The sequence below is a fragment of the Mya arenaria genome, chromosome 8, assembly GCF_026914265.1.
Source record: "Mya arenaria isolate MELC-2E11 chromosome 8, ASM2691426v1".
In the NCBI taxonomy this organism is placed as follows: Eukaryota; Metazoa; Mollusca; class Bivalvia; order Myida; family Myidae; genus Mya; species Mya arenaria.
In genome coordinates, this window is record NC_069129.1 from 39,961,060 (window position 1) to 40,033,148 (window position 72,089).

A 72,089-nucleotide genomic window follows, 5' to 3' on the forward strand; every position below is an offset into this window, starting at 1 on the left:
TTATGTGAGTAAGGTTACTGGTACAGGCTGTGGAGTGAATGGAAAATTCTATCATTGTAGTCTACTTATATTAATTTGAAATCCAGTCATTTGAACATCTAAACTATATAAAAGTTTATATTTCAACATTAAAATACCGTTGCAAAAATATCGTCCGTACAAAAGTTAAGAACACCAAACACTGAACTTTATATGATCAGGAGAAATGTGAGTTGTGGTGTTTTTTTCGCGAGGGACAAAATTCAGAACTTTTCTCGAAAATGCCCAATGGGTCAACATAAGTTGATAAATACCACCTGGTTAAAATCACTATACATGCAGTTTAAATCATCTACTACTTGCAGTTATAATGCACATGTACAAACATCTTGGTGCAATTATGAATGGGATTGTCAATCTATATAAATAGCCGTAACTTAAATTTAAGAAAGAAACCCTCGCCAAAACAAAATGTCCTCAGGAGTTGTGCAAAGTTGATGCCATCTTTTATCAGTACACAAAATAGACTTACTTTAATTTTCAAACAAGAAAGAAAAATCTAAATATTTATATGCAAACTATCATATATTATTTACATTTTACAAAATAAGTGGCCTAAGGGAAACATTTACTATAAAATCAATAAAAACTGGCATGTGCTTTCTTTGATTGAAGATATCTCATGAAGCACGTTCTAGCTATTTTGAAAGTTTAGACCAGTACACATTGATTAATTTTATTCTTTTGCATATTAGTGAATCAATTGTTTTACCGTTATCACAACAACTACATGCTAACCTAGCTACCTCGTTATAATTTACGGAACTGCCTTTGAAATTAAACCTTGGAAACATGTCAAAATATAAAAACAACTTATATCAATATTTCATCGCCTCTGGTCAGGTCGTGCACCCTATTTTTGTTGTTGGTGTACGCTTCATAAATTGGGCCGTGACGTCATAATTGATGATCTGCTTAATTATAGGCTACAATAAGTCAATTCTAGTACCTGTATGACAAACTCATGTAACTTATTCCTACAATCTACGTCGTTCCCTTCGAATAAATTCGATTAACTTGTAAAGCATGAACTATATCCTGCACCAAAAGGTTACAGAGCTCATACCGAGAGTTCTGCACAATGAGTACAGACAATCAAACACTCCTAACAGAACATGGCGTTAATGCTAATGATAAGAAGCAGGACTGGCTTTGAACCTTATTGTACACCATGGCCCCTTTTTGGTGTCCTCAGATGACATCGGTAGGCGTATCTCGACGTCACTGGGACGTATTTAATAGCCTGCAGGGACCATCAAGCTACATTTCGACTTTCGACGACAAGGAATATGAAGCTACTTTCGGTAGCTTTCCTTGCCGCTCTTGCCATCCTGGCAAGGGCCTCAGGTACTAGTTCTTTATTTTTTACGATGAGATAATTGGGTTATTGCATGAAAAACGCATATGTGATCATATGTTTATATGTGTGCAAGCCAGATATGGGAAATGCCATTAAAAAGGATATGTTAAATATGCGTTGGACTATTATAGTGACTGCGGTAAAATAAATCGGTGACACACCGTTTAAATGTCACAGTTTATATAAATAGTTTAACGTAGTATACCTATTATACATATTTGTTGAAATTAGTTACAGATAAACTACTAGTATTTAATGACTTTGTAATCGGACATATTTTAATTCAATAACTAGAAATACGCGATGTTAAGCATATATGAATTTATACAATTAAAATATATTTTAGTTTCATTCTTTTTCATTTGAATATTTCTTTAGAACTTCTATTAGTTTGACCTTATCTTTAATTTAATCAAATCGGACTGGTACATCTTATACGTTTTGTTCTATTCTAATTGTGATGTGGACTTGTGTGCGGTCACTGTGTACTAATTATTTCCAATAATCAACTTGCAGATAATTGTCTGACACAGATGCATGTTAGCATTGCCTTGTCTTATCTCTTCTAGACTCTTATCTAAGATTACAGTCATGAATTTGACCTTAGGTCGTCCCAATATAGTGTCCCAAGATAGCTCGTGTCTTGCCTGCCATATGCGACCTTAAGGTTTTGCAACTAATGGTGTCTTATCGGTATTATCTTACGCATATACAAAAAAAAACGTGCATAACATCATGTGATACCAATCCCTTAAGCATATAGTTCGCCTTTAAATGGAGTTAAACAATGTTTCTCTTATACTTCGTAATTCTGAATGATTAGTTGGGTGTAACCTATAATCGATTTACTCTTCACAATGGAGATTTCGAAGGAAATTGCAGACAGTTTCCTTATCGATATTTAATATGGAATTTATTGGTTATTTAGCGCTGATGTTCAATAGATAAGTAACGAATTGTGCTCTTGTACAATGTTACATTTACTGTAAGATGCTATTGTACTTTAATTTATTACATTTTTTCTAACAAATTAAGATGACTCAAAAACCTGGCCAATAAAATCGGACATCCTACTAAGTCTGGCTTTGAGTTTGACTTTGCTATGAATTTGCAATCATTTATGCAATAATCCAACATTGTTTTTTTCATATAAATAACTTTACTTCTAAACGCATTCAAGAATAAACCAGAATGCTTTGAAAATAAACAAGAACAGACTTAGTAAGCATAACAGAATGTGATAATAAAACACTGTTTGGGGCCATTTTTTAAATAATTTATCTTTAAGAATAGTTTTTAATTAAATTAACTTGGTAGTTTTTTGACATTTGTGCAAAAATAAAATGTTTTATCATTGGGAATGCACAATAAAGAACACCGCTAGCTTTCCTGATTCTTAATTTTTTCATATTTATAAATATTTATATAAATTTTCAATATACATATGTTGTCACTGTGTTGTATAAATTGAGATGTACTTTAAAATACTTTACATGAATGATTCTTCAAGTTATTTAATAGCACTCCTTTATATTACAGCGAAAAAGAGACAGACAACACATACAGGTGGGAAGCTCAAAGCATTAAATTCTATCAGTTTAGTCTGTTTAGATGAATACATATTATACTGTTGTTGTTGTTTTTTTAAAAGAAAATACATAGAAATGTTGATATAAATTAAAAGTTCAAAACAAATGCAGTAGAACTTGATATTTTTCCTATGATTACCTAATATAATTCAATGTTTATCATCAGCCGATGTACATGTTATTGGAACTGAAAAAAAGGAGCAAGAATTACTCAAAACAATGAACTAAGTCATCGAAATTAGTCTTTTGGATGAACACGCCCTATACTACTGTTTGGCCTTACTTTTTTAAACAAGCCTTGCTGTATAAACCTGAATTTGAGCAAGCCAAGAAAGCATTTTACCAGTGCAGGGATTGCTGGCTTGTGCTAATTTTGACTACAGTGAACCAGTATATTTTTCATAAAGCAATAAGAAACAACACAGTCAAACAATGAACTATGAAATGAAACCAACACTACACACATATAAACACATTTACTAGCATTGAGGCCCATTTAAGTGAGCTTATATTTTGTTTAAGCCATAAAATATAAAAAGCAAAAACAACATACATACATAATATATACTGTATATATGTTAATCTTTATAAACCTAGTCTTGAGACACCTTATTTTATCCTTGTTTCCATGTGTGTTTTATCTTTGCTATGAATGTCAATTGAATCCTGATGCTAAACATTGAATGAAATTGATTTATGCCTTATGCAAAGGCATGATAAGGACAAAAAAGAAAGATAATTGTTTTTACTGATTGTTAGACATTTTATGTCAAGTTGCATGTGTCTAAGTACTATCAAAATATTACGATTTTTTTTTTCTTATAGCATGCATTCCACAGGACATTGTTTACATGGTGGACTCTTCAAGTTATGTTGGAACAAACAATTTTCTGCAAGAACTAAGTTTTATTAAAAATAACCTAAGATACTATAATCTTAGCCCACAATGTACCCGCATCAGCGTGGTGACATATAGCTCTGGGGTGTACAATCAGTTCTACTTGAACCAATATCACTCCCAACAAGAGCTTTACAATGCCATTGATGCGATCCAGTACAAAGCTGGCGGTACAAATACCGGCAATGTGATCAACTGGGTGAACAGCAACTCCTTCACCGCTGCAAATGGTGGGCGAGTCGGTGTGCCCCACTATGCTGTCTGGGTTGGTGGAAGCTCGGGAGCGAATCCTTCCCAGACCGTTGAAGCTGCAGCCACTGCTCGCAATGCTGGGATGATGTTTTTCTCAGTCGGGGTTGGTAATGGTGTCAACAACGGCGAACTACGCGGCATGACTGGCAGTGCCAAGAACATGTTCCAGTCCCAGAACTTCAACTCCCTTAGCACCATCGCGGAACCTCTAGCTATTAGACTTAATGGAGGCATGCATTTATTTTACCTCATTTATAGTTTAATTATGAGTATGCCAAATTTACATAGACATAGCCGATTTATGTTGTGGTCTTTCTTTATCTAAATCATTTGAAAAAAAGAGAATGACAATGTATTTTCTATAATGTATGAACCAATTATAAATGATAATTTTCTTAACAAAACTAATTTGTCCGATGTCGAAAAAGTCATTGCACTGAATAAAAGATTTACAGTAATTCTTTCTCATCAACAGCTGTTGCCCCAGTTGCTGGACAAGTCATGGGATCACCAAGCAGTGAGTAAAAACTTCAACTTGATCATTTTGAATTTTTTATCTCTAGGTTTGAGCATTGCTGAGGGTGAATATTGTTTATGTTGATTTACATTCAATAGTCAATAATCAACTTGATCTGGTACTTATCTTGTTTGAATACCTTTTTTCATGTAACCAATGTAATCTGTGTACCTGTATAAAGCTATGTATTACTTGTGACTGTAGCTTTTGGGCTTGTGGGCTTTGGCTAATTTATACCTATGCAATCCCTACACAGCATGTATGCAGCAAGCCGACATTGCCTTCCTGGTTGATGGATCTGGCAGCATTGGTTCAACCAACTTCCTTAAGCTTGAGAACTTTGTGAAGGACGTGGTGGGCAAGCTCGACGTTGGAGCGAACAAGGTCCATGTGAGCGTGACCCAGTTCTCCAACTACCCGAAACAGGAATTCCCTCTTAACATGTACAACACGCGACCAGACGTCATGTCAGGTCAGTGACAACTGCTGTTGTAGCTCACTAGTTTATCTGTTGTTTTTTAAAGAAAAGAGTGGTAGTATAGTGTTGTCATTGATTAGCTGACAGTTGAGTTATTGTCAATAAATTTCGTCAATTATAAAAAAATCACATTCAAGATATTCACAAGAAACTTAATAAACATGTTTCGTTAGACAAGTCACTTTTGTAGTAAGGCCCTTAGCTGGGGCTTCATTATTTACTTAACATTGCCCCCTTGACAAAATACCACACATCAATGACTTTTGGTGCCTTTTTGCAATTCTATTTTATTTGTCTATTCAGAACTGATATGAGGCTATTAGCTGGCAAAATTTGTTCAACACTCTTTAAATGAATTTGAAGGACATAAGCTGGCAAGGCATATACACACATAGAATATTGAAACTTGATGTTTAATGTATTATTAATGCATTTTCATCCTTGTTATCATTTATCTCTTGGTAAAAAACTTCTTTTTCACCAAAACACTTTATTTCTCAGGCATTGACCAAATCCACTACATGGGAGGAGGCACAAACACAGCTGATGGAATCAAATATCTTCGGGAACATGTGTTCGCTACCTCCGAAGGAGCAAGACCAAACGTACCTCGTATTGCCGTCGTGATAACAGACGGACGCAGCTCCAACAGCGCCGCTACAGCTTCCGAGTCAGACAAGGCCAGACAGAATAACATTGGTACAATATTTATTATAGGAATATGCTGACTTGGAAAATAATCATCAAAATAAATGGAAGTATGTCTAAGATAAACAGTTATAATGAACAATAACTATACTATATGACAGACACCTGAAAACTTGATAGATAAGTGTTTGGAAAAACAAACAAATATTCCTCCAGCGTTTGGAGTCATAATTTTTATGCGCCAAATAAACATAAGCATCTTATCAAAATACTACAGAAACACATATATTTTTATCATAAATGGTGTTGGTATCATAAAAAATAACAAATATAATATAATTTTGATATATACTTAGTGTAATAACTCTTAAATGACATCATAAATGGAAAGCGTCTGATTGTGTAAGCCTTATATAGTGATGTTTTATGTGTTAAGTGATATCAGTCATCCAAAAAGTACCGGTAGTCATTTTATAAATGTAATATTGCACATATACCTAATATATATATACCTCTCTCTCTCTCTCTCTCTCTCTCTCTCTCTCTCTCTCTCTCTCTCTCTATATATATATATATATATATATATATATATATATATATATATATATATATATATATATATATATATATATATATATATTCCCCAACCCCCTTCAGGTCTGCTGGCTGTTGGTGTTGGTGGCGGTGTGGACATCAACGAGCTCCACAGCATTGCTGACGACCCGGACAACGCTAACACCTTCACTGTATCTAACTTTGACCAGCTTGACAGCATCGTCACTCAGATTATCCAGCGTGCATGCAATGGTAGGAAATGAAGATTTCTATTACACTTTATTTAAGGTCTGAAAATATTTTTTTAATAGAAAATACTATCATTGTACTGTGTTTGCATTCCGGTAACACATTTAAAATGTCATTACAAATATATTTAAATGATAATGTTTTCTTGGGACCCATTTTTTGCATTGTGTTCAATTGTAAAAATGATTAAATCTGAAATACAAATATGATGATTTAAATTCTTCAGATTTTGATCTATAGAATGATGATTTTTTCCCCCACAAATGTATCATGAACGATAAAGACCACTTCTATTCCCTTAAAATTAGGGCTTAAGTTCAGTTTTATCCAGAAGCGGATGAATGTGTACACAGATTAATAAAACTCATGAAACATTCATATAATAAAGCATTGATCAAGTTTTTTGTAATATATCTGCATAACTGCTTTATATTTACAGTGCGGTCAACTGCTCCACCAGCCACCTCAGGTAAGCAAAGCAGTCTATACTTGTAAACTTTGCATGCTTTATGTTTAGATATTAGATTTAAGTTCAAAGTAACAAACAACTTGTTTAATTTTTTACTTGTTTTTTTAAAGATATACCTAGATGATTTTGAACTTGTAATAAAACAGGTTCTGTAACTTACTTTGAGATGTTTGTCATTGTTATACTTTCCAATCTTGTTTCTTCATGTTTTTATTTTACATTTTACATTTTTTTTTAACGGCTCTCATACAAACAGTATCTAATTTTTCTGTGTGTTTTCTTTTTGTCCTCTCAGCTTCCATGGTAACGCACCCCGTAGACCCGTGCCAGGACAGTCTCAGCAACTGTGACAAGTTTGACAAATCCGTCTGCTCTGGAACATACTTTCTCTGGGCAAAGGATAATTGCCAAAGATTCTGTGGCTTCTGTGTCCGTAAGTTTTGATTTTGTCTTCGTGCTTTCAGAACTTGTTCACCTACATAAGCCGAGGTTGATTTCATGGTTGAATATGGTAAGGAAGTCAACAAGTGCTTTTTCTTTACTTTATCTGTTTTTCTGGACAGAATAAGACACTCTTGCATCACATTGTGCCAACAAGATTGATTATTAGAATTTTGTTATAATTTGTTGTGCTATTTCTGTGTAAAGAAGTGTTTAAATTTAACAACCCTGTGTCTTATCCAGCAACTTACACGGAACCTCCACCGCCATGTGTAGATGCACTATCCAACTGTAACCAGTACAGCCCATCCTCATGTGTTGGCAACTACACAACATGGGCACATGATAACTGCCGCAAATTCTGTGGTTACTGCGGTAAGTGACCACAAACTTCCCAAATTTACTCGTATAGAGAGTTTTGTTGTCTCCTTTTTAGCCATATCATGGGTTGTGGCCAAAGTGTAAATGTACGGGAATCATATATTTTAATCATTTTACTCAAGGTTGAATTTAATATTACTTACAAAATTACTTTTCTTTTGGCCATAATACATACATTGGATAGGAGCATTTTAATTTTATTAGAATTTATGTTAATCAATGAAAGAACTGTAATGTTTTACGTGTTTTATTGGTATAAAATAATGTAATTTGCTTGAATTTGGATCTAAGAATGAAACTGTATGCTAGGTTCTTTGTAAAAGATGCATTAGATTGACATGTCATGTTTTGTATTTCAGATGCTACTCAGCAGTCTGTTGGATATTGTAAGTTTTGATCATTTTAGCTAGCTTATCTTTCAAACAAAGAAATTATTGAAGAAGTCATGGCAAAAATGATGTAAGCCTAACCTGATAATTATAAAAAGGCTAGCTTGAAACTTTATCCACACGTTAACATTGCCAATTTGTGAAGCAGATATGTGACAGGTCCTATCTGTCTTATTTTGGTTAATCTTTGTTAATTTACACGAAGTCTTCTGAACATATTTTCACTTATCTTTTCACTTATGGAAGTAAATAATTGAGCTATTATAGAGATGACCAAAACAATGCCACAAACATTTAATATCAATTTAAAAGTAAACCATCTCCTTTATATTCCAGATGGCAAGTGTTTTTACAAGAACAAGGCTTATGAGGTCGGAGCGACCTGGGACGATGGCTGCGATTACCAGTGTACCTGCCAAGATGGAGCCACAGGAAAATACCAGTGCTACAACAAGTAAGTTACATTGTTGCAATATTTTGTGTTGAGTTGAGTGTAAAATTGATAATAATAAGTCTGCCTGCCAGAATGGCTCCACCGAAACTATCCGTGCTTAAACAAGTAATGCATATCATTTGATTTGAGTAGTGTGTATTCTTGGATTTGAAATTGAATTAGGTCGGTATTTGTTTTACAAGAAAGGAGAGAAGATTGCCTTATGAGTTGAAGTGTTTGTTGCATTTGTTAGATGTGTTTTTTATATCAAAGGTTCTTTTTAGCACTGTCATACATTGCTCAGTTAGTGAAGGAACAATCTCATGGCTCCGAGCTAAATTAAAAAAAATTATAATTAGAACTAGAAACAAAAACTAAATCTCTGATACATGTTCAATGTATATCCCTGTAGATGCCCAGTGTACTACAACCTTCCCTCCCAGTGTACCCTTGTAAAAAGTGAAACTGAATGTTGTCTGCAACCCGTGTGCGACTTCAGCCCACAAATCTCCTCTTTCGAGACAACTAGCCCGGGAAAGACTGTCGACGGAATTTGTAAGTGTACCACAACTTTAAATATGGTTATAGATGTAATGTGAGATAGAGTAAGTTCTTCAATCAAAGATATGGGTTTAATGGCTCACAAAGGATCCCTTTTTATGCAGTTTTATCTAGTAATAAGTTTATTCCTTGAAAGAAGGTCAAAACCCTAACATATTTGAATGTGACATTGTACATTTTTGCATTAACTGTTTGTATGTATGAGTATAATGGTCACCAAAACCGTTACTTATCCTAATGACATTGTTGCATTAACCGTCAGCTTATATTCCCTCTAGCTGTGTGTGAGTACCATGGCCACCTCTACTACCAGGGCCAGACCTGGACGGACGGCTGCCAGTACACATGTGCCTGCTCAGATGCTACACGCGGACTTTACAAGTGCCAAACTATGTATGTTCATATAGGAGTCAGCTTTCTTATGTGTTCTGTATATAATAGCACAGCCATTTTAAAACTCCTCTTTAGGACCTTGCAAAATTTGCGGATGCCCTTTAGTAATTACTCTGTCTTTTCATTTGTCTGTTTATGTGTTTGTCAGTAATTTTTGTGAAAACAAGTAGATACATCAATGATAGTCACTAAGCATAAGTAATATAACTTTCTTTACTTGTTTTATAAAATAAATAATATTTAAACTAAGGCCTGTCTTAGGATAAAAATAAATATTTTATTTCTGGCTTTCTTTACCCACGTTCACCAGAATCTCCCATTGTCTCCACCAGGTGCCCTACATACAACAACCTGCCAAGCTACTGTCATTTGGAGCAGAAGGCCGGACAATGTTGCAGCAAGCCCGTATGTGAGTTCAAGACCCAATCTGGCAGCTTTTCTGGCAGTGGAACAATCAGTGGACACGGAACTGGTAGGTCAAGTCAGATATTTGTTTTTTGTTTGGAAGTATTGTAGCAAGCTAGAGATGTATGTCATAAATCAGGCTGTATTTATTGTGGGGCAGGAAGTTCATATGTGAATATTAACCCAGATTATCGGCTTCTTATAGGAATCATCATTGGACATGGAATTAATATACTAGGTCGCTAGTCTAGTTATAGTTCATGTCAGGCTATATTTTTTGTGGGGCAGCAAGCCAGTGCCCAGACTGGCATGTTCTCTGACATCAGAACCAACAGTAGACATGGTACTGTTAAGTTATGTTATACTTACAGCCAGACTTGTAGGAGATTATGAGTGAGGAGGTTGGGGGAGGGAATTGCTATAGCAAGCCCATATGTGGGTCATATACACAGACAGGTTGCTTCTCTGGCATTTGACCCATCAGCAGACTTATTTCCATAATGGTAGGTCAAGTCAGTTGTCATGTCATCAGTCAAGTCAGTTGTCATGTAAGTCAAGCCAACCCCTGTCATTTATTAAAGCACAACACATAGAAGAGTCAGTTTTCATGAAATTATGAGTTCATTCACTGAATACTAGAATCTGTACATCCAGGACTCGTCCCTACTGCACCATCTGCATGTGTTGACGCCCTCCCAGACTGCAATCGCTACGGCGCTTCTTCATGCACAAGCTTCAGGCCCTGGGCCATGGACAACTGCAGGAAGACATGCAAACTTTGTGATGAGACTGCGCCAAACCCCGGGCCCACCGATGTGTGTATCTACAATGGACAGGGCTTTAAACAGGGCCAGTCATGGAAAATCAGCTGTGATACGACTTGCACCTGTGAGAATGCGGTATTCGGATACTACAGATGTATGAACTCGTAAGTCATGTGCTCAATAACATGATTGCCTACAGACCCAGAAGTATTGATTTTGAATCCTGCTGCCCACGGAGACTTGATCTTTTTATTCTCCTTGTTTTTTTCATGTTCTTTATTATTCATAGAGCTTATTTCTTTCCTAACTCACTTACTAATTAATGCTTTTCAAAAGCATTACAATAATGTATTTATTGTGCTCTCATCTATCAGCATTTTCATTTCAACTTTATGTCAGGAGTTTAATACCTATCTATCATTCAGGAGGTTTTGGGTATGAATCTAATTTGGATGACATCTTCATGGCCTCTCAAAAATGACACCAGTACTGGATTCTACTCAAGAAATGAACCAGCTTATAGCTGATTTCACTTGGATCTAAGATAAATTAGTATGATACCTACCATTTTGTACATTTCTAGTTGCCCTGAGTACACAAACATCCCCAGCACATGCCAGGAAGTAAAGAAAGCAGGCGACTGCTGCACAAAGATTGAGTGTCAACCGGGCACAGGAACATTCCTGTCCTCCACTGGAAACCTGCAGACGATCGGCGGGGGTGGTCTTATTGAGGTTCCCGGCCAGGTGACCCCAACCCTCCCATCCGGAGCCATCCCCTCTCCCGGAACTGGTGGCACCGGCGGCGTCGCTCCCTCGCTCAGTATGTTAAGTTGTTGTTTATGTTGTATAACTAAGGTTAAACTATGTTTAAAGTCCATTCAAATCATAGAATGTTGTAGCTAATAAAGTCATGGAAATTCAGCAATACTTTACATCATAAGTGATTGTATTTCATTCAATTTCATGATGTTTTTTTTCTCCAGAGGGTTGTCTGTACAAGGGAAATGTATACATCGAAGGCCAGACCTGGGATGATGGGTGCCAGTACTCCTGCACCTGTGATGATGCCACACACGGACTTTACACATGCAGACAGAAGTAGGATTTTAGCTTATCACGTTGTCAAAGTTAAATTTGAAGGGCCGTAACTTAAAAAAATATTTTGATACTGAAATGAAACTTGGAATACATTAGTGTCCCATGACAGTAGTCTGATGAAAAGCAAGTCCCATAACTGGACTTCTTGTTTGCGTCTCCTTTGAGGAATTTGGTATTCCATAGTCCTACAAATATGTACCTCAATTTAGTATTTCAAAAACTATTATACCTTTTTTTATGAGGCATGCATTCTAACAAGAGATATACTCATTATCAGGTGCCCCCAGTTCAATAACATCCCATCTGAGTGTCACCTGGAGGTTGACCCTGCTGATCCCTGCTGCCAGGTGCCCAAATGTCAGTTTACTGGTACCCCAACTCCTGTCATTCCTTCATACAATCCCAGCATCACAGGTATGTCTTGGAATCCTTAGGAGAAAAATGTACAACCTGAGAACAAGCTCACAAATTTTACATCATTAAAAAGCAATCCATTGATACAAATTGATTCAGCTTTTCGACATTGTATTTAGTTTAGGTGAAGTATATACAGATTGCTAAAAAATCACTTTTTAGACAGTGGATAATTATTTAAAAAAACAACAACTTCAAATAGCAGTATTAAAGCAACATCTTTAATTTGTATTAATAGTTCACCTGTGTTTACAGGCCACAATGTTGTTGAGCCCCCCAGCCCTGGTGAGCTTTACCATGGATCAGTGACTCCAAATGTGGTGGTTTTCACCATCCCAGGAGGCGTTTCTGCTCCCACAGCTCAGACTAACATCACTGGAGGAATCGGTAAAGATTATCTGTCTTTGGTCATTTGTTCTTGAACTTTCATTCCATCAGGTGTCTGCCTCATACACACCTAGGGAATGTTTTCTTTGACTCTAACAAAGTACTGCTTTCTTCCGAGGAAACAGATTCGAGAGCAATTCATATCAGAATAAAACTATAATAGATAAGTGGGAATTAAACCATGTTGTGCCTATAATTACACATCTGTTGTGTTTTTATGGGTAGGCTACTGTTAGTCACCAATAACACTCATTTTGTATATTGAACATGAAATTGTTCTTTGTTGAATCTTATTTAGCCCCAAACTTCACATTCATATCTCTCTATACTTGCAGGTTATTGTGAGTACAAAGGTCACCGCTACCAGCAAGCAGAGACATGGGAAGATGGCTGCATCTACAACTGTGTCTGCGAAGACTCCACCATTGGCTTCTACAGATGCAGAGACAAGTAAGTACTGTAGATTGACTGTGTCCGCGTTAGGCGGTTGGGCACTTAATTCACATACTTTATATAGTGGAAACTAGGGGGCACTTGAAACGGCCTGATTGGGCAGGTTGCCCATTAAAACAGGTGGCTCTTCAACCAGGATTGACTGTATCTTAAATGTTGAACGTAAATCTGTTTTTTTGTGCTGGTGGTTGTGTATTTATCATCGTGAGAAATACTCAAAAGTTTGAATCCAAAAAATTCACAGTACTTACACAAGATCTGCTGTTGTTGCAGATGTGCGAAATTCCCTCCCCTTCCGGCAGCATGTCACATGATCCCAGACCCGAGCAATGCGTGCTGCCAGATCCCCAAGTGTGACTTCACAGGCGTTGTCACATCCATGACGAACGCAGTCACCCAGCCTTCCTTCACCAACCCACCTCAGCCAACACAGGCACCACAGATCTTCACCACATCCGCTCCTAGTGCGTACCTGTTTTCCGTTTCATAATGTCTCTAATTCAAAACAAGGTCTTGTTGTTACTTGATGTTTTTTTCATTACCATAAGTGGTGGATTCATGCATTATTATTGGACTCTTTGGAAGTAGGGTTCATAAAACAAATGGTATCACTGTGCAGTCTTATTGTTAATATACTATTCTTATTGCGTCCATTCTGTGCACATTCAGAGATGTGCATATACAAGGGAATGCAGTACAGTGAAGGTCAACAGTGGTTTGACGGCTGTGACTTCAAGTGTACCTGCGTCAACGCCATGGTTGGATACCACCAGTGTAGCCCTAGGTATGTTTGTAACATTGAGTTGTCTTTATAAATTGAAAATTGTGGAATACCGGTACTTACATGGTTTGGAAGCACATGTATTTCTTGTACAAATCGATCAGGTTGAGAATTTCAAAACTAGCGCTATATCATTGTTGGCAGATGATTAAATATCTGTGACACAAATTTAAAATCTTGTGAAATTGGCCAATAACAATTAAGTATACCTTGCAATTTAAAAACAATCTGCAGCATTAGAAACTTTACCTAACCTCTCTATTCCAGGTGCCCCCAGTTCTTCAACGTTCCTGCTGGATGCACAGAGGTGCCCGACCCCAATGACCCAGCCTGCTGCAAGGTACCCCAGTGCATACCTACTCCACCTCCAGGTGCTACTATGGACCCCCACAACATCCCAACCATCTCTCCTGGAACATTCGTCGGCCAACCCAACACTACCTCATTCATAGGTGTGTGACGTGTGTTTGCATTTTATTAAGATGACCGATGTACAAATAACCTTGTCATGTCATCGAGCTATTTGCACTAATGTTAAATTTGCATGCCGGGTGTCCCCATATATGTAAAATAATTGGGCGGTAATGAGCAATAACTGAGTAGGATATGAAGCTATATGTTTTAGAATCTTTCAAGACCTTAAAAGCTTGATTGAAATACATTTCCCTGTATAATTCTCAGCATACAAAACCCTTTCAAGCACCACAATTCCTGCCAAAATAATATGGGATCACAAGGCATCCAATATGTACTTAGTTGTAAATCAGATTCCTATCCATTTAGATAACTATAAGAAATGTACATGATACAGCAGGTACAGAACCACACTTAGATTGATGTTTATTCAGGATAAAGTTAAAATACACTCACTATACACTTCAGAATACACCATACAGTAGATTCAATGTTTAGTTTAAAACATAGTTTTAAAGTACATTAAAAAATATCACAGAAACTTATCATAACATTTTTTGTGTGAATTTTTGTAATCATATCATTATACAGTTTTGTGGCATTCATTGACAGTAGTGTGAGGTACTTTGCACTTGAATTTAAGCTTTACTGTTTTTCGGAGTTTATGTATTGTCAAAGCCTTGGCATTATTGTTGGCTTGCAAATTTGTTAACCTTGCTTTTGACTCAAAAAAAGTTTATGGCAGTCAAATGAAATTTGACACAGATATTGCCAGGGACATTATAAAAATGTACTGAGAGTCTTTAGTTATTGTTCAGTTAACAACAGATGAGTGTTCATGTTGACTAACGAGTATTCTTGTTATTTGAATGCTTTTATCATTTTAACATATTTTGTTGTGTACATTTCAGGATTCTGTACATACAAGGGTCGCCAGTACCAGGGAGGAGCAACATGGGACGATGGCTGTGACTACACCTGTCTCTGTGAAGATGCTTCATCTGTGAGTTGGCAGTTTTATTGGAAAACCATTAGCAACTCTTCTGATAAAAGTGGTTCAGCAAAGAGTAGTGTTGCCCAAAAGAGATAAAATATATATGGGACCATATTCACAGCATTCAAGACTCATAACTGCTTATATTAATTTTGTTCTCAAATTGCTCTTACAAGCGCAAGAATGGTAATAATTGTTACAAATAACCTGCTCTTCTATAAGGCATACAAACAGAAACACCTCTTTTGTCATGAATAATAACATTAAAGATATTTTGATAAATTTAAGATTTATTTTTCTGTGCCTGAGTGTCAAACTCAGACTCAGGACAATTGTAAGTGTACCTGCTTCTAAAAGTCTCATTTGTATCAGACTTTTATCTTCTTATTGTAAGTGTAATTGTTCATCTACATTATGGCAGTGCATGATTTGAATTACAGGGATATCATAATCTTGAAAATTAATATAATAGATAAAGGTGTTATATTTCATCAAATGAGCTTCCACAGGAAGGTAACATGCAATTTGAACCTCTAAAATATGGATTCTAAGCCTCTTCAAACATATTGTGATTAGATAAAACCAAGAATAAAAATTGGCAAAACAACATTCAAAACTGAAGCAGATGTGTTATGGTATATTCTTCCTTCAGGGCTGTAACTCCTGCACAGACCGTTGCCCTGGCTACCTGTAGTCAATGCATTATGGTATATGCTTCCTTCAGGTCTGTAACTCCTGCACAGACCGTTGCCCCGGCTACCTGTAGTCAATGCATTATGGTATATTCCTCTTTAAGGGCCGTTACTCATGCACAGACCGTTGCCCTGGCTACCTGTAGTGAATGCATTATGGTATATTCCTCTTTAAGGGCTGTTACTCATGCACAGACCATTGCCCCAGCTACCTGTAGTGAATGCATTATGGTATATTCCTCTTTTAGGGCTGTAACTCCTGTACAGACTGTCTTCTCAGCTACCTGTAGTCAATGCATTATGGTACATTTCAATTCAGGGCCGTTACTCATGCACAGACCGTTGCCCAAGCTATGGAGCCCTGCCACCCCAGTGTAAGATGGTACCAGACTTCACCAACCCTTGCTGCCAGAAGCCCACTTGTGATTTTTCTGGGTCGTTCACAGACATTACGGGCACCCTGACACCAGTACCAAACCCTGGTGGCCCCACCCTCGTACCGAATCCCAACCCCAACCCTGTGACTAATGCACCTACACCCAGTAAGTAAATCATGCCATATTTCCTTAGAATAAGCATTTGTAACATATGCACATTGAAATTTAATAGCTATTGTTATGGGATCTTGTTAGTATTTATTAATAGGTTACAACACATCTTCGAATATGTTTTTTCTTATTTAGTTGTTTCTGATCAGCAAACGATAATTGAGTGATGGATACCTTTTCATTTTACGAGTTTTTGTGGTAAGGTCAGCTATGCTCAGCCAGAACCAGATCCATTAATACGATCATATGAAGCAAATTAGAAATAAGTAAAAAAAAGTTGTTGTTTTTTTAAAGGGTACTGTGTGTACAAGGCCGCTATGTACAGCCAGGGCCAGAGCTGGAATGATGGATGTGACTACAGATGCCGATGTGACGATTCTAGCAAGGGCCTCTATGTCTGCAATGACAGGTATACCACATGATGCCTCCTGATTATATGTCTAGAAGACCTAGTGGTTTGTACAAATAGATAAATTATTGGAAAAATATCCTTAAAATAAATAACAAATAGTTCATCATTCATCTGCTATTGTTGAAAATATGGATTGGTTTGAGGCAGTTTAAATGAATTTGAATTATACTTTGATGTAACACTCAAAACAAAGTGTCTAAGAGTAAGATATTCACATGAAAATCATCACACATGATATGCTACTGTATGCAAATGTGAAGCAGGACCCATACCTCAGGCTAAAAAAGAATCGTCTAGTTTTGTCTGATGGACAACTTGGAAATTAGCAAGTTCCAAACAGCGTTAACTGACATCGTTTAAAGATATTTTTACTTTTGGATATGAAATCAAGTGAAGATGAGATGATATAAACGAATTTTTTTTAAATAGTGGTATAGCTGAAATCCAGCAGTTTTTCGTAGGTGGTGACAGATTTCTTCTGTGCTCATCAAGGGAGAACACTGCATAGGAGATCGAAAAATCAGATGAGTCTGCCGTGTTTGTTTTTCTCCTTCATGACAAAAACATCAGGAAGTTCACTGTATTCCAGGTGCCCATCGTACCCGAACATCCCATCCCAGTGTCACATGATTACTGACCCCAACGACTCCTGCTGCCGCATGCCAACATGTGACTTCACACCAACTTCTGGAGGAATAAACGGATCTGGGCCCACTTTGGCTCCTAACCCTAACCCTACTATGGTTCCAACTAAGGTAAGTGTGTGTTAGGTTTCAGAGGGTTATTCTCTGTTTGGGGGTGGGGTACAGGGGTGGGGTACAGGGGCCATTTTATAACGGGAGCAACTAAAGTTAAAGGTTAATGTTTTCTTGAAATTCAACAATTTTCTTAACTGTTTTATTCCAGTGGAAAACAATGTTATACATTATTATATAATTACAATAGTTTCTAAAAGAACATGCCATTATAAAACTTTAGATTTTTCGAGAATTGTAACAATTGTGAAGTTTTCACTTAAATTAAAATAGTTTAATGCTGAGTTCTTTTAATTTAGGGAAAACTAGTTTGTGAACTCCTCTAATTTATGATATTAATAAAAAAAAATCCCTACCTTGGAAATTAAACAGCACCTGTTGTATATAAGGAAAACCCTGCATTTTGTCCTCTGTGTCCATTCGAAGAGTTGGATAAGTGATTTTAAGCACCATGTTTAGAAATATATTTTTTTTCTATAGGTATTTTTCTGATAGTTAGATTTAAGACTCATAAGTAAACCCAAAGCTTCAGCCATATAATTGTAGGAATGGTGGACTATTTTTTCAATTATAAAGCTTTTCTTGGACAATTCCAGGTTCCAGGGGTGATCATTGGCCATGCCAACACTCCCGCCCCAACCCCAGGCCCTGATGGAAGCACCCAGGCACCAATGCCTCTGAGTGAGTTACTTCTATATTGTCTTGAAATATTTGAAATGTTTTAACTGTTTACTTTATGAAATATGGCCTGGTATTATAGTACACTCAGAATTCCTTGGATCATGCTTGCTTGGTTTCGATTTTCTAGTTCTCAATTTTTAAACAAAGGAAAACATTTTTAGAAGGGGATGGTCTTATGCATGCACCCTAATGAAAAAAAAACAGAAGATTTTCTTGGCTCAATCATGTAAAAATAAAAACTGAATATTACAAACACACTTTTTAGGGCCTTGAAAAAATGCTATATACCCGGTAGCGTATATATTGTAACTGAAATCGGTCTGGCTTGATCAAAATCGGTCCATACCGGCAAATTACCGGTTTTTAGAAGCCCTGCAGTAGACATTTCACATCCAATTTCAGTTAAAATAAAGATAAATAAATCAACTTAAAAACTTTTTTATCTAGTGTAATTTTTGACATTTAATTTAGGTGTAAAATGATATTCAGCAAGCAATATTTTTCAAATGAAACCAACCTAATTGGTGGTCGCCAGGCATCAAAATTAGGTTTATTGTCAATGTCTTAAATGACAAATTTATTGGTACATAAGATGTCTGAAGTAATGTTTTTTCAGAACTCACTAGTTTCTCTTTTCCATGAACAGCCTACTGTGAGTACAAGGGGTCTCAGTATGCCCAGGGTGCCGTATGGGACGATGGATGTGATTACACTTGCCGATGTGTCGATGCCACCATGGGCAAATACCAATGTGACGAGAAGTGAGAATGCTTTTCTTAGTCTTTTAAAAAAAGATTTGGCCATTTTCATAATGAAAAAGAATGAGTATTAAACTTTATGCGAGCTTTATTACTAGTATATATTTGTTTGATTTATTTTTTCTCGGTATTGTTAGTTGGCTGAAATGGATTTGATTTTCTTTGAGTTTTTATTTCTTGTAAAATAATGGGATTTCTTGTAAAATTGCTGCATTCTTCTCTCACAGATGCCCGAAGTACTCGAGCATTCCGGCCCAGTGTCACATGATGAAGGATGCTGCGAAACCATGCTGCTTCAAGCCCGTCTGTGACTTCACAGGCACCAGTGGGGGGATTACAGGCCAGGCCACCACCATCGCGCCGAACCCGATGAATACACTTGTACCCAACCCGAACCCCAATCCCAACCCGAATCCAAACCCAAATCCAAACCCAAACCCGAATCCTACACTGGCGCCACTACCTAAAGGTTAGTACTTTAAACTTGTTATTTCCCTTTCATTAATCATGGTAGACACCATTATTAAAGAAGAAGTATTTTATTGTACAAAGTGTATAAGTGTATGATATATCAAGTTTTTTACATTTTACAACATTTTTACTCAGAAAAAAACAATGAACAATTATATGGTTTAAAAATTATTATTTTTTGTCTGTCTTTGCGAAGTTAGTTGGCTGGGGGGGGGGGGATTTTGTCCTTTACACAATAACATGTAACCTAAACACTATACAATGATTACACAAAAAAGGTTATCCTGCTTTTCAGTATGTTTTTGTTGAAGAATTGGTACAAATATGATAAAATGCAAACAAATATGATTATGTGTAATACATTTAAATGCTATGATAACATACCGATATGTTTGTTTCTTCATTCAGCGGTGTGTGTGTACAGGACGTCACAGTACACTCAGGGCCAGACATGGTATGATGGCTGTAACTTCAAGTGTACATGTGAGAATGCAATGGCAGGAACATACAGATGTAATGAGAGGTGGGTACGACATGTGTTGTAAGATGGTGGGAAAATATATTTGAAAGGCCAATGTAGTTTAGTGTAGTAGCTTTTTATCTCTTCTCCAAGAGGCTAAGGTTTGTATTTTTATACCTTTAGACTTTGTTATAGCTTGTAGAGCTGAATTGTAATTGAGATTGCCTATTTTACTATGCTAGTTTAATTAGGAAATAAACATTTAGATCAATTTCAATATTTCCCCAACAGGTGTGCGGACTACACAGTACCAGCGGGCTGTACCCTGGTGGCCGACCCATCAGACCCTATCTGCTGCAAGATTCCATATTGCGCTCCAAAACCTAACAATCCTAACCCAATTCCCACCGCACCCACAGGAGTGATCACAGGGGGTAGTGTGACCCAGGCCCCCACCCCTAAGCCGACACCCGCCCCTCTCCCAGGACAGACCCCAAGCCCAACTTCAGCACCAACACCTGCACCCACTCCAGGTGAGATATCCAATTATTTTAATGTCAAATTTTGCAATAGATAATACGTAGGGGGAAAAAGTGAGAAAATCAGGTAAAATGTCAAAATATAAACTTTAAGATCTTTCTGCTCTCAGCCTGAAATAGAATTAGGCAAAATTGTCAAAATCCCAATAAGATCTATAATATGCAGACAATAATAATTTTATCAAATTCTAAGGAGAATAACCACATACTATCTACACTAAAATTTTGTTCTTATGATGGCTGTTTTGTTTTGTCTTGTTAAAAAAGGAGCGATTGTTATAATTTGTTTATTGTGTAGCGAAGGCTTGTTTTAAGCAATATAAGGCAACTCAATGAATTTGATGTTTCATTCAATGACCATTTTTGTGATATCTTCTATGTTATTTTTATGATATTTTTCACCAGTGTGCGTCTACAAGGGCCGTCAGTACCTTCTATGTTATTTCTATGATATTTTTCACCAGTGTGTGTCTACAAGGGCCGTCAGTACCTTCTATGTTATTTCTATGATATTTTTCACCAGTGTGTGTCTACAAGGGCTGTCAGTACCTCCTATGTTATTTCTATGATATTTTTCACCAGTGTGCGTCTACAAGGGCCGTCAGTACCTCCAGGGCCAGAAATGGCGTGATGGTTGTGACTACAACTGCGAATGTATCAACAGTATGACCGGCCAGTACAAGTGTACTGAAATGTAAGACTTGTGTACTTTTCTCCACAAGATATAATATTGAAAAATGCTATGACATAAATTGTCTGTGTATACAAGGAAAGATGCTAATTTAAGTTTTATTTAGTAATGTTCTTAATTGAGACATGATGGAATCGTAAATAAAATCCACATAAAATATAATGTCGCCATCATAAACTAATGTCACTTTAAATTCTAGACTAGTGTAATAATTTGTGACATCATTTATAAATGAAAAGCCTTGTTGTGCACTTTATACAGAGAAATTGTATGTATTTAGTGCTTTATTTCATAAAATACTATTAATGATATAAATAGAATATCATATGGCATATAATTAGATTTGCCAAGGATTAATTTGATCAATTTTTGAAAATTTGTTTGATAAATTGCATATTTAACAACCACTTTCCTTTATAGTACAATTTGAATGTTATCATTGCTGTTTCAGTTGCCCGAAATACCCCAACCTCCCAAGCCAGTGCCACCTCGTCCAGGACTACAACAAGCCCTGCTGCCAGGTGCCCACATGTGATTTCACAGGCTCAACTGGAGAGATCACGTCCAAGGCCCCGACATTCGTTCCAACCCCGGGCGGACCCACCATGGCTCCCAGCCCCGGATTCGTACCTACATTTGCACCAACATTCGCACCAACATACGCACCCACAGCACCCAAAAGTAAGAACAAGTAGGCCATCTAAGGTTTGATTGTGGTGACAAATTAAATGATTCTTCTTAGAAAATTAGCACAAATTTTAAGTTTACTGTTTATATCCAGATTCCATGGAGAGGAGTGTACAAACATCATGGACTATTAGACTACAGGAATAAATCAAGAAGCCTTAAACGTACATGTTGTGCATTTTTCTGGGGGGTTAAGGAATAAGTTTTTGCGCCAAAGTTTGTGCAGATCCATCTACACAATATGTCAATATGTTAAATTACTTGTTGAAATTCTGCATGAATGAAACAAATTTTCCATTTTTGGACTGGATATCTGACCAATGAGATGCATGAAAAAGCCTTCATAGTGTACAATGATCATTTTTATCTCATTAAATTTACCCAATATTTACATTGTCAGAGCTGTGCAGTTACAATGGGGTGATGTTCAAGCAAGGCCAGCGCTGGGACGATGGCTGTGACCTTCAGTGTGTCTGTGAAAATGAAATGACCGGATACTACAGATGTGACCAGAGGTGATATTTCATATTGAGACTTGATATTAAGTGTCATAACATGAATGCAATCAGATAACTTCTGTCTTTTAGGTAGTCTTTTTACTAGTTATTCAAACATATGTCTGTCAACATACTTTTAAGAAACAAACAACATTTTCATTTTTTCATTGTGTTAGCAATATCAGCAAAAAACATGACTATGGCCAAAAAGAGAATGAACTAAGAGTGGAAGCTATTAAAAATTATGATGTTCAGTTTGCCATTATATTCTGCAGAGATTTTTTTTTATTCCTTTGGGCGTAGGGAGGCAAATTCAATATTATGCATTTCCTTATTCTTAGATAAACCTCATTGACTTCAATCATGTCTGGTTACTGAACTTTTCTAAACCAAATTTATAGGATTAAAATGATTGTACCCATTATATTTTTACAATTGCTGTTTAAGTATAAATATTGTCCTAGTTTTGATAAGAAACAGGTGAGCAACTGACCATGAGTGTATTGGCCTATTAATTATACAGTGCAATGAAACCATTCTGATTTTTTTTCCATAATTTAAGATAAATCAAAGATGTTTATTGAATTCCACTCCAGATGCCCAGTGTACCAGAACCTACCCGCGGGCTGCATCCTTGGGACGGACCCTAAAGACCCATGCTGCAGGGTACCTGTCTGCAAATACATGCCGACCCCAGCACCCAGCTTCACACCTGCTCCCATCCCAGGACAGACTCCCGGGCCCAACCCGTACAACATACCAACCCTTGTGCCACCCGTCATCAACGGTCAAGGTATGTATTTACATATTCTAGAAGTAAGAAGAGAAGTAATTCTGTACAGGCATTTTGTTTGGAATATGACAAAATGATTGATTCCTTGTTCTGGTATAGGCAGGACAGCTTTGAATGTTGTGAATGTATATGCTTATTTTCATCATAAAAGAAGCTGATTTTATTTATTTATTAAAATGGCACATTTTTTTTTCTTTCTATAAATGCAAAAACTTAGCCATAAAGACTAAACTAAAAAAAAATTGTCAGACTGAGATGAGTGGACAAATAATGGTATCTACATGCATTGCTTTTCTTTGAATCTCAGTCTATTCTTCTTTTGCAAGAGAATCTCCAAATCCCAAACCAGGACCTGTTACCAAGGTTCTGACTCTATGTACAGAATTCCCTTGAATTAAAAGAGTGAATTCCCAAGTTGATGTCGAACATCTACATTTCTTGTTTTGTTTTCTCCCCATAAGGAGCTACCCTTTTGCTCATTTCATGGTTATGACCATGATGTGTGTGTACAATGACAAAACCTATAGGGGAAGAAATGGCAGGACAGATACCAGTAAGACTGAGTCTGTGGAGATATTATTATATTTAAACTAATGTATTGTTTTCTACCACACAGGAGTGACCCCGACCCCAATGCCAGGTCAGGTGACCCAGGCCCCAACCCCGATGTGCATATACAATGGCAAGACATACATGCAAGGACAGAAATGGCAGGATGGTTGCCAGTATAACTGTGTCTGTGTTGATGGCATGTCAGGACAGTACAGGTGCACAGAGAGGTGGGTACATGAAGGACTCTGTACAGTCAGGATTTGGATATAACATTTGAATAGTGCCCATTGATTGACTTTGAAAACATATACGAATAGTGTCATTTGGTTGTGTTATTCTTGTTTTCATTAAAAAAACAACAATTTTGTTATGTCGATTTTTAACCATGTTGTGAATGTTAAACATTTCAGATGCCCCGTGTACACAAACATCCCGTCTAACTGTAGACTGGTTACATCCGCGTCTGACTCCTGCTGCAAGGAACCAGTCTGTACTCAGGTACAGCCCACACCCGCCCCCAACCAGACACCAGCACCACTGCCAGGTATAGAGGCTTTATTGTTATTTTGTTCCCTGTACATTTTTCTTTTGTCTACTTCCTCAGAAACAAAATAACAAAATTGAGGTTGAAATTATTTTATAAACTTGAAAATCACATGCATTATTAATTTTAAAAAAGTGATATTTATACTCTTCTTTAGTAATGAATGATTTGAAATAAATTAATTTATATTTTTTAAAAACATTTATTTAAAAGAAATTAAAAATATTTATTTTAAAGAAATAAAAATATTGCTTCAGGCACAGGAACCACCAAGAACCCAAGCATTGGACCCACCTTTGCCCCTAACCCCAACCCCATTCCGGGTGTTACACAAGCCCCTACACCAGGACCTGGACCCAACCCTATTATCACACCAGCCCCTACACGTAAGTACAATCTTTCTCATGACCTCTCAAAATTAAGCGCTACTTTTGACCTATATAATGAACTAGAATTCATATTAGTTTGTAGCTGTGTTCATAAATAAGCTGAAATTAATAAAAAAAAATGTTTTTGGCAGGTGAATTATTTGTTTCAAATAAGTGTATATCAACGCAAAAAAAATAAGTGTATGTTGTATAACCATTTGCATACAAAAAATAAGCTAATGATAACCTACCTTTATCTTTTTTGAGCAGCTATGTGTGTAATGAATGGAAAGACATACACGCAAGGTCAACAGTTCAATGTGGGCTGTGACAAGATCTGTGTCTGTGATAATGCCATGACCGGACACTACAAATGTGATGACAGGTATGCAGAGTGTGTTACTATTTGTCCTCCATTTGAAATAGATGGATAAACATTGCTACATGTTTGTCTGAAAATAGAAAAAAATATGGACATAATGAAATGTGCATTTATATGGAATAATTTTTTTTCTTTAAGACAAGGAGAGTATCCATGACAGGTTTTTTTTATTAAATATGTTGATTTATCCATTTTGTGCTATTATTTTTTCACTTATTTTTCAACTTAATACATGATTGGTAACAACTTAATAAGTGATTGGTAACTATTGTCTAGTTAATTCTGTAAAGAGCAATGCTATTGTCTCCCTCAGATGCAAAGTCTACTCGAGCATACCTGCTGAGTGTACGATGGTTCCAGACCCACAAGACCCGATCTGCTGCCAGGTCCCACAATGCATCTCTGTGCCACCCACCACCGGCCCAACTGGTGTCCCACCAACACTGTACACAAACTTCCCAACCGCCATTGTGACTGGAACTGGTACCCCACCAACCGTGCCGACAATGGCTCCCCAGCCCGGTGTCATCACTCCTGCTCCTACACCAGCACCTCGTATAAATTTTGTTACTTTTTTTTTAAAACTGCAATTTATGAGCCCTGTTTTTGCAAGTTTTAGCTTTTTTGTTTTCAAAAGAAAACTGTTGATTTCTTATTACTTTGGCATCATTGTTGTCGGCGACATCAGCTGCATTGTGCATAAAACTTAAACCTTGGCCAAAAAATCAAGATATTTAAATGAAACTTGGTATACATGTTGCCAGAGGCAGTACTCACATGTATAGCAAAAACATCAACTTTGATTTGAATAATTGTTTTGTAATGCCCCTTGTTAAAAAACAACAGCAAATGAGCCATGGTGTCCAAATACATGAGAATAGCTTACACATGGTCACACTGGTCATTAGGGCCACACTGGTCATTAGGGTCACACTGGTCATTAGGGAAAAGAAGTTGCCATTTCTTCGTATTTGATATGCGCAAAATACTGGAATGTTATTACCTGTACTGCTTTGAAATCTATAGAAGAAATCAATGAAATAATCAGTTTCCTTGTTTTGATAAGTCAACAAATTATTTGGCAGTGTATCCATGTGAATGACAGACTCTTTGTTTTGGGATATACATGTCTTTCTTGCCTGTTTCCAGAGGTGTGTGTGTACAAGAACATGCAGTACATCCAGGGCCAGAGGTGGCAGGACGGCTGTGACTACAATTGTGTCTGTGACAATGGCATGACCGGCAAATACACTTGCACTGCCAGGTAAATGGTTGTTGTTGTTTTTTATTTTTCGAAAAAAGCTATTTTTAAAGCCCTAGTGTCAAGCAAAAAACTTTAACCTTGACTATAAATAAAACAAATGTTAAACAAATGGTAAGAATATTTTCATGAAACTTGTGTACATGTTTTTCAGTAATAATACATACACGTGTAGCAGATTAGTGTAGATAGATGGACTGGACTGACACAATGTTTTAATTTTTCTTCTAGGTGTGCTGACTTCCCTAACCTGCCCCGACAATGCCAGCTCCAGCGTGACCCTAATGACTTCTGCTGCTACCAGCCCGTGTGTGATTGGTCTCAGCCGACACCTAACCCCTTCCTGACCCCCAACCCCCTCACAACGGTGGCCCCACACATTGGACCCACTCAGGCCCCTATTCCAGGCCAGCCAATTACCCCAGGCCCAACACAGGCCCCAACACAGCCTCCACAGCCCAGATGTAAGTCTGGATGTATACAGTGACTGTTTCTGTTAAACTTACTTACATAGCTGTGTCAGGATTTGGGATTTTCAAGCAGTTTCTTTATATATTTTTTTCATACTGATTATTCTTTATTAGGCAGTTCAGAACCACTTGTGAGAAAATGAAAATGATTGGTTGTCATAAATCTAAAACACCTAATTTGAGGTCACGCAGCATGGAGATTGTTGATTTTAACATTTATAAACATAAACATGATAATCATGATATTGCATATATTTCAGCATTCTGCGTGTACAACGGTGTGACCTTTGCTCAGGGACAGGTGATCAACGATGGCTGCAGCAAGCAGTGCCGATGTGACGATGCCTCAATGAACTACTACAATTGTTACGACAGGTGGGCGCTTACTTGTTAACACATGTATCAATTGCAGAATGTAGTTTTAATTTGTACTTTTCAATTGAAGAAGCTTACCCTTTGCCAGTGGAAAGATGCCTCAGTGAAATATTAATATTGTTATGACAGGATCAGGTTATCATGTAAATATCGAGTAATTATGTATGAACTTTTGACTGATGCACACTTTCTTGTTAAGGTTTCTAAGGCCAGGAATGAGATGTCTGAAAATAAAAAGCAAAACTAATTTAGAGTGACATTCAGAATACCTGCTTGGATTAAAGTTGTCTAGTGGTATAGGTATCTACCTCTCACCCAAAAGGCATTGGGTTTGAGCCCTACTTGGGGAATAATTTCCTGGCCTATATAAAAGGACACCAACATTGATTTTGGCCCAGGTAGTGGACACAAACAAAAGCAAATTAGTATTTAACTGTTACCTGCTTGTGTTTTCAGGTGTACAAGCTACCCACAAGTGCCAAGTGGCTGTATCATGGTGACCGACCCTAGCGATGCCTGCTGCCAGATCCCACAATGCAACATTGTACCGACTCCCGCACCAAACGTGAGTTATTGATCAGAAAATCTTGCAGCAAATAGTTTAATTGAGCTTAGCTCCCTACTAATTTAGGAAATCTAAATATTGTGAAAATTTGTTAGCAATTGTCATTCCATTTGTTCAATGTAGTGCTCTATTTTTATTGACAAGACTTTCAAAAAAAGGTTTTATTTACCTCAAATATGATCATCATTTTCATACCTTTGAGCGATTAGTCAATATTTTGCATTTGGATGACCTAAAAAATCATAATTATATTTGAAAACAAAATTATTTTTGGAAACAAAATTATATTTGGTAACAATCAAGTTATTAGTAACTAATGCATTCCAGATGACACCAGCCCCCAACCCGAATCTGACCCCAGCTCCAGGACAGACGCTGGCCCCCAACTTGAACCCCACATTTGCCCCCAACCCATTCACAACTCAGGCTCCAATTCCCACAGCTGTGACGGGAGTGGTCATCAACAACCCTGACCCCACCAGGCCTCCAAGCCAGAAAGGTTTGTATCTACCCAGTTTGATTACTATACACTATGTATTTTATGACAGGGTACCAATTCTGAATGATTCTATATTTCTAATTGTTTCCCTTTTTTGTTATCTGTCGGGCTATACGCTGCTATATATTGACTGTATTATGGCCTGACTCCACTAGGTGTCCCACAACAACTTTAAGTGTATTTAAATGCCAAAAGGGACACGAGTTAAAATGAGAATTCATTTCCTAGTAACACTTAATTTTCCTTAAAATAGGTTTTGAAATTAAAGCTTGATCTTCAGGAATTGTCACAAAGAACTATTTTGTTTTAACGTCTGTATATGTAAATCTCCATGTTTGTAAATCTCCATGTTTGTTTATATTCTTTAGGCCTCTATGTCTCAGAATGGACTTGATTCTAATAACCAGGTCAAATCAGTACAAACTGGGTTATCTAGCTACCAGGTCAAATCAGTACAAACTGGGTTATCTAGCTACCAGGTCAAATCAGTATAAACTGGGTTATCTAGCTACCAGGTCAAATCAGTACAAACTGGGTTATCTAGCTACCAGGTCAAATTGAAAGACCATTTTGTAAATATCTTCATTGTTGTTATACCTGTGTTTGCCAGGATTCTGTGTGTATGGTGGAGTGAAGTACACAACCGGCCAGAAGTGGGATGATGGATGTAACTTCCACTGTGAATGTCTAGATGACATGTCTGGACAGTACAAGTGCACAGAGAGGTATGCTTCCTTCTGGCTAGCTGGCTTCTTTTTTCAAAGAAAAAAACCCACAAAACTTGTTGAAATATTGTCATGAAATATTGTCAAAGCCTTTGTGTCATAGTGACAATGTCACCTTGGCAAAATGGTATCTTAACTGTGACTTGTCACTCTTCTTAGCAATAATAATACATGCATGTGTAACTGTGACTAAATAAAGACTGTGAAAATAAGACAAGCATTGGCACTTGCTTGTGGTGCTCTTGTTTTAAAAAGTGGTTTAACAGATTTTAGACATTTCATTATTGATGAAAAAAGATAGGACATATATTTTTTCATCGAATGTTCATTATTGATTGAAATCATTAGGCACTTTTAATGAGATTTATCAATACTATTCACAATTGCTTACGATAACAATTTATTTGTAAATTTCTACAGATGTGCCCGTTACACAAGTATTCCATCAACGTGCGTCTTGGTGACTGACCCCAACGATGCCTGCTGCAAGGTGCCTTACTGCACAAACATCGTGCCAACACCTGCCCCAAATGCAACGCCTGCCCCTAACCTGAACCCAACACCAGGATTCCAGACCCCAGGAAGTGGACCCACATTGGCGCCCAACATGCAGCCTACAATGGTGCCCAACCCAAACCCCAACCCAAACCCCATTGCTACACCAGCACCTCAGCCACTCCCTAGAGGTGAAGATTTCATAAATTAATGTGGTTTCATCAGTGCTCTGTAATGTACAGAAATTTAAGGCAATAATGTTCATTGTTTTTACAATATTGATAATGCAATAGAAATTACAGCGTCATGCCCAGTTGCCAAAACCAACAATGATTTTGTATAATAGTGGAACAAGAATCAATGCTGTATTAGGCATCTACATTTACAGACATGTTAAACAAGTATTTAAAAGTGAATTTTAACAGCATTGCATTTAAAGAACTCTACTTTCTGTGATAAATTCTTTGATATCCTGCATGTCTGTTTTTTCTCGTGTTCAGGATGAGGGTTTTATGAGATGTTTGTGTTTTTATGTGTAATTTAAGGACCCCATTTCCTTTGATAAATCGTTTCACTTTCCATTTATACAGTTTCTCATTCTTCATATTTTGAAATCCTTCTAGATGTTTGTATAATGAGTGGCAAGGCTTACACCCAGGGCCAGACATGGTTTGACGGATGTAAACAGACCTGTGTCTGTGACGATGGAGCCACTGGACATTACACTTGCAGTCAAAGGTCAGTGCGAGTATTTTTACCAAAGAACAACATGAAGATGAGTTGAAATTATGATGATTGGGGAGAGTTTTGGTATAGTTATCCACCTTACACTAAGGCTGTCATTGTTTTGAGCGCCACAAGATGTACTTTCATGGAAGCTCAAAATGGGCATTTATACTGGTTTTGACTCAAGATATAGACTTAAGCATGGTTTTATAAGCTATCATTGTTCAGTTGCAATCTGCTGCTTAAGGAAATCACTATAAATTCACCAAAACCTTTTTGATATTCTCCGAATTAAATTTCTAAAGCATGCCTCCAGACCTCCCTGGCCAGATGGGATTAAACAGTGAATTCAATTTATAGTTATGCTATTGTAAAATACCATTTCTCTATGACAGGTGTGCGACATTCACGAACGTTCAGCCCAACTGTGTGATGGTACCAGACACCAATGACCCCATCTGCTGCCAGGTTCCATACTGCACCCAGCCTAACAGCACTGTGCCACTCCCACAAACTGGTGGGTGGAGATTTGGTTTAAACATGTATATATTTATATATATATAAAGATATAGTTCATTGCATTATGAATGCATATATATGATGGATGGAGAATTACAGAAGTTTTTGTTGGCTTATGTTATAATTTTGGAGAATAAGTGCATATATTAGGATGAAAATAGTGATTTCTGATATTGTTTTTAAGAAAAAGCACTTGATTGATTTTGACTATCATTGTAATCTCTCGCTGTTGATATCATGATATCATAATACAGACATGTTTTGTAGTTATTTTCGACTATACTTAAAAGATAACTGTCTGTATATGGAAGTTCCCTGCTAAATACAAGATTTAATTGAATATTATGAAAGTGCAGTTTTTACAACAGTATATATTTTTCAGGCACCCACACTGGAGGCCCCATCCCCACTCCACGACCATCACCAACACTTGCACCCAGCCCAGGTTGGTATTTTACTTGACTCAAAAGTCCCATTTTTATTAAAGAAATCTGAAGTTAAAAATTTATTACATACCTCACAAATTTAAACTTTATTACATCATGCATCGCAAACAAAAACTCACAATACGGGGCTATATAATAAGTAAATCCTCTAAATCTGAATTTATTAAGGTGTATGGTCATGTATGTGTTTCTCTTTTGTTTTTCCAGGCATGACTCCAGCACCCACCCCTGCTCCCAATGCCCCGAGTAAGTTAAGAGTCTTTTGTTTAAGGTTCAAAAACATAATTAATGGAAAATGTTATCGTCTAATCAAAAGTGCACTGTGAATTTGGTAGCAACATGCCATTTCAAATAAAGGTTTTCTGCATTAGCGTATTAACTTCCTTTGCCAATTTTGGAAAGGACCATACAATGTGCACTGTCATGGAGCAATACCTAATAGTTAAAACCAATCTCCATATGTTTAAGTAAACTGCTATTATATGACCTGCAAATTTCAGAGAAGGGTATAAAATGTATTTCAAATATTAGTTTTTGGCATCATGTCAAATTTGTTTAACACAAAAGAGTTATATACATATAGACTACCTAAGTTAACCCATGACCTATAATTTAATCCATGACCTAATGGCACCGTGGCATGGGTGTGTCTTTTCTTGTTTTCTGTAATAAGAATATATGACATCATATTTCTTGCATACGTAGTATCGACTGTAAGACCTGTTTCTGATCAACATGTTGTCGTTCGTATGTCCTTACCTACATTGTACATGAATGGGTGGGTTGTATATTGCAGAGGTGTGCGTGTACAAGAGCAGCATGTACACACAGGGCCAGACCTGGCGAGATGGATGCCTCTACGACTGTACCTGTAATGATGCCGAACACGGAAAATATGTCTGCACTGACATGTACGTTGATACGCTTCTCCCTTTATGTTGTCTGTTTTTCAAAGTCTCTTATTATGGCCTGAGTGTCATTGTTGCAAACACTTATGTGATGTTCACTTTAATAAAAAAGCATCACTTTTAAAGATTTTGACATTGAACATAGTTAACATATTCCAAATGACGATATGTACAGCAATGTAATAAGTTCCATATCTCTGGATGAAATAATTGTTGAGTTATAACCCTTACAAAATGAGAAAAATAGTCTCACATAGGTATACCCCAGCAATGTTTTGATACAAACTTAACACCATTACCACATCTTTTTCAGTTGCCCGAAGTACCCTAATCTTCCGACATACTGCAGAATGGTTCGCGACCCAATGAACCCGTGTTGTTCCAAGCCCGACTGTTCTGCCCCAACCCCTGCCCCAGGAGTAGTTACCCAGGCACCACTGCCAGGACAGACACCTTCACCCACACCTGCACCTAAAGCCAGTATGTACTTGTATTGAACACACTTCCTAGTGAACTTACTATTAAAGATTTTGGCCTAGTTCTGGAAAGTAACAATTGTGAAAAAAGACAGATTAATTTTCATCCAGTTTTGGTGCCTTTGTGAGGCTTTTTTTACCTCTCAATGAAACATTTTACTTGTTTTGTTGGTGTTAGCTCTGTGGCGCTCTGTTTTGTTCCTTGAGGTATGAAACATCGGAAATCAGATCAAATTTGCTTTTCAATAAAAATCCCTATATACTTAAATCAAGCGCCTGTGTTTTCCCCTGTAGATTTCTGTGTGTACAAGAGTGTGCCATTGACCCAGGGCCAAGTATTCCAGGACGGATGTGACAAGTTGTGCCGATGTGAGGATCCCATGATGAACAGTGTTGTCTGTGATGACAGGTAAAATGAAATATTGCTGAACAGTTATTTTTTAAAAAGAAAAGTATGTGAGAAAAATAGCTTTAAAAACTATCATCTGAAAGTTTCATGGACACTCATTTGATCTGCAGTACTTTGCACAAATATTGAGAAATATTGAACTGACTTAGCTATGCTTGTTTTACTTAAATATATCAGCACATCATAAACTATTTCACCATTAAAAGTTAACAACAATGTCGATAATCACAATGTTAACTTTAACAAAGTTCTAAACAATCTGCCCAATATGTTTGTATTCTGTTTTTATAGACAAAAGCTTAATTATTGTGCTGCTTTTTAAAACAGTGCAGTAACCCTGCGCCACTTGAGTAAACATGAAATTTGGTGCTGAATCAATGAAATGAAATTGATCTCGCGCTGTAACAAACCATTATCCACTCTATATCATTTACCTATAACACGATGTTTGCAGGTGCCCAACATACCCTGCCCTGCAGCCAGGCTGCACCATGGTGACAGACCCTAACGACCAGTGTTGCCAGACCCCACAGTGCGCCCCTGTGTACCCCACAACAAACACGTCAACCATCCCAGGCATTCCCGGGGCAACCATCACTGGATCAACCCAGCCCAACCCCAGCGGACCAGTCACAGGAAAGAGAGGTGAATTTGCTAATTCTCATGTCAATCTATAAATTTCTTAGAATTTATGAATTTTTAGACAAAATGTCATGCACAATAAGTATAAGATTTCCTTTTTGTGAGCAGTTTATAATGAACAGGTATTGTGTCTACTGGCTAATTTAGTGGCTAGTTTAATGCAGTACTGCCAACATAAAAGGCTAGTTGGGAACATGCAAAGAATATCATAACAAACAGGAACTTTTTAATGGCAGATTAACTAACATTATGCCCATTTTTATTAACACTGATGCCTTCACATAAATGGTAAAATTGTCTTAATGTCTTCAGCTTTGGTAACAATTCTTCACTTCCTTTAGGCTATTTAGCTTATCAGAATATTCTGTGTATTTCCATGTTCTTCCACATGTTTCCAAATATTTACCATACATGTTCGTGTATTTCAGATCAGTGCATATACCAGGGTAAACTGTACACAACAGGACAGACCTGGGATGATGGATGTACATACACATGTGTCTGTGTGGATGGCATGACTGGAAACTACAGATGTACAGAGAAGTAAGGATTTGAGAACAATTTCTTTGCGTAACAGACTGGCCGATTGGCATCACTAAATGCATCTGGTGGGATATTGATCCCAAGGAGCCTCACAATACAGGCCGACTCTATTATGTTGATAAATAAGCTAGCTGAGAATTTGGATTGCGAATATTTGGAATACCTGCTCACATTATTGCTTTGACATTGAACAGCCTTTATTTAGTCAATAAAATGCTTAATTATCCTGAAGTTCAACTTTTCAATAAACATATTACCAAGTAAGTCGTAAAATATGGTTCTTTTTTAAAGGGTGTAATTTTAACCATGAATATCACATCTTAAGATAAAGTTCACAATGGGACGATTGTTGAAATTTTGATATAAGTGTTTCAGCTATGCTTTTTTAATTTAAATATATCAGCACATTGTAAATATTTCATCATGCCATTAACAATGTTGTTAACCTCAACAAAGTATTGAGCAATTGTCCCAATATAAATGTCACTGATCATTTGTCAAAAACCAATTAAAACTGAACAAGGAAACAAAGTTTAAATAGGCCTCTTCTAGTTAACACCTATATTCTATGTTTAGGTGCGCACGTTACTCGAACATCCCCGCCCAGTGCACGATGGTTCAGGACCCAGCGAACAAGTGCTGCCAGAAGCCCTACTGCTCATATATCCCGCCCACGATTGCACCAAATATGACTCCGAACCCCAACCCCTACTTGACTCCGTACCCCAACCCCAACCCGGGTGTCACCCAGGTACCCATCCCTGGCCAGACCAATGCCCCAGTGCCGGGCCAGACCAATGCACCCACGTACACTTTGGCTCCAGCTCCGAAAAGTAAGTGCATGGACTTAGGCAGATAAAATATAGCATTATTAACAATGCCCATGCTATTCTGTTTATCCCATAAACTTATTTGATTATAAAAGTGGTATATGACATAAAACCTCACTATGTAGATCACACATTTTCAATGCTACCATATTCATTTCTGATGTCATGTCAAAAGTTATTACTCTAGATATATATTTAAAATGTAAAATTCTGTTATTGCATGATTTCAACATTATAGCTTGATTGCGAAGTCATCAATAATATAATTTGTATTTTTATTATCAACAAATTCTATGAAATACACAAACAATATATATAAAACTTACCTGTGCAAGAAATAATTCTTTAAGTCCCACTTTTGGTAATATTGAGTCAAATTTATTGTTGAAATTTATTGATACACATTGTTATTAGTTATGTCATCATCCCAACAATATTGCATTGCTTTACTTACAAGAGTATTTTACATTTGTTAAGGTTAAAAATAACAACAGATTTTTGATAAAATAAATCCTATGCTCTAACACGAATGTTTTTCAACTTATGTCCCTGTATATTTAAGATGTGTGCCAGTACAAGAACCAGATATACCAACAGAACCAGGTCTGGTATGACGACTGTAATGCAATCTGCAAGTGTGAGGATGCCTCGACTGGATACTACAGATGCCAGGAGAGGTATTCCCTCCCTTTGGTTCACATATGCCATTTGCTTTTAATTATCTGCTTTTTTAATAATGTAAGTCACTCAACATCTTACTCCTCAGATGATGCTCACTGACTTTTCAATGATGCAGAATTGTGCTAGATAATAAACTCATGCCTTAAGGTTTATGTGCATTTTTGAGACACATCTTGAAAGTTTTGCAAATCTATTTATAATTTATATTGCTTAAGCAAAGTTGTGCTGAATCTTGTTTTCTGTATACTGAATTAACTTTATTTCATCCCAGATGTGCCAAATACACATCAGTGCCCACAGGCTGCACACTGGTCCCAGATCCGAAGGACCCAACATGCTGCAAGATCGCCTCATGCCCGCTGCCCCCCACTGCTCAGCCATCGCCTACGCCCGGATACATCCAGCCTAACCCCAACACCCCAGTGCCACCCATGGTGACAGGTGTTGCTCCAGTACCTACACCAGCTGTTGTACCCCAGCCCACACCGGCCCCAGGACAGACACTAGCGCCCAACCCCAACCCCAACCCCAACCCAACACAGGCTCCCACGCCAAAGACTGGTTAGTTATTGTCTATTTTCTGGTATCAATGTTTATTGCTTGGCTAATATAAAGTGAGGATTTGGCTCAGAAACCAAAAACCCTTCATTCAATTCAGGTATACTGGTACGTTGAGAAATACTGAATGCATAAACCTAATATCTAAGTCAAATATCTGACTTACTGATTATGTGAAACACGCCATTCTTTTCTGATTTTGAGAATTTTGAAATCCTTTTCACCCATGTAGTTTAAACCCTTTAACTTTAATGGCCACAAGTCATGTTTTAGACTAAGCTATGTTTTTTGCCATACCAGGCTGCTACTACAACGGCAAGGTGTACCAGAAGGGCGAGAAGTTTGATGATGGCTGTGACTACCACTGTGTGTGTGTGGATGACATGACTGGACAGTACAGCTGCACCAAACGGTAAGAGGAAAATCACTTGCAAGTTTTTAATGTTCATGTTTTGTGACGTTGTTTAGAAGTCTGGAAATTAAGTTTGGGTGTGGCAAACAAAGAATTTACAGATTTATCATGATTTAACTGCAACTAATTATTGGCAGATACAGTACACTTTTGTACTTGTTCACTCCATATGTTAATAAAGTCTTAGCTGGTAAGATGTAGGTAATTCAATACTCCTCTCAATGCAAGTTTAACCCACCAATATTTGTTTTCGTTTTACAAAAGGTAAACGGAATTATACGACAAATATAACACATCTATTCTCCCCCAAATAATTGCTTGTGTACTATAAATTGCATACTGTAAATGGACTTGGAATAAATGTTGTAACATAACTCATTGAGCGAATGTTTCTTGTTATCATATACCCGACTTTAAATAAAGATTCTTTTATCTTGTTTCACTTTTGTTTTTCTGCATATTATCTATCCTAGCATATTATATACAGTAAAACTGGGGAACCATGCAAATGCCCTCACATAGCATATCAGTATAGAAAGTAGGGCTATTTCTATTCTTTATTATATAATCATGTAGCTGTGCGGACTGGCCCCAGCCCCTGCCAGCACAGTGTGTGCTCCTCCAGGACCCAGCGGACGCCTGTTGCAAGAAGCCCTACTGCGACTACCTCAACCCAACTCCGTTCCCCAACGGTCTCCCGACACCCGCACCCAACCCATACATCACCCCTGCCCCAGGGTTTACATTCGCTCCAACACCTTCTGGCCAGAACCCCACACAGGCTCCACCAGGTATGTAGATTTTGGAATGTTGTTATATTTGCAGATTGGTTTGTTTTTATGTATCTTTTCCTAAAAATAACTTGTTATAGAAGTGAACTCCTGCTTTCGGGTCTGCTGACATTTCAAAGTGGGAAGTTGAGGGATCAGCATACAAAAAAACAACAACCTTTGCCATGCATTTAAGATTCTCAAATTATATTTGGAATTGTTGCCAAAGACAAAATGTTTAGAAAAGACCCATAGAACTGTTGGAAGCACCTCTTGATTGACTGAAACATATTTATGTAATCTGTTGTTGTTTTTCTTGTGTATCTCTTCTTGATTCCCTGTAGTGCCTTTAAGTTAATTGTAAATGTTTGGGTTTTTAGTTTGACCCTGTAGTTGCCATTTGTTATAAGTTTGGGCTGTAATGCTGTATTTCTTTGCTTAAGCAGAAAAACCTCTCTCTTTAAGTACTAATATATGCATGCATCTTTAACAGATAAATTGAAAGTTTCTATCTTGACTTTGTCGTTATGCCATGGATTTCATCTTCAGGCTACTAATATCATTTTCCAATATATCGGTCAATTTTACATCGTGTGTAACCTATTTTTAGGCTACTGCGTGTACAAGGGAGTGTACTATACTCAGGGACAGACCTGGGACGATGGATGTGACAAGAAGTGCCGATGTGAAGATGTCTCTACTGGCTACTACTCCTGCAATGACAGGTTTGTTTATTTGAAATGGATATAACTTCAAACAACTGGGTTCTTCTCAAGCTTAGGGGTAGAGGCACTGAGGCTGTACTCATGAAACATGCAAAGTTATTTTTTAACGTAGTGGAAAAATGCTATTTTAACAATGTTTTGTCACCTAAAATGTGCAAATATGATTTTTTTTGTCTACATGCATACTTTTTATGGAAAATAGACTTGAAATAATCCTTGACAGATCCAGATCCATCCTTGACAGATGTTAAATATTTTCAGTTGAAATTTCTCACTAAGATGCTTTGTGCATATGGCCCTCAGCAGTTGATTTTATAAAGCCTTGATAAGGTCATCTTTTGGCTAGTTTGCACATTTAAATAATTTGATTGGTTAATGGAAATTATTGGAAATCTGTTTGCGTGAGAAAGCAACTTACAGTAATCTGCAGATGTAACTTGGTGATGTACAAAAAGATTTCTGCAAAAGGTGATTTACCAGTTTCATGCAAGGAATTACAGCAAATAACTGACTTCTCATCTCCAGATGCCCAGTCTACAATAACATAGCCACCAACTGCAAACTGGTTACTGACCAATCTGACACCTGTTGTCTGGTTCCCGACTGTAACACATTCCCCACACCCAACCCGATCATCTACCAGCCAGGCACCGGATCGCCAATTTCCGGCACCAACCCGCCAACCCAACCTGCTCCTATTCTCATACCAAGCCCACTGCCTCCCGCTATCATAACCGGAACCAGCAGCAACAATCCAGGCCAACCGGGAACCAATACAGGAGGAACAAGTGAGTACATACATCGATTGATTGACTGACTGATTGATTGATTGATTGATTGATTGATTAATATTTATTCCGGCTGCTTCTACACAGTAAGCAGTACTTAATCCAATTAAATAAATCTAATGTAAATCATAAATTCTCAAGTAAAGGTGGGATGTTTAAATGCAACAAATATTTAACGAATTTTTGCACTAATAACTTAGACTTGATTTAAGTTAATTAAATTATTATGTGTAAAACCCTTGGATGGCCCATGAAAGCCCTGGAGCTTATTTGTGATTTGATTTTCTTATGCATTTCTTTTTAAAAAAAAAAGGTCATGTTATTGTTCTTACTTTGATTTGACATCACATGGGGCTTCCATTTGGGTTGTTCATAGTACCTGATTCTAAGATGATGCTTTCAAAGAGTAGCCATCTTCTACTTTAGGTTTATAATGTATAACAGTGTACAAAATGCTTTATCTCAGTCAAGTATTTTAAAATGGGGAATGTTTTGTCATGTTTTCATTTCATTTCAATAATGCATAGATCATAAATATATCTTGACCCTTCACTTTTTGAGCTGGCATTTTTATAAAACATAGATATATCACATGTGGATAACTCTAATGGAAATACTTTGATTTATGTATTTGAACAGGCCTTTACTTTATACATGGGTTTATGACTAATGTACATTTTAGATTACAGTAAACTGTCTCAATTTTACATGGTTGTGTTTAACCTTTTTACAGAGTTCTGCGTGTACAAGGGCAGTATCTACACTCAGGGCATGACATGGGATGATGGATGTGACTACACGTGCGAATGTTTCGACCAGATGAGAGGACAGTACAGATGTACCGAAAAGTGAGTAGTGATGAAATGTTGGCTTTGATACTAAGCTGATGTGTATCCCTCTCAAGTCAGTTTCATAGGCAGGAACTAGCTATTTGTCCTTTTTGAGAGGCCATGAGAATGTCATCCTGGTGATGATCGAACCCGAAACCTCTGGGTGAGAGTTTGACACCTGTACCACAAGAACTCTCTCAACATTTGGTGAAGTGTTGTAGCCATATTAAAGTGTTCAGTTGGCTCTTATATATATATATAAGTTATATGTAAAGTTCCTCGCTGTGTTTTTTTGCACTGTTTGGTACAGTGCATTTTGGCTCATCCTTTTTCGAGTATAGAAGTCAGGGTATTGTTGTATGGTTAAAGTTGTGAATTTGGTGGCAGAGCCATGCAAAAACTGAATAACATTTTAGCATGAAAATTGGTGCACATGTGAACGTTACAATACACACATTTGTAGCAGATTTCACCTCCCATTTATCAATATAAATGTTATGTCCATTTTTTGACTGAAATGTGTTGGCATTTGTTTGACTTTATGTGGTTTTCTTGTTTATTTTGCTGAGCAAATGATTAAAAGATTTCTATGCATTATTACCCAGGTGTCCAAGGTATGTGAACTTGCCAAACTACTGCAGCTACACACAGGATCCAATGAAACCTTGCTGCAAGAAGGCAACATGTGACATCACCAAGATTCCTACACCTGCTCCACCCTCTCATGCTACACTGCTGCCAGGCAGCAATCCACCATACACAGGAACAAACCCACTGTACACACTCCAACCAGGCACCAATGCACCATACACAGGGACCAACCCACAGTACACATTCCAACCAGGAACCAATCCACCATACACAGGAACCAACCCACTGTACACACTCCAACCAGGAACCAATGCACCATACACAGGGACCAACCCACAGTACACACCGGGAACCAACCCACCATCTACTGGATCAAGAGGTATGTTAGTCAAGTAATTTTGTGTAACAATCTTTAACGAAAGCTTTTATGCTGTGAAAATGCCAGATGGTTCTTATAAAGAAGTGCTCATTAGGTAATGAAGAAATATCTAGCTGATGATGAAGATTTTTTCTTGATGATACTGATTATGATGGTGATAGTGATTAAAACATAGTCTATGCTGCTGGTGATGGAAATGCTGCTGATGATGATGATGATGACGATGATGTTATGTTCCAGACAAGTGTATATACCTGAAGGACATGACCACCCACATGCCTGGCTCCACCTGGCAGGATGGCTGTGTCACCTGTGTCTGTGAGGATGCATACTCTAACTCTTACAAGTGCAACGGCAGGTTAGTTTATTCTAATTTATTGTAGCTTGATTATGGAGACAGTTGTAAGCTTATATGAATGAAGTGAGTTTCTTTGATGTTAACCATTGCAAGAGAGTCTCAATGTTTAAACCTCATGGGTATGACGTGGACATCTTTTTAAACTCTCTTGACCCTAATTAGAAGATAAGAAAAATGTTATTCAACTTTTTTAGGTTTGGTTTGGTTTGGGTAATTGTTATGAAAAAAATGGACAAAATAACTTCTTTGAAATATGATCAGCTGGTTTTGTTTAGATTTTTGTGCTTTTTATGTTTTTTTTTATTTTATTTTCAATTTTGATGTTATATTTGTTAGAATGATTTGGTTTGTACACTATTTAAAACCATAACCATTTAATTAATAGAGTATATGACTGAATGGATAACTTCACAATCAAAATATTTTCACTCACAGATGCCCGACCTTCTCCGACATTCCAAACACCTGCTACCTTGTTCAGGATCCCAAGGATGCTTGCTGCAAGGTGCCCCAGTGTGGTGGTTCCCTGACCCCTGTCACGGTAACAGGAACAACAGGTACCGGCCCCGCAGGAAGTAACGTGGTTCCTATCGGTTCCCACCAGATGTTCTCGGGTTCAGGCAGACCAGATACCCTCCCTGGATACACCTCTAGCGGACTCAGATGTATGTTTACACAAATTTTAACTTCTGTTTTTCTTTTGTGTTGCAGCCGCACCATTGTAGACAAAACCTTAAACCTTGGCCATAGCTCAAAAACTGTTCAGACTAATAAATACATGAAACTTAGCACACAGATATGTCAATGATTATACACTCATGCGCTTTAGATAGCAAGTGCAGTTAGAAGAGGTCTACCCTGAAAAATCCTTTAAATTGTGCAATTTTCCTTTAACTTTAAAAGGAAAAATTTCATCCTTGAAAGTGTTTCCTGCACTATTTTCATACTGAAATACTAGGGTCAATGGTGTTTCGCCTGTTCATTCTTCTTACATTAGTGTACTTTCTATAATACAACACCATACTACCTCCTTGCTCCAATTGCAGCTGTGTGTGTGTACAAGGGCACAGTCCACCAGCAGGGAGAATCCTGGGACGATGCCTGTGACTACACTTGCACATGCACTGACTCCATGAAGGGACTTTACACATGCACTTCCAAGTATGAAATTGAAATTATTTACAACTTGTTTTTGAAAATTACTTCATACAGATGGAACAGTGAACAAAAACACATGTATTAAACTTTATAAAAGATAATAGTATAAGGCATTCCATTACAAAAAAATGTTGGCAAAAATGCCCCAACTAGTTCTCTTTTTTCTTACCACAGAAGTAAGCCAAAGTGAAATTTGGTAACATGTTCTTTTCTTGATAAATGTGAAGTCATCACTCAGTCATAAAAAGTCATCCAACCTAAATACTTTGGTTTGGCCAATACAACCATGTTTTTTTTTTCAAAGATGGCCTATTTTTATACTTTGTTACTAATCTTGGCCTGTACATGTAAATGTGTAACTTCAAGGTGCCCGTCTTACCCAACCTCCATCCCGAGCTATTGCCAGATGAACACTGTACCCGGCATGTGCTGTAAGACTCTCAGCTGTAACATCCCACAGGTGGGTACCAGTATTCATATTGCTATCTTTGTCACAATCTGTTTTCAGTGGTTGTCAGGGTAATGCTGTCATTTTTGGCAACACTGCATTTGCTTCTCAGAAAGGAGCCAAGGATTCCATTAACTAGTCGTCCATTGATTATATTTTGTAAACAGATAAAAGCTGACCTATCCATTTCCAACTTAAGGGAATGTAGGTTAAGTCTAGTGGTCACCAATTCGGTCTCAGTTTCAGTGGAACAGACTGTTCTCACAGGTTGTAATGTTAGTGCACCTGGTTAGATTTCAAGCTTGGGTACATGTGATGTTGGTTTGCAAACAAGCCAAGGTGGATATATGGGTCTCCTTTTGGTACTCTGTCATTCCCAACAGCACAACACTTCATTCTTATGTAACATTATGTCACTAAGCATGATAAGGACCCTTTCAAAATAAATATGTTTGAACTCGACAAAATTTTTTTATTTCTCACAATACTGACATATGTATTTTTATTTCCTCAGACTGGAAGCTACGTCCCTAACCCCATGTTGGTGCCCACGCCCGCCCCATCTCTTGCCCCCGGACAGACCCCAGCCCCCTTCACCGGTTCCCAATCTTCGATCTACCCATCTGGTACTCAGCCAGTTATTGGGGGAACCAGCCCATACCCTGGTGCTGGATACGCCCTGCCACCTGGAGTTACCGCCGGCAGCATCAGAAGTAAGTACAGAAAATCAGAATCAAGGGGTCATTTCCCCCTTCTAACTATGGCAAGTTTTTTGGCAGTTATGAGCCTGTCTTAGGATGTTTGCATCACTGTCAAACAGATATGGTCAGCTTATCTGTCCTTGCTTTTTAAGAAAAAGGTTCAGTCAATGTCATAGCGCTTGTGTTATTCTTGGTTGTGGTAGAAAAGTTTAATTTCGCCTTAATTAAAATATTTTTTAAGATTTTTTCATGACACTTATTTGAAGATAATACGATGGGATGTTTTCTGACGTCCTGTATCACATCACGTTCTGTGTGTAAACTCACACCAGTCAAGACTGCGTAGCCTGATGCATGGTTATTCCCTGAAGGAGACAGGATACATACAAGTTGTCAAAATGGCATTCTATCTCAATCCCTTTTATTATATGCCTCATTTTATGAACTTTTAACCTTTCTGTCGTATTCCAGACCAGTGTGTGTACAAACAGAGGCTGTACAACCTTGGCGAGACATGGCAAGATGGTTGTGACTACACCTGTGAGTGCAAGGATGCCATGACTGGATACTATGAGTGTAAACCACAGTAAGTAGCATGTGACTGGATACCACGAGTGTTAACCACAGTAAGTAGCATGTGACTGGATACCACGAGTGTAAACCACAGTAAGTAGCATTTGACTGGATACTATGAGTGTAAACCACAGTAAGTAGCATTTGACTGGATACTATGAGTGTAAAGCACAGTAAGTAGCATTTGACTGGATACCATGAGTGTAAAGCACAGTAAGTAGCATTTGACTGGATACTATGAGTGTAAACCACAGTAAGTAGTATTTGACTGGATACCATGAGTGTAAACCACAGTAAGTAGCATTTGACTGGATACTATGAGTGTAAACCACAGTAAGTAGCATTTGACTGGATACTATGAGTGTAAACCACAGTAAGTAGCATTTGACTGGATACTATGAGTGTAAACCACAGTAAGTAGCATGTGACTGGATACCACGAGTGTTAACCACAGTAAGTAGCATGTGATTTGACTGGATACTATGAGTGTAAACCACAGTAAGTAGCATTTGACTGGATACCATGAGTGTAAACCACAGTAAGTAGCATTTGACTGGATACTATGAGTGTAAACCACAGTAAGTAGCATTTGACTGGATACCATGAGTGTAAAGCACAGTAAGTAGCATTTGACTGGATACCATGAGTGTAAACCACAGTAAGTAGCATTTGACTGGATACTATGAGTGTAAACCACAGTAAGTAGCATTTGACTGGATACCATGAGTGTAAAGCACAGTAAGTAGCATTTGACTGGATACTATGAGTGTAAACCACAGTAAGTAGCATTTGACTGGATACCATGAGTGTAAAGCACAGTAAGTAGCATTTGACTGGATACTATGAGTGTAAACCACAGTAAGTAGCATTTGACTGGATACTATGAGTGTAAACCACAGTAAGTAGCATTTGACTGGATACCATGAGTGTAAAGCACAGTAAGTAGCATTTGACTGGATACTATGAGTGTAAACCACAGTAAGTAGCATTTGACTGGATATTATGAGTGTAAACCACAGTAAGTAGCATGACGCATATTTGATTAATTGACCAGTTGCCAGCTGCCACGGAAACAATCTGATGACTAGGGCTGGTAATCATAATACTTTAAGTCATTTCTTAACTAAAGCCGATATCTTCAAATATTTTATGATAAACTCAAAAAAGGGTTTTTAAAGTATGTATTTATATTCAATAAAACCGATGAAAATAATGTATTTTAGATATTATTAAGTTGTTATACCATAAAACCAGTGAGAAACTTAACATGGGAAAATGACTTAAGTTAGAAAAAGGACTTATGATGTTTTATGAGTACTGTCCTAGTGTTATTCAATGAGCATCATGACATGGAAACCATTTTTTGAAGTATTAGAAGTACACTGGTTACCGTTTACAACAGTTTTTTTTTCAGAACAATGAAGGTGAATGAATGTATTCAGTTTATCCTCTGTTTTATATTCCTGAGTTTATTTATCTGTTTCATTGAAATAGGATGATACCTCATTATATACTTATTTAAATCAAACTGTATTTCTTGAATTTGATCAGCAGTACATTCAGATATCTTATATTTTATATTCAACATATTCATCACTAGGAAAGAAATCTTGAAGATGCATCAACAAATTAAAACCTTTTCAGGTGTCCGAGATACACTCTGCCACAGGACTGTTACACAGTGAAGGCCTCAGGCCAATGTTGTGACCAACCAGTCTGCACAAAGCCCGACGGCACAGAATTCAACCCCCTGACAAACCCCAATTCCCAGTACCCTGTCTACGGAGCGTACGGCCAGGGAACCGGCGGATTCAGGCCAGGATACAACCCAAGCACAGGAACATCAAGCGCTACATCTGTGTCCGGAAACAGTAGTATGTATCTATAGAAAATGTCTAGAGTAGTAATCTAATTCTGAAATCGATTACTATGAGCCTTGATGCGTTTTTGTGAATGAGTTTAGTAAACTTGAATTAACATCAATCTATCTATTTCATACAGACTTATTTCATGCTGTTTGTCTATATAATTTGCCAGGTAAACAATTTCGTCTACCTATGACTTGTTTTATGATGTTGAATTATTATAATGGACAAGTATATATATATATATATATATATATATATATATATATATATATATATGAAATACAATGACATTACCTCTAGTTTACATGTATATCTATTTGTGTGTTTGTACAGACATGTGTGTGTACAAGGGCCACATGTACCGCCAGGACCAGAGATGGGACGATGGCTGTGACTACACATGCCAGTGTACCGATGCCTCACACGGGATGTACACTTGCACACCACAGTGAGTAAACCCTCCAGTTTGGTTGCATCACTCTGTAGCCTTGGTGTCATTGTCCTTATTTAAACACTAACTTTGAACCATTACTCAGAAACTCAGATACCAACAATGAAAGTTGGTAGCAAAACTAAAGACAAATTCTGATCTGAAATCTGTATTTTTTCCCTTAAAGTTTTAAGTGTATTTTGTATTTTACCCAAATTCTACACTGTATTTTGTATTTCCCATGAATTCTGATCTTTATTCGGTACTTTCCCAAAGTCCTGAACTGTATTCTGTATTTTCCCTCGTCTAGGTGCCCTACCTACACAAATCTACCTACTACATGCTACATGATAACCCTGCCTGGGCAGTGTTGCCAGGAACCCAGGTGTAACACCCCAGTTGCCACGACAATCAACACCCCCCACATCCACAACACCCCTGCCCCACATCTGTCGGGATGCGTTGACCAGATCAGCAACTGTGCCTCGTATGGCAAGACCTCATGTGTTGATCCCTTCCTGCAATGGGCCAAACAAAACTGTGTTGCTTACTGTGGATTATGCCGTAAGTTGGACATTACTTTAGTTTGCTGTCTTGTTTTTATAATGACTCATTGTCCAACTTAGTATTAGTATTTATTTTTAGCTCTACTGGCCAAAGGCCAGGAGAGCTTATGCGATGGTAATGTGTACGTAGTATGTGCATCCGTGCGGTCGTGCATTCATGCGTCTGTAAACAATTGGTTGTGAACATGATACAGTCTTCAGTTTTGATTGTATCTCGATGAAACTTGTACAGTATCTAGATATCCATTAGAGCTCGGTTTCTTTCGAAAGCCAGATCCGCCCATAAATGCCTAGATTATGGGCCATGAAAGTTTTAAAGAAATGCTTTCTATTTTTAGCCAGGTCTGCATGAGCGAATTCTATTTTTAGCCAAGTTTACATGTACATGTAAATTCATGTCTAGAGTTAAGGGAGACAATTTGCAAGTCTAGGATTTTGAGAGACAATTTGCTTTTTGCTTCTGCAGTTGATTTTGTGAATTACTCTGCCTTGTTCTTGTTGAAAGCCCAAAGGCCATTTTTTAGCTTTAAGTTCTGTAGTTTGCGCATTCATCTTAACAAAATTGGTTGTGAATGTTTAAGTTATGCACCTGGTGTCATTACTGGCCACACCCAGGGTTCACAGGTTTGGTAAACATAAATCTGGAAAGGTTTGAAAATCTTTTTGTGTGTTCGTGCATCCATCTCAGCACAATTGATTGTGAATGTTTGTTCAAATTGATCAATGTTGTTCTAGGATGCCCTTGACTTTGACCTTTTGACCAACTTTTTTTAACTTTTAAAACTACAGAAGTACTATGAGTACAGTTTTGAAAGCATTTTTTTTTTCAGATGACTTTTACTTGGCACATATTAAAATAGTTCATGCAACTAATCTGCTTACAATACTTTCTGGGCTCAGATGTTGAACGTGCTACGTTTTCAGGTAACCCAAACACAAAACATAAACTATATGTCTGTGCCTTTTACCCATACATACATGCTGTAGATTGATATGACCACAAAAGCCATGCCAGTAGAGCATAGGCCCTTTTGGGCCTCTTGTTTGTTTTCATGTCACCTTGTCTAGTGAAGTTACTTTGTTTCAAATCTAATCTAAAACACTGCAGCTCAAAAGTGTATTCTTATAAATTTCAGAGGAGTTAAGATTTAAAAGTTAACAACGAGGACTTTAACACTGATTTGAACAATCGGTTCTTAGTGTTGGTGCTATTGTCTCAAAACTATCAATAATAAACTGCTATCAAATCAATTAATCTTATGTAATCAGAATTTGTTTGGTGACCACATTAACAGAGATAGGATCATTAAGACTGTAGTAAAAAAAAGGAATTAAGATTTAAAAAATCTGTCACCTTATTTATTATGGTTTTCCACTGATGCTGCTTCGAAAACATCCTATCACACACAAATATTATACTAATACAGCAGCGACAGGCACCACTTCCACCCCTGGATGTACTGACAAACTGAGCAACTGTGATGCGTTTGGAGCTTCCTCGTGTACTGGAATCTACGAGCCATGGGCACGCGACAACTGCAGAAAGACTTGCAATCTCTGCAGTAAGTGGAGGAAATTATTCTTAAATTGGAGATGACAGTTTGGTCATTTGAACAGTATTTATATGAAGATGATGCTTAGTGTTACCTCAGCTTTAAGTGTGTAGTGAACAAAATCTTGATGCGAAACTATATCATAATTAAATCAGAGATTGCTGGAGAGTGTAAATAAATGAATAACTTATGATAAGGTGAGGCTGAATGTTTCAAAGGAAGTTTTCTGAACACTCCATCAGCTAGAAATGCATTTTCACATTTTGGGGGAGCTTCTTTAACATTTGGTGAAAACTTGGTTTTAAACCTATTTTTTGTTTGTTTATATACTACTATAATAATTAGAAAATAATTTTGTTTAAACTCATTTAAAATGGAAATAAATAGACACAGCTGTAAGCACACAAATACAACTTATGTTGAAATAAACAAATAATATTGAAATTTACAGCAACCTCTGTACCTGTGTTCACGACTCATGCACCCATGCCATCCAACAACTGTGTTGACAAACTGACAACTTGTGACCAGTACGACCCAAACACCGCCTGCGTTGACCCGTACAAACAGTGGGCCATCGATAATTGTCAGAAGACATGCAATCTTTGCACAGGCACCGCAAACATCGGAACTACCATCTCTGGCTCTCCCGACCGCAACTGGATGATCATGATGAAGGGCGTTGCAGGTGTGCCAGGGGACTTGTATTCACTCTGGAACAGCGGCCAGACAGCCAACCCAAATGTTCCTGAAGCCATGTACCTTACTGCAACTTACCCTGGACACTACAAGCCTGACCTCTCAAACTACTGGGATAGTCTCTGTATTGATAAGGTCAGTTTTCGGTTTTACACCGTTACAATTATAAATACTAGGATAGTCATCTACTATTTAGTCTAGTATAGTTGATATTGTCAATTTTATTCTCATCTGCTTTTCGGAGTGTTGAGATTGTGTCATACCCCTGGTTTTGCAAAGTTTTATTTATTTACACTGTAGATAGTTTCAATTTTGTGATGGTTTGATTTTCACAACCTTGAAAGGACCTCGTGATATTAAGAAAATGTAAGAAGCAGTAAAAAAAGAAATACATAAATTTTGCTGTTATTTAAAAAAAAAAAATTTGATGATTGTGAAAACTAATGTTTCTAAATAACTAGAGATGACTAGTTTCATGGTTTTAAGACTTTAATGCAAATTCCTATTGTCCATGCTCTACAGGTGAAGGTGGCCATTTTCAATGGAGGCATCGAGCGTGCGAACATCATCTTTGACGCCACTGGTGCAAACAAGATGAACTGGTTCGACCAGAGCAGAATCATCTCCTCCACATGGACCGATATTAAATATGCCCCATCCAACCTCTTCAGTATGCTCGGGTAAGCAAATATAGTTGTTGCTCAATTGAAAACTATTGGAATTGAGCAGTGATGGTGCAATGATCTAAAATTGATCAAATAATCGATGAGGGATGCCCGACATTGGAGGCTATCGATTGTGCTCATCATTATTTAATTTTAATCAAAAGAACATTTTTAAACTAAAAACCATAAAATACAATTTAATTGTTTTGTTTGTTTCATATTTTGGAACAATTAATTAGCATGAAAGTTGTTAAATTAAATGATATTTTCATACGAAAAATATGTTCAGAAATTCTGTTTTGATTATTTCTGATTCAATGAGCGACGTCCATAAATCCATGAGGTAAATCCATCTCATAAGTTCTTGTAAAATGAACTTCAATAAGTTTGTAATTTACTTGATGAATAAAGTTTCAATTTACACATGAATAGAATGTACCCAAGCAAGAGATGTATATTCATGTGTTAAGATAAAACTGTACTATTTTTTTGGCCTTATTTTGCAGCAACCCAAGCATGGGCCACGAGTTTATGGCAGCCAGTTCAGGCCAGGGATGTAACGTTCAGGGCTGGGTCATGATTTCCACACAGAACAACTGCCCATACGAGACTGGACACAACAACGCTTTCTACTACGCCCCTGGACAGCAGTCTGCTAACTTCGGTCAAAGTATGTATTAGATGTATCATTTATGTGTTGTTTCCAGGCTTATATGATTTTAAGCGTAATGATGATGATTGAATCTAAACTTAAATTACTATACCTTACGGATATATCTGGGGGTTTTATAGGACTTGCATCCATCTGTGACATCACGTCCCCCTGCTTTTCTCATGTACATGCAGCTCCCAAAGTATTCTACCAATACTTTTGAAACTTCATAGTAGTTTCCCTACATGTGCAGTTGGTTGTGCTGGAAATTTCAATTGGTCCAGCAATAGTTATGTACCTTGACTTTATTTAGTAAAAAAATGTCTCAAAAAACTTGCGTCACTTGTAGCAGCAAAAGTTATTCACCAACACTTTGAAACATGTTCAGCTTGGGAAATTGTGCACATGCAGTTTGTTTGATATATCACTTAGTCTAACAAAAGTTATGGACCTTGACTTCACTCATGAAACTTCATAGTGAGGTTGGACAGTTTCATAACGCAACTCATGTTGTTAATTCCAAAACAACATTTAAGCAGGGGTATTGACTATTCATCAAATATGTGAAAAGTTCTAGTTATAGCTGATAATAGTGATGTGATCCAGATCACATTTATTTAAAAACTATGCATTTATATAATAAGATTTTTTTTATTATTTGTCATCTGTCCTTACACTTGTTAGAATTGAAATTTTAACTCATGCTTATTTTTGTGAACTATTGTGATTCTAAAGTGCTTGTGCATTATTAAAGGTTGTTGTTTTTTCTATTTCATAATTGTACATTTGTAAATGTTTTTTCAGCGGCACCTTTGTCTGGAGATGTGTTTGCCATCCTTGCTCATCCTAACTGTAAGACTTTCTTGCTTTTATTCTACAATACTATACCGAAGTCAAATGACTTAAAAATTCAGGCCAATAAACAACAGAAGCCAATCGTGTAATAATTAAAGAGTAAGCTGAAATGTTTATTGATTAGTCAATATTTATCCAATAATAGTAATACTTGTATGTACAGACTAGCCAAAAGGGAACATGTGGACCATTTTATCAAAGTATTATACATTTGACAGCTGCAGTTGATGTAGATATGAGCTTGATCAATTATTTGACTTGAAAGGTTGTGATCATGAATAATCATTTTTCCCTTCAGGTGCTGGACCAACTCAGCCCACAAACACCATTGTCGCCACTTGTAAGTTTATAATTTTAATTTGTTACAATATCACACAGGGTACAAATGTTCATTATGGATATCCACTTTTAGGTCATTTTTGACATCAAAATAGCTTTAAAGACTATCACTTTACAGATAGTTTAAAACCATCATCAATGTAGGAAGTTGGTAGGAAACAACAAGTGTCCTAATTAAATGCCTGAAGAAGGGGAATAAAAGCTTGTAGTGGTGTAAAAATAAGATGTTCCATTTCTTTGTATGTTACTCACTGATAATGCATGCCATTTCCAAATGATATTAATGTACACGTCTGTATGGCCAGTGCTTTCTCTGATTTTGCTTGTCATTTTCCAGCCCAGTTCTGTATCTACAAGAACAATATTTACAAGCAGGGTGACACATGGACAGACGGTTGTCAGTACAACTGTACCTGCGAGGACGCAACCACAGGATTCTACAGATGTGTTGACCTGTATGTACTAGAAATTTGAAGTATCGTTTGGCTCCTCTCCTGTTTTTAACTGGTGTTTTATCATAGCTATGGTAGTCTCGTTGGCTTTGGTGTTGTGCAAAGATTTAACCTTAATTCACAACTCAAAATAATAAAAGATTTTCACATTAAAAAAATGAAGTTCACATCTTGTCCATATCAATGGGAATATACATGAATAAAACAAGTCCCATCAATTTGGCCAAAATTCTGCTTTGCGTTCATGCTCTTGTTATTGCTGTATTGCTAGGCAAGTCACATTTAACATTTATGATGAACTGCATATTCATGTTATGGTTAATACATAGCGAACAAAATATTAATTCTAATAAAAAAAAACAATTGATGCAAGACTTAATTATCAATGTACTAACCTTTTTCATTCAAACTTCATGATCTGTTAGTAAACACGCGTTCTATTAAATGTGTGTCTATGAACTTCAGTTGCCCAGTATGGAACAACTTGCCAAGCCAGTGCACGCTACAAAAGGCTGCAGGTGATTGCTGTTCTAAACCAGTCTGCCAGGGAGGAGTCATCATAGACCAGTCAAACCTTAGTAAGTAATGGTTTCATTTCAATTTCAATGTCTAAATTCATATAATATCAACCCCTGCCCCATGTTCAGTATGCGCTAATAGTCACTCACCTTATCTAACTACATGTGTATTTTGATTTGTATCCCTGTTGCATCGCAAGGAAACACTGCAAGCCGGGAACCAACAACAAACCTTAGCCACAGTCGTCTTTTGTTAGCCTTAAATGAACTCATGTCTGGCAAATTTAATTGTTGATAGGCAGTATCTGTACTACCTGAAAGATTCATTTCTAAAATAATGAATGTAGAGAGAATTTATTAAATAACCAACCGCCTGTTTAAAACTGCTGAATAAGGAGGTAACATTTATATCAAGCATTAAGAGTTTTGTCTATTCATGAAGACACCTGAAAGCCAATATGAATCACTGTTGCGTAAATTTTCTTGATAGAAAACAGAGCTGGAGTCCTTTTTGAGAAGCCATGAAAAAGTACTCCTGGTGGGGATCAAACAAACAACTTCTTAAGTGAGAGGCGGACACCTGTACTGCTAAACCACTCTTACCCTTTTTGCCTAATTACCTTGGTTACACCTCTATTCTCTGCTTAGCATGAAAATAAAAGCACTTTGCTGTATATTACAGCCAACACTTGCCTTTACAATGGCCAGTACTACCACGAGGGCAACACCTGGAGGGATGGATGTAAATACAACTGTGAGTGCAAGAATGGACAGACCGGCTACTACGAGTGCAACACTCTGTAAGTGCTTTAAATTTTACTTATTTAACATTAGGATGCTTTTATTGTAACAAAATTTGTGTAAGGAGGCCTGAAATAACAACTATCTGGGAATATATGTACGCCTTGAGCTTTAACAGTCAAAGCTTTAGTTTCAATTTGTTGAACACAAGAATTGGTTCTTTTTGAGTTTACTTGAACTTTGTTGTAACGATAATTATGCCATCTAGGAGAAAAAACCTGCGAAGGTGTCCATTTTGAGAGGGCATGAGAAGGCAGTACCCCCTCAGACCTCTCATGGGGTTGATATATGGACCTATAAGGCTTACATGGACAACCACTAGCCCTTGTTCACCTGTTTCTCAGTCATGACATAGGAAGTTGAAAAAATGTAGACCTGTTTATTATTAACTTTAGGTGTCTGCAATGGAACCTGCCACCACAGTGCCACATGGACCCAGCGCCAGCAGGAAAATGTTGCCAGGTGCCTGTCTGCCCGTCTAATATCCAAATAACGTACCCACAGAATTATGTGCAACAGTAGCACACGCCACCCACACTCGTGTGATAACAATATGTAGTGGTACCTATTTATGTGATTTGTATTATTATTGTTTTATAACTGTTGTCTAATGAATAAATTTATTAAATGTTATTTGGATTTGTATTTCGTCAATAATGCTGTATATATATATATTGATTAAATCTCATAGAAGCCTATTTGTGCATCTCAATAGCATTGTTTGCCTGGATAATTTGGCTGAGTTATGGCCTTCGTAAGGCCCATTAATAGGCCCTATTAAGGTTGATCTGTTCTTCCCCTGTGGAACCTTTCGAAATATTTTAACAAGAGCAAGCAGATGATGCTCATTTGTTTTTCAATTATAACTTTACAATTAAATCCAGATTATAAACCTTTCTACACTCATGCATATTTTTTACTGGTAACATGTATACAGTTTCATCTTGGGACAGTTTTTGAGTTCAGAGAAGGTTAAATATTTTGCATGACTTTAAATCAAGCAAGGGGTATAACTACACAATGTTTAAAAGCAGAGTTATGGGTCATGCTAAACATGTGCATATTTTCACTAGTAACATGTGTGCAAAGTTTCATTTGATTATCTTGGAACGAAAGACAAATAAACATAACAAGTGGACCAAAATGGCCCTATATTGCTCACCTGATTAAAATGGTTAGTGGTTATTAAGGATAGTGGTAAACGGCCACCATTAAAATTCTTCGCCTTGAGGTTTTAGAGAAGATTTTCGAAGTTTTTACTGTATAAAGAAAACCTGGAACCCCCGAGACGGGGCCACTTTTGACCCAAGGGACATAATTCTTGGTAAAGGACTATCGTATTGCATGAGGTTGCAAACCAATTATCAAGGGTCTTGGCCTTGCGGTGTGAGAGAAGATTTTCAATTTCTTTTAATAAATAAGTATATTATAGAAAACTTGTGACCTGTGAGGTGGGGCCAATTTTTACCCCAGGGACATACTTTAAATCATCTTGGTAAAGGATCACTACATGACGCTGAATATCAATTATATAGTGTCTAGGCATTGCAGATTCAGATAAGAATTTTTTTTTTTAATATTTTCCTACTGTACATAAGTATATATATGTATCCACTATGGCAGGGCCACTTTTAACCAAAAGATCATAACATTAAACAACCTGCATAAAGGACCGGTACATAAGACTGCATACCAAATATAATGGGTCTGAGCCATGGGGTTTCACAGATGTTTTAAAATGTTGACGACGGATGATTGATGCCAGTCATTTCTACAGACTTCAGTGGATCAGTAGGTCACAACCCACTACAGACTTCAGCGGATCAAAACCCACTACAGACTCTAGTGGGTCACAACCCACTACAGACTCTAGTGGGTCACAACCCACTACAGACTCTAGTGGGTCACAACCCACTACAGACTCTAGTGGGTCACAACCCACTACAGACTTCAGCGGATCAAAACCCACTACAGACTCTAGTGGGTCACAACCCACTACAGACTCTAGTGGGTCACAACCCACTACAGACTTCAGCGGATCAAAACTCTAGTGGGTAACAACCCACTACAGACTTCAGCGGATCAAAACCCACTACAGACTCTAGTGGGTCACAACCCACTACAGACTCCAGTGGGTTACAACTAACTACAGACTCCAGTGGGTCAAAGCCCACTACAGACGCCAGTGGCTCACAACCCACTACAGACGCCAGTGGGTTACAACTAACTACAGACTCAAGTGGGTCACAGCCCACTACAGATGCCAGTGGCTCACAACCCACTACAGACTCCAGTGGGTCACAGCCCACTACAGACGCCAGTGACTCACAACCCACTACAGACTTCAGTGGGTTACAGCCCACTACAGACTCCAGTGGGTTACAACTAACTACAGATTATAGTGGGTTACAGCCCACTACACACTCCAGTTGGTTACAACTAACTACAGACTCCAGTGGGTCACAGCCCACTACAGACTCCAGTTGGTTACAACTAACTACAGACTCCAGTGGGTTACAGCCCACTACAGACTCCAGTGGCTCACAACTAACTACAGACTCCAGTGGGTTTCAACTAACTACAGACTCCAGTGGGTCACAGTCCACTACAGACTTCAGTGGGTTACAACTAACTACAGACTCCAGTGGGTCACAGCCCACTACAGACGCCAGTGGGTTACAACTAACTACAGACTTCAGTGGGTTACAACCCACTACAGATGCCAGTGGCTCACAACCCACTATAGACTCCAGTGGGTTACAACTAACTACAGACTCCAGTTGGTTACAGCCCACTACAGAGGCCAGTGGCTCACAATAGACTCCAGTGGGCTACAACTAACTACAGAATTCAGTGGGTCAGAACCCATTACAGAATCCAGTGGCTCAGAACCCACTACAGACTCCAGTGGGTCAGAACCCACTACAGACTCCAGTGGGTCAGAACCCACTACAGAATCCAGTGGGTCAGAACCCACTACAGACTACAGTGGGTCAGAACCCACTACAGACTCCAGTGGGTTACAACCAACTATAGACTCCAGTGGGTCAGAATCCACTTCAGACTCCAGTGGGTCAGAACCAACTACAGAATCCAGTGGGTCAGAACCCACTACAGACTCCAGTGGGTCAGAACCAACTACAGACTCCAGTGGGTCAGAACCCACTACACAATCCAGTGGGTAAGAACCCACTACAGAATCCAGTCGGTAACGACCCACTTCAGACGCCAGTCGGTCACAACCTATACAATCCAGTCGGTCACGACCCACTTCAGACGCCAGTCGGTCACAACCTTCTATACAATCCAGTCGGTCACAACCTATACAATCCAGTCAGTCACAACCTATACAATCCAGTTGGTCACAACCCACTTCAGACTCCAGTAGGTCACAACTCACTACAGGGTTCCTGTCCATTCATAACTTTAGAACCATTTTCAAATCATCATCTTATTTTGTCAGAATGTGAATGAGCATAATATCGGACAAATACAGTAACCAGCCATGTCGCTTGAGTCAGTCCAGAGTTATTGCCCTTTAATGATAGAAATTGCCTAAAATCGCTCTTGTCAGATCAATAACTGTAGAAGTCCTTGTCAATTATGGGCAGAATATATATATTACCAGAGTTATGATCCTCAATTTGGCAAAAAATGTATTTACAGTTCACACGTAAATCTAGTTATTCCCAAACATGGTGTCCTATTAATAAAATGGGCCATTTTTTTATTAAATATACACAGTATGAGCTGTACTTCTATGCCAGAATTAGGTCACTTTATTAAATACAAGTAGTTAAGTTCAACCAGCTGTACTTTATAATGAGGTGCATTATGTCCGGAGTCGGGAACATCTAGAAATCAGTGCAATTTTCCATTCCAATTGCTTAGTTAGTAAAAGAATATACCGGTATATAATTTGGTGGTCTCTTACCATATAGGCCTGTTTTTTTTCTAGTGTGTGTCCTTGGGTGTAACAAAACAAAACTACTGTCAATACTATTATTGGATATTTATTAACAATAAATGGCAAACAATAGTTCCATTGCACACTACATAATATTATTTTGTGAATGATACATAAGTCAGTAATAATCATGTTCTGTTACCTTTATACACATATACACACAAAGTGCAATGATAACAAAGCCATAACATAGTTCCATTGCAAACTACATAATATTATTATGAGAATGATACATAAGTCAGTAATAATCATATTCTAACTAGTACCTTTATACACATGTACACACAGTACATGATAGCATACCCATTTGTACATAACATAGCATATACATGAAAATAGAGCATAAGTACATGGTAACATTGCAAAAAACAAGATAACATAGACAATTGTAACAAAGGCACAAATCAGTAATTATTAAAGCCAGAGTGATATGCCGTGTTATACATGTGTGTATAATGTGTACCAAATTCCATTTGAATATCTTAAATGTCTTTCAGTAATACATGGCTCTTTTCTTCTAAAACAAGCTATATATAATTAAGAGATAACAATTGAAACTTCAACATCAGTTTCTATGACATTAATAGCCAATGGTTTTAAACAAAAAGTATGTTCAGTACAAAACAAAAGGGCCATGATGACCATAGATCGCTCACCTCAGTTCTCTTGTTGTACATGGAAAGCATATGTTTGAATGCATACAATATGTTACAAGTATAGTTCCAATTTGTGTTCATTATAAAGGCCCTAAGGTGTAAATAACCGTGACTTTAGGAGCATCACTTGCTTGTTAAAAATGTAAGATCATCATTTCTAGAACTGTGCCACAGTAAAATTGTTTTGTATAAAAGGATTAGGAGGGTTGCATGCATTTTCAAAGGAACTGTTCAATGTATTTTCCAAAAGATGGGACATTAGCTGTGATTTAAGAAAATGACAAGGACTTGAGGATTCTTACAAAGTTTGAAAAGCAAAATGACAAATGCAGTGTGAGACTGGTGGGAAATCAAAAGAAACATTTGAAGGGGTGATCGTGAAAGAGGTAACTATTCTATTTCCTTTTTTACAAGTTCTTGTTCTTAAATTGATGTTGTGTGTTCTCACTTTCACAAATATTTTGTTTGATTTTCATCTAGTAATAGTTGTGCATGTTTGATTAAGGATTTTTTATTCGCTGATGCTTTTAAAATTATTTTGTTGGGAAACAATACCATGTTTATTGAGACGTTTCAACAGTATATTTTGCCTTGTAAAATAACTTTGACAAGTTTTTTTCACCAGAAAAATAGAAGTTATTCTTTTCTTAGGTGGGAATTATTTGTGCAATCATGTAACTTTGCAAAGAAATTCATGTGCAACATTAACACTCTGCTTTCAGCCGAAGTTTCCGAATATTTACCAATACTGTCAGTATTATCGTATTGCAACTTGCCGCAATCTGTCGAGTTTTCATATTACCATATGTTCATAGAAACAACAGAATGTAAGAAAGTAATATATATATATGTTGTTGTTTTTTTAAATGTGAAATAATGGTTTTGATCTTAATTGTAAAATTATAGTTTATTAGATATAAATAACTGCATAATACATGTTATCTTCTTGATATTTCAGCAGCCACATCAAACACAGAAGAGTTTACACACACGTAATTTGATTGAATCTCACAGCCAAGGTATCATTTGGCTTTTTCGATAAAGGGTCTATAGTTCTATATTTTGTCTCCCATATAACTTCTGGATGGTCCTCACACAGAGATGATGTAGCTCATTATTATGCATTATCAGAACGAGGCAAATTATCTATGCTAAGAACAGTCATATTTATAGCTCTGAGAAATTAACATTATCATAAATTGACTTAACTTACACAAATATCTATTGTCATACCCATTTAGATGACTCGATCAATATTTCGGAATCATTAGTGATTGCTACGAGTAAGTATACAAAGCTTTGCAGCAAGGTTTTTTCTTTGCGCTTCAACGGATTTTCAGGAATTGCCATTTTGTTTACGATGGCAGCTCTAAAAGTTTCCGTATTTGAAAATCCTCATGTCGTCTGAATTATACATATAAATTCCAGCCTGAATGGTTTGCTGTTGTCTGAATGGCATACAGTTATGCAAATAATCGAGCATATACGGTAAACACCTTCAATTATTCCAAGAACTTTAAAAGTTCCTGAGAAAGGCTGCCATAGCGATAAGGTTGGCACTACAATAAACAAAGCCCTGAGGGAAAAACTGACGCAGACAAAATGAAAAAACTAAAGAGGCCATCTTATATAATCTGCAATCTTCAAACATCAAGAATGGAGCCTGTCCTGTGGGACGAGCTTATAAATGTCACAAAAAATGTGGATGCCAATAGACAAAAAATATTAGCAGCACTCAACATAAATTAGTGTGCATAGCCTAGCTGCAGTTTGTACCATAGATATTATATTTAGCTGCAATTTGTACCATAGATATTATATTAAGTTGATATTCAAAATAATAAGTGGGAAAAACTAAGAGCAGTGATATCAAAATAATATGGTTTGTGTAAACAACTAAAGTAAAGAAAACATTAAAATATTTAAAATGGGGCCATCACTGAAAGGAACATGTGTGCACAAACAGTGGACCAAAATTGAGAATTGATGAAAAATAGTGATGGGAAGTACTCACTCTACTGTAAGATGTACTATATATATAGTGACTTAAATTATGTTTTATAGGTAATATGTTAAGTTAATGTGACTTTTATTATACATTTTTCTCTCCTTTTTCCTCATGGAACTTGAACAATATTAACAATTTTTTTTAATAAAAATATTTTTAATTATTTACTAAGAAATAGTTCCGGGTTATATGACGCCGTTTCTAAGACATTCGGATATACTTGGCTATACAAGTCTCGCGCCTGTCACGTGACTGTCTCGCCAGATTCCTTTTCTTCCCAAAATTCAACGGGAGCAACCGCTCCTATTTTTTTTATATCAATAGATCTCAGCGAATTATCTTTGTAATCATGCCCGGTAGAGGAAAGGGGGTCAAAAGGAAGAAACAGAGCGACGAACAAACTACAGGAAGTAGGCTTACAGAGGCCGAAAAAGGTATACATGTAAATTCAAATGTTGTCGATTTCGATACAATTATTAAGGAATCGGGAATCGTTCCGTCGTGGGTGTGGTGGCAGTAGTGTATGGTCACCACTGGGCATCACCGCAAACGGGCAGCCCACGTCCGGGACTCTATCCGGCAACAAATAATACGGGGAGAGTACATTAATATGTCACTCCTCCTAAAAGGGTCCGTAGAACTATCAGATTTTTGTAGTGGTGCGACTGTTCACGTTTCGGCTGACTGACTTTTGGAAACACGTCAAAAGGAGTGCAAAGAAGGCTTTCGTCGGTCGAGAGGTGGACGGACGCGTTCATCATTTATATGTTGGTATACTTGTCGGCCCATAAGGATGCCTCACATGAGCTTTTACAGTACATGTGGAATAATAGGGAATGTGCGGCACGCCAAGGTGGTACCGCTTGGCGTTCCTATAACGAACAATTCCATCTGCGCCTGGCTATCGCGCCAACTTCATAGGCGCATATAAATAACGACTTATGGTGGAGATGTTTGCTGGTCCGCGACGGCCCCACAGCCGTCGTGGGTGGCTCAGCTCGTAAGCCGACCAATTTTACATGCAATTATTTCAATGCGGAGCCTGTCACTGGAAGAATTGTAAATTCCAGCATACATGCTCCAAGTGTGGAGACACCCACCCGGCTGTTCGTTATTTCAGGTCTTACCCCACGCCACCCCCTTTTCAAAACAACCCGGGTACGGCTTTTCGGGGTCAAAGACCTAGACGACCCGATATTGCACACTATAACAGTGTGCGAAACCAGATGCGGCCCGTAGCTTTGAAATAATAACATTTATGACCTTGCACCATCACCAATAAAAATAGGCGCCCTTATTACATGTCTTGCAAAGTATGATGCCAATGAGGCCGAGTTTTTTTAAATGGTTTTAGCAACGGGTTTAGCTTACATTATGAAGGACCTAGAGAGTAGCGCATGGCAAAAAACTTGAAATCAGCAACCACCAATCGAAACATAATTCAGGACAAAATTAATAAAGAAATAGCGCCAGGCAGGGTCGCAGGCCCTTTTGTTTCGCCAACTTTAGCAAATTTCATAGTGTCTCCAATCCGTTTGGTCCCCAAGAAAGCCCTAAAAGAATTTCATATGATTCATCACTTGTCATATCCACCAGGGTTGTCCATCAATGATTTTATAGACCCCTCCCTGACCTCGGTACAGTACACTAACTTTGACAAGCAGTTGAGATGATACAGGATCTTGGCCCGAAATGTCTACTTTTTAAGATGGACATTAAAAACGCCTTTAAACTGACACCCATTCAACCTACAGACTTTCCGCTATTCCATTTTCAAGAGGCGTTCTACTTTGACAAAACTCTTCCATTTGGGCATCTATTAGCTGCTCAACATTCGAGCGCTTTGCCAGATTTTTAGAGCACTGCGTCAAGTCCCACATGTCTTCAGGCTTACTGATTCATTATTTCGATGATTTTTTGGGGGGTGACACGAACAGAGCCTCGTGTCTATGTCTTATGAGTACTTTCAATAGCATAATGCAGCAACTAAATGTCCCCATGGCCGTAGATAAGACAGAGGGTCCCTCTGAGATAATCGTTTTCCTAGGTTAGGAATTAAACACGAGGGAGATGGTCGTACAGATCCCGAGCAAGAAGCTCGAGGAGATAATATCAAAAATTCAGTGCATCCTCCGAAAAAAGAAGGCCAAGCTCAAGGAAATTCAGTCTCTCATTGGGTCACTAAATTTTTGCTGCAGGGCCATAGTTGCAGGCCGTCCTTTTTGTAGGCGGCTTATAGACTCGATATGCGGTCTCACACAGCCATTTCATTACCTCAGAATAAAAAAGTCAGTAAGGCAAGATTTGTCCATGTGGCTCTGTTTTTTTGAGAGGCACAACGGAGTGTCCGTTTTTCATGACGCACAATTGTACTCAGACAGTGCAGGGGGACTAGGGCGGGCTTTGGTGTTTACTTCCAAGGTAGTTGGCTTTCGGCCAAATGGCCTGAAGAGTGGTATCAAGCTAACATTACTAAAGACATAACAGTCCTAGAAACAGTCCCAATCTTAGTAGCAATTTTTATCTGGGGTCCAAGCCTGATAAACAAACGTATAAGATTCAACTGTGACAATGCGGCGGTGGTGCATATCTTGAATACACTTACATCTAAATCCGACAAGGTGATGGCAATTGTAAGAACTTTAACACTCTAAACACTTCAATATAACCTATTAATTAGGGCGCAACATGTCCCTGGCACTAAAAATGCAATATGTGATGCTCTGTCCCGTTTTCAGATGGACAAATTCAGGCGACTGGCCCCGGAAGCCGGGAACCTCAACCACTTCCGGTCCGCCTCTGGAGCGTCTTCCACGTGGAGCCGTCATCCTTCTGCGTCACGCAGTAGCACCGATCACGCTGACTACATATACTACGGGTTTTAATGCATTTAGGAATTTCCGCCTACGGTATCATTTGGAAGATTCCCGAGCAACACTTAATAACATTTATCGCATTTTGTTCTAATACAAATTGTACAGCGTCAACTATAAGAAATTACCTCGCGGGAATTAATTTCTTTCATAAGCTGGGCAATTTTAGGGACATCTCAACAATGTTCATAGTAAACAAATTACTTGAGGGTTGCAGTCTAGTAAAGTATCTGGCCAATAAGAAAGATTTTAGGCGACTGAACACTTTTGAAAGTCCTTCGTGCACTAACAGAGGCCCTTCCTGTGTATGCTACAATTCTTACGAGGCAACACTATTCCGAGCAATATTTACACTAGTGTATTTTGGTCTCTTCCGGGTGAGCGAGCTAGTCGCCCCTGGCAGTGCCATCGCCTGTAACCAAATAGGCGGCGGCGACTTATCCATATCCAGCGACTCTAATCACGTCTCTGTTCCGCTAATTAGGTCAAAAGCTAGGCAATATGGCCCGCCAATTGTGATAAGAATACCAAAAGAAAGTACAGGTCCGTGCCCCGTTAAGGCCTTAGCAGAATACCTAGCCATTTCCCTAAGGCAAGCATAGCCTTTTGCCACAGGAACACGATACCCGTGACTAGGCAACAAGTTTCCGCTGTCCTAGTTAAATGTGTAAAACATGTAGGATTAGATACCCATGTTTTTAAATCCCATAGCTTTCGCATTGGCAGGGCTACAGACCTTGATAGCAAAGGTTTTTCGTCCGAGATAATTATGAAAATGGGTCGCTGGTCCTCGACTCCTTCAAAAGATATATTAGACAGGAACCCATCCTTTGAACTTAAGTAAGACAATGACTAGTGGTCGAAACATAAGTTATGTTGGCGAATTTAGGGTAATATTAAATTAATTGTACATTATACAGACATCTTATTCGATACCGCACCGAGCCGGAGAACGAGCATGCTTGAGAGGGATGTCAATTTGGGACTTCCTACGTCTATTGCTTGGTGGGGAGTCGGCGGACTTACTTGGGCTAGGCTAAGAAGGTCGGTGGAAACACAAGTCTTACTTTGTACCCCGCCAAAGATCATTGTTATCCACTTAGGCGGTAACAACATAACTCAACTGCCATGCGAGGCCATTGCCAATCAAATTGCAAAGGAGATACGATATCTTAAGTTAAGGCAGCTTTCCCAGGCGCGGTAATGATAAGGGTTAACATTCTCGACCGCATTAACTGGCGGTCCACCGACTTCCTACGACACACCTTCAATGGGATACGCAGACGCCTAAACAGACATGGACGCTCTTGGGTAAAGACTTGTAAAAAAAGCGACGTTCTTAACATAGACATCAATTCAGATACAAAAGGGTGTTATGCAGCTGACGGTGTTCATCTGTCAATAATTGGGCTCGAATTTTATTTAGTTTGGCTCCGGGACATTTTGCTAAAACACATTCATTAAATTGATCCTACCATATAGTCAATAGCATTTTCGCCAGAATTGTTGGGGAATAAATTTTCCCAAGTAAAATTTACCATGGCGTAAAATTCTGTCAGTTGGTATACTGTTGGCACTAAAATAATAATTAACAAGAGATGTTTGTCAAACATTATGCCCCCCCCCCCCCCCCCCCCCCCCTGAGCGCAATGTTGTCAGGATAATATGGACAATTGAATGAAATATGCATGGACCGAAAAGACAGCTGATTTGTCGCTAACATTGTATGCCGTTGAGGTAGTTTTAAGATTATGACCATTCAAAGTTTGAGGATAGAGTGTGTTATGACCATGACCTTTGACTCTATGACCTCAAAATCCATAGTAGTCATCAGCTGGTCACCAAAAATCTAAATGTTAAGTTTGAGGGCCATGGGTGCAGGCATTGACAAGTTATCACACAGACAAGCATTTTTCATTCAAGGTCACTGTAACCTTAACCTTTGATCCAATGACCCCTTAAATCATAAGGGGTCATCTACAGGTAAGACACAACTCCAAGTCAAGTTTGAGGGCCATGGGTGCAGGCATTGTCCAATTATTACTTGAAACATTTTCGCATTCAAGGTCACTGTGAACCTGACCTTTGACCCAATGACTCCTAAAATCAATAAGGGTCATCTCCTGGTCAGGCCAAACTTGCATGTCAAGTTTGATGATCATAGATTCAGGCATTGTTGAGATATCATTGGGAGAAGATTTGTTAACTTTTTTGCGTTAAAGGTAACTGTGACCTTGACCTTGGCCTGATGATCCCCAAAGTCAAGAGGGGTCATCTACTGGTCAGGCCCAACCTTCATGTCAAGTTTGATGACCATAGGTCCAGGAATTGTCGAGTTTGCTTTCAAGGTTACTGTGACCTTGACCTCTGACCCCTTAAATCAATAGGGGTCATCTACTGGTCAGGCCCAACCTCCAAGTCAAGTTTGAGGGCCATGGGCGCAGGCATTGTTGAGTTATCACTCGGGCAACCTTTTATCATTCAAAGTCACTGTAACCTTGACCTTTGGCCCAATGACCCCTAAAATCAACAGGGGCCATCTACTGGTCAGGCCCAACCTCCGATTCAAGTTTGATGGCCGTGGGTGCAGGCATTGTCGAGTTATCACTCAGACAACCTTTTACCATTAAAGGTCACTGTGACCTTGACCTTTGGCCCGATGACCCGCAAAAACAATAGGGGTCATCTACTGGTCAGGCCCAACCTCCAAGTTAAGTTTGAGGGCCATAGGTGCAGGCATTGTCGAGTAATGACACGGACAACCTTTTACCATTCAATGTCACTGTGATCTTGACCTTTGGCCCGATGACCCCCAAAAACATTAGGGGTCATCTACTGGTCAGGCCCAACCTCCAAGTCAAGTTTGAGGGCCATGGGTGTAGGCATTGTTGAGTTATCGCATGGACAACCTTTTACCATTCAAGGTCACTGTGACCTTGACCTTTGGCCCGACGACCCCCAAAAACAATAGGATTCATCTACTGGTCAGGCCCAACCTCCAAGTCAATTATGAGGGCCATGGGTGCAGGCATTGTTGAGTTATCACTCGGACAACCTTTTACCATTCAATGTCACTATGACCTTGATCTTTGACCCGATGAGCCCCAAAAACAATAGGGGTCAGCTACTGGTCAGGCCCAACCTCCAAGTCAAGAATGAGGGCCAAGGGTGCAGGCATTGTCGAGTTATCACACAGACATCCTTTTACCATTCAAGGTCACTGTGACCTTGACCTTTGGCCCGATGACCCCCAAAAACAATAGGGGTCATCTAATGGTCAGGCCCAACTTCCATATCAAGTTTGATGACCATAGGTCTAGGCATTGTTGAGTTATCACTCGGACAAGCTTTAAAATTATTTTACAATTAAAGGTCACTGTGACCTTGACCTTTGACCCGATGAGCCCTAAAATCAATAGGGGTCATCTACTGGTCAGGCCCAACCTTCATGTCAAGTTTGATGACCCTACGTCCAGGAATTGTTTAGTTATCACTCGGACAAGCTTTGGTCTACCGACAGACCGACCGACCGACATACCGACATGCCTGTGCAAAGCAATATACCCCTCTTCTTCGAAGGGGGGCATAATTATTTGATATAAAAACAAATGCACAAATGCTAAATGGATTTGCAGCCTCTCCCAGCCCTAAGGTGGCTTCAGCCTTGGGTCCTTGGCATTGGGTTAGAGGTTTCAGTTCAACATTTGTATTTTCCCCATAGTATTTTCGTAAATAGTAGTGGCAGCAGGGGTCGTGTTTAAATATGGTTTCCAGTCTTGCATGGCCGTCGGGAAGTGTATTCCCGACATTTTACCATGTGTCAAGGTTGGGGTGCTGGTGGTTTTAGTTAACCAGCACGTGTAGTGTTTAACGTTGGGGGCTTGTAGCCCCGGTTCATTTTTTCATAGCTATAAAAATACATGGTGACCCCTGCCAGTATGCCCGACATATGTATTACAATTCGCTAAACAAATTACCAGCTGGCAAGTCGACCACCGACGGGGTTTTACATCACTGTGCGGCCTTACATGCCACAACTTCCATTTATTAAATATGTATACTGTATACAGTGAAACTGCGTTCCCTCGAACAAGCGGTCGCTCGAGAACCGGCGTTCCCTCGAGGTCGGAGCTTGGTCCTGAACTTTTTTTCCTTCTATTTTCATATAAAATATACCCACGCTGCCTCGAAACCTAATTATGTCGAGCAGTCGAGCAATATCCTCGGTCCCAAGTACACAAATCGTGCACAAAACCTTATGGCTCCCTCGAGGTAATAATTTCACACTTTTTCCCGAACGCGTGTTCCAAAATAAACAAACAATTGCCAGGTGTTAAAATTTTCGCAAGTTGTAAAAATTGCAATGACAGTTAAAAGGCAATTTGATAAGGTGTGAAAAACCGTTTATCACTGTTAACGCATGACCGATATTAGTTGATATGGGTATTTGAGATGATAATTATGATAAGTTAATGAAGAGAAGTTAATTGTGAGAAATTTAAATGAGTAACAAGAGATGTTTGTCAAACATTATGCCCCCTGAGCGCCAAGTTGCCAGAAATATTTGGACAATTGAATGAAATATGCATGGACTGAAATGACAGCTGATTTGTCATTGGATGCATATGAGGCAGGTCATCTACTGGTCATACCTAATCTTCATGTCAAGTTTGATGACCATAGGTCCGGGAATTGTTGAGTTATCACTCGGACAAGCTTTGGTCTTCCAACAGACCGACCGACATGTGCAAAGCAATTATATAACCCCTCTGCTTCGAAGGGGGGCATAATTAAACTAGATGTTCACTGAAAACTGATACTTCAACTCATGCATTTAGTGACATATAAATTTCTACTGTCTACTATATAAGAAAATAAAATATGGACAATCAGAAAACCTTTTTTCAGCTTACAGTCACAGTGACCTTGACCTTTGACCCACTGACCTCAAAATCAATAGGGTTCATCTGCTGGTCATGACCAATAAGCCTACCTAGTATGAGGTCCCTGGGTCAAAGCGTTCTCAAGTTATTGATCGGAAACCGTTTTTCATGTTAAGGTCACACTGACCTTGACCTTTGACCTCAAAATCAATAGGGTTCATCTGCTGGTCATGACCAATACACCTACCAAGTATGAGGTTCCTGTGTCAAAGCGTTCTCAAGTTATTGATCGGAAACCGTTTTTCATGTAAAGGTCGCACTGACCTTGACCTTTGACCCACTGACCTCAAAATCAATAGGGTTCATCTGCTGGTCATGACCAATAAGCCTACCTAGTATGAGGTCCCTGGGTCAAAGCGTTCTCAAGTTATTGATCGGAAACCGTTTTTCATGTTAAGGTCACACTGACCTTGACCTTTGACCCACTGACCTCAAAATCAATAGGGTTCATCTGCTGGTCATGACCAATACACCTACCAAGTATGAGGTTCCTGGGTCAAAGCGTTCTCAAGTTATTGATCGGAAACCGTTTTTCATGTAAAGGTCACACTGACCTTGACCTTTGACCCACTGACCTCAAAATCAATAGGGTTCATCTGCTGGTGATGACCAATACACATACCAAGTATGAGGTCCCTCGGTCAAAGCGTTCTCAAGTTATTGATCGGAAACCATTTGGTATTCCGACCGACCGACCGACAGACAGACAGACCGACCGACCGACCGACATGTGCAAAACAATATACCCCACTTTTTTCAAAAGGGGGCATAATAAAAATATGATTAAGACACTACCATATCGATCCAACATCTGAATCTCTGAAAAGAATTCTTTCTTGTCACTTTGTTTTGCAATATGGCAAATGAGAAAGAACTTACAAATTGTCGAACACCTGAGCAATCTCGTGAAGGACCCATGACTGGGGGGATAGCTAGATCGGGTTCCTTACTTTCAAAATGTCACACCCAAATGAAAGAAAATAATTGTCAAACACCTAAGAAATCTAATAAAGGACCCATTACTTATACCAAGACACCAACACGCCCACTCACGTCCTTTACAGGAAAGAATCGGTGTCTTAGTAAACAGTCTGTTTGACGACTTCAAACTTAAAATACACTGAAAGATATTTCATATCAAACTGGAAAATTGAAAATCGGGTCGCTCGAAACATCGGTTCCCTCGAGGTTTTGCTTCGGTCCCTGGCGACCTCGAGCGATCGCAGTTTTACTGTAGTTGAAAACAATACATGTAGATCGTTGTAGTATAAAAGCAAGAAACGTTATTGGTCTTTTGTTTTATTTCGCATGATAGGAATTATAGCAATTATTTTGCAATGAAAATAAGTTAATTTATTTTGTTTAGAAATAAATTTTATTATTTTTGCGCGATTTAATCCAATGGTTTTATGTTTACGTTGCTAAGCAATCGGAATACTCAGTCGCTACAAGAGTTGTTCACTCTCAGTTGACATACGTAACAGGACTAAAGTCGCTACAAGAGTTGTTCACTCTCAGTTGACATACGTAACAGGACTAAGAGCATTTGACTCCTACTCAAATAAACATTGCATAGTAAAAAGTTGGCCAATTTCAAACCAAACTCTTGTTTTATTTATTGCCTTCTCTTTTGAGACTGGTCTGGTATCCAACTCTTATCGGCACATACCTTTTAAGGGTAATCTACTTCCAAAAACTAAACAGGGGTCAAAGTTTAGAAGACATGTTCATAGTAAAGAAAACGCTAGAGGGTTGCCATCGTTCAAAGAAAAAGTCAGCCAATGCAAGGCAACCACTCACAAAGCCTGTACTCTTAGAACTTTGTTTAGCACTACCAAAGGCATATTAGGATCATTATGAGACTTGTTTATTCCAGGCATTGTTTACACTTACATACTTTGGTTTGTTCAGGGCAAGCAAATTGGTAGTGCCATCCATTGCCACAGTGCAACGGTTCGAAGTGTTGTTACCAGAAGGTAGAAGTTACTCTGAGAACATGGAAAACAAATCAAAAACCTCCCCCTTAAGTAATAATACTACGAAAAATAACTAAATGGCCCATGTCCGTTCAAAGTCGTATCAATTCCTATAGTACTCTGTCCGCAGGTGAAAGGTCCGTTTTTCTGCCAACGTAATGGTACAGCTGTTACATGCACTCAGTTCAAAGCAGTATTACGTAAAGGCCTCATACTGTCAAAATACGCATCTCAACATTTTAAAAGCCTTAGTTTTCGTATTGGCAGAGGAACTGATTTAGCTGGGCTGGGCATGTCTTTGTTAAGTATTATGCAATTGGGGCGTTTAAAGTCGGACACTTATAAAACATATATTCGATGAATCTTGCATGAATTTAGTTTAATTTACAGACATTTGGATATTAGGGGATTATATCCCCTATTTGGATAGACTTTTTCATGATAGGCCCCCCGAGTTTGATATGTATTCATCTTGGTGGGAACGACCTGGTTAGCGGTCATTTGGGTGGCTTGTTTGCCTCTTTAGAAGGGACATGGGTTACATGCGAGTGGCCTTCACAGACGCAACACTCCTCTGGTTTAACATTTTGCCAAGGTTGGTTTGGCCACAAGGCTCTCCCTTTGAAAAATAATAATAATGATTTTCGTATGCAAATAATTTGATTTATTGCGTGCGTGCCGACGGGGATTTGCACCTTTTGGCTGTAGGTAACACGATGTACCTTAATGTGTTAGGTGAACTGTTACAAAAGTATATAACATAAAAAGTTGATACACAAATTCAGTAATTCAAAAAATCTGGTGGATAAATTTCTAATAAGAAAAAATTATTGTGGTGGAAACTTCTATATGTGTGTTGTCAGGTGCTCATGCTGTGGTACACGAGCCAGTACATGTGTACCCAGGATTGCATGTGGTGGCAAGTGTGTCAGCCCATTCAAAACATGTGTCAACCTAGAGAAAAGTTATTTCTATGTGTATGTTGTGTTCAGTACCGCATGGCTATACTTTTATGTCGAGAACTTCTTTGATGTCATACAAAACTGAAAACGTTTGCTTGCCGTAGAGGATTTCCGTCACTTCCGATGCGACCATACGCCAATACATTAACAAGAATTATGCATATATCATGCTAAGACACAATTTAAGGTATAATAAATACAAAGAAATGTTTTTTCATGTGTTGTTGAATTTATTTTAATTTGTCAATAAAGAAAGCAAGTGAATCGCTTTGGCAAGATGGAAGTTTGCCACACAGGGGCTCATGGGTTCCTCAATATAGATATAACGCATGACAACCAGGTGTTTTTTTTTCACCTGGATGGAGTACATCTCGGCTTCCTGGGGTTTGAATTCTATAATGATACTCTTAGGGATTCTATAATACATTACTTATGGATTCTATAATACATTACTTATAAGTCTAATTATTGGGGGAAACTGTTTTGTGGCAGGGAAACAATTTGCAAGCCGAGAGTTTGCTGGGCAGTCATCCATTACAATTTAAAAATGCATAAATATATATATATATATATATATATATATATATATATATATATATATATATATATATATATATATATATATATATATATAATATATCAGTGTTTTTTTTAGGCCTGATTTGGGGCCGAAATTCGGCCCCATTCCCCTCTCCAAAAAGTATATATTTTTCCCCTATTTTAGTAAAAAAATCCCCTCCCGACGATGTCAAAATCGTCCTCTAAAATAACTTTGCCGATCGTAATTACGGCACTTTTCAATACGGTAAACGCAGTTTGGCGCCGCATTTTACACGTAATGATCATACGTGCTAGTCTCCCTTGATTGATCGGTATCGTTCAAGCGCTCGGAAAATTAATTATTATTACGATTATACGAAAAAACAAGCGTCCCGTCAATCTTCAAAATCAAAATGTCGCACAACGCGAAATTTTACACCAAAAAGATTGGTACACCATAAACTACGGGGCAACACACTTGACAGTCTTATAAGAATATGTATGAGAGTGCCAAAAGAACTGTCAGCAGGGGACATTGACAACATAATCAACCTTTACAATATGAAACAAAGAGATATTGCCTTGTAGATTGCTTTCACTTTCACTTTGATCTTGTTATGTATATGCATTAGATCAATTTATTAAAGAGGAAGGCAAAGCTTTAATGATTTTTGCATTTATACATTTTCCCCTTTTTGCCCTTTTACGACG

At 38.1% G+C, this 72,089-nt stretch overlaps 1 protein-coding gene across 1 annotated transcript; it reads left to right on the forward strand.

The window, feature by feature from the left end:
- Nucleotides 1-1,320: 1,320 nt before the first annotated feature.
- Nucleotides 1,321-54,086, forward strand: LOC128242675 (mucin-2-like). The gene is made up of 86 exons (XM_052959921.1): nt 1,321-1,386; nt 2,939-2,965; nt 3,814-4,368; nt 4,614-4,655; nt 4,912-5,127; nt 5,635-5,832; nt 6,439-6,588; nt 7,025-7,054; nt 7,350-7,487; nt 7,739-7,870; nt 8,236-8,262; nt 8,602-8,719; nt 9,111-9,253; nt 9,538-9,652; nt 9,985-10,124; nt 10,712-10,985; nt 11,405-11,643; nt 11,807-11,921; nt 12,199-12,335; nt 12,591-12,722; nt 13,058-13,172; nt 13,449-13,639; nt 13,845-13,959; nt 14,224-14,408; nt 15,282-15,373; nt 16,376-16,598; nt 16,899-17,013; nt 17,606-17,771; nt 18,368-18,452; nt 19,099-19,213; nt 19,438-19,679; nt 20,090-20,204; nt 20,433-20,674; nt 21,263-21,374; nt 21,823-22,052; nt 22,459-22,573; nt 23,152-23,348; nt 23,965-24,127; nt 24,311-24,444; nt 24,702-24,830; nt 25,083-25,197; nt 25,508-25,749; nt 26,344-26,458; nt 26,687-26,919; nt 27,186-27,300; nt 27,757-27,865; nt 28,193-28,364; nt 28,975-29,089; nt 29,510-29,775; nt 30,208-30,322; nt 30,706-30,827; nt 31,212-31,274; nt 31,483-31,521; nt 32,072-32,186; nt 32,497-32,663; nt 32,954-33,068; nt 33,523-33,713; nt 34,139-34,253; nt 34,830-35,086; nt 35,646-35,760; nt 36,036-36,325; nt 36,623-36,734; nt 37,311-37,525; nt 38,115-38,229; nt 38,755-39,017; nt 39,751-39,865; nt 40,453-40,817; nt 41,058-41,175; nt 41,611-41,840; nt 42,222-42,336; nt 42,700-42,793; nt 43,296-43,494; nt 43,954-44,068; nt 45,700-45,929; nt 46,257-46,371; nt 46,664-46,917; nt 48,347-48,481; nt 48,924-49,306; nt 49,694-49,851; nt 50,343-50,506; nt 51,293-51,340; nt 51,642-51,683; nt 52,020-52,137; nt 52,600-52,712; nt 53,335-53,452; nt 53,849-54,086. The coding sequence occupies exons 1-86, from the start codon at nt 1,329-1,331 to the stop codon at nt 53,973-53,975; spliced, it is 13,314 nt and encodes a 4,437-aa protein (XP_052815881.1). The 5' UTR covers nt 1,321-1,328; the 3' UTR covers nt 53,976-54,086.
- The last annotated feature ends 18,003 nt before the right edge of the window (nt 54,087-72,089 follow it).

Coding starts and splice junctions, on each gene's coding strand:
- LOC128242675 (XM_052959921.1), top strand. CDS start 1,329: ATGAAGCTACTTTCGGTAGCTTTCCTTGCCGCTCTTGCCATCCTGGCA. Junction 11,644..11,806: donor CGGCGTCGCTCCCTCGCTCA/GTATGTTAAGTT, acceptor TTTTTTCTCCAG/AGGGTTGTCTGTACAAGGGA. Junction 14,409..15,281: donor CAACACTACCTCATTCATAG/GTGTGTGACGTG, acceptor TGTACATTTCAG/GATTCTGTACATACAAGGGT.